Here is a 71,852-nt window from a genome sequence, read left to right as displayed (position 1 = left end):
CGGAACAGCGTGCGCCGGGCCCGAGGGCGTGGGCGCAAACGGCACACCTGGCTCCCTGCACGCACGTGCCCTGCCCACCCAGGGCCCCGCGCCACTCGGACCCGCCCATCCCTCGGCGTCCCGGAAGGCTAGGGGCGTTGTGACTCCCACCCACCCGGGAGGGTGCGCGGGCCCCGGCGGGGTCGTGGGAGGTGGAGCCCGGAGGGGGCGGTCCGGGGCGCCGGGATAAGAGCGTGGCAGGTTGCGGGATGCGGCCCGCGCAGTGGCCCGCCGTTACCCCGCGATGTCGCTCGCGCTGCTGAGCCTGGCCGCGCTGTGCTGGGGTGCCGCGTCCCCGGAACCGGTAAGCCCCCGCCGCGCCCCTCTCCCATGTTCTGGCCTCTGCAGCCCGAATCTGATGGCGCTCGACCCGCCTGCCCATGCCGTTCCAGGGCGTCTGTGGACGGCCACCTGGAGAAGGCAGGTCTGCACCTCCGGTGCAGCTTCGATAGGCTTCAGACCTCCATCGGCCGGGTGCTCCCAGCCGAGCAGGCTTAGGCGCTGAGGCTGCTTGAGTCAGAGGCGTGGGAATCAGAAAGGCCTGGGCTCAAGTGCCACCGAGTGCTTTTGATTCAGTCATTTGTATTCACCGAACCTCGGTGTCCTCATCTGTAAGAGGAGGGGTAATAACCTAACTCACCTGCAGAACAACCACAACGCCTGCAACGCGGTGCACAGAGCCTAGCATATCCTACGTGCTCGATATTCTTCCTGCTTGGGTCTTGGGGTCTGTTCACCTATGGGGCAGAAGAACTGCCTCTCCATCGCCACCCACCTTTTCTGCCATGTTGATTTATGAACTCACAGACAGGTTTCCTTTCTTTCCCAGTGCCTTGAAGGGTTGGGGGAACCTTCTGGGTCTCAAAACCAAAAAGCTTATCCCCAAAATAGCATTCGAAATTAATCTCTCTGCCTTTAACTCTGGTGGTAGTGGTTAAGTGCTACAGCTGCTAACCAAAAGGTATGCAGTTCGAATCCACCAGGCCCTCCTTGGAAACCCTATGGGACAGTTCTACTTTGCCCTACATAGGGTTGCTAATGAGTCAAAATTGACTGTACGGCAGTGTTTTTTTTTTTAAATAGCATACAGCATAAAAGCATGATGGTACTTGTTGATGGTTATGAAAAGACAAACCTCATTCACTACCCAGAGGTCTTCGCTTCCTTCTTTGCCATTTGCCTCAGTTTGGGGGCCCCTTTGGCCTTTTCCACCAGAGGAAGATATCACTTCCTTTGCCTTAGTTGCTGTAAGGCCAACAATTGAACTCTGTAAAGTTTAGAGCCCTTGCTTTGCTTAAAATTTGCCTCATCAGCCCTTTGACAAGAACTCAGCTAGTTTGCTGGTTTATTGTTTAAAAATATTTCTGAGGATAACTCTTGGAATTCAGCTTTAAAAAAGACAAAGATGACAAAGATGAGTGACTGGTGACCTCGCCCAATTCCAGCTTACCCAAACCGTCAAGTCTTGTCCTCTGTACGAATGGCCTGCAGGCAGCAGCAAACCTCCTCTTCAGGCTCACGGGGTGGTGGGGGGCGGGGGGCGGGGGGGGGGTGGGCACGGAGAATCATTGTCAGCATCCACGGGCCAAAGCTGACCACCCTGAGGTGGAGGTCAGACTTACCTCCACCCTCTGTTTTCACCAGTTCGGACACCAGCTGTCCCTCTCTACTTCTCTGCTGGGTTCAGTAACTCGTTGCAATGGCCACCCAGACAACACAGTTATGGAGTTTATTAGGGAAGTGGTCAGGATCAGGAACAACTGTGCATACAGCTCTCTGATCAGAACAGCTTCTTCTCAGCTGTGCCTGCACGCAGGTCTCTCTTTGGCCCTCAGCCTGGCCTCTGCTGGGGCAAGTGTTAGAAAGCTCTTTAGCTCCACCAAGAAGCGCTGGGGGCACCCCCCTGCACCAGTAAGCCTTGGCCCCAAGGCAATAGCACACCCACCGTAACCACCTTGCTCCATGAGCCAGGAAGCCCACTGCACCATCTCACACCAGTCTCCTGGTTCAGCTGCCCATTTCTCTGCTGCCACTTCTCACCATCATTCTGTCTCTGTCTCCTGGGTCTAGGAGGTTCTCAGCACAGGGATCCCAGGTCCGAAGAATGTGCTCTGCTTCTGTCTCTTCTGCTCTGGGATTGGCTGTCTTTTAAGCCTAGTGTGATGCCAAAACCGACCAATTCCCTAGGCAGGGTTCCATACACCTTATTTGCATGGTCCCGCTCCCACATTATCCCATGTTATTAGAATAGTCCCACCGAATCACTGTATGGGAGTCACAAAAACTATGGCTAGGAGGGCCATATTAAGTAATTCACTGAACCACATCCTTTTTATCTTGCCAGGCATATGGAAACCCCGAGGCAGAGAGGAGTCAGGTCCCAGACTGGTGGAATTACCACAATGAGTCTTGTCATTGGAACTTAGTGCTGCCTAAATTTATAGCTTTTAGGTTCAGTATTTTATTCCAAAATAATGAAAAAGTACTCGTTATTTTTTCTTATGACAAGATAAGGAGCCACGGAGGTGCAGGGGTTAAAGTGCTTGGCTGCTAACCAAAAGGTAGGCAGTTCAAACCCACCAGCCATTCTGCGGGAGAAAGATGTGGCAGTCTGCTTCCGTATAGATTTGCGGCCTTGGAAACCCTATGGGACAGCTCTACTCTGTCCTACAGAGTTGCTACAAGTCAGAATCGACTTGTCGGCAGTGAGTATGGTTTTTGGTTTACGACAAGAAATGTGGTTACGTCCAAAGGGTTTACTACTGGCCTTTCTTGGATACTGATATTTAATTTTTTGAAAGGTCTTTAAAAAAGGTAACATGCTGAAATCACAACTACATGTGGTTTTCTAAATAGCTAAGGCAAGTCCTTTTGTATCAGATAAGGACTATTTTAAAGAGCTCAAGGAGGCTCCATGGGCTGAATTCTTAGATTTCTTCTGTTAATCTTCTGAGCACTGCCAGTCCTTAACCTGAGCAAACTCAGCTAATACGTCAGACTGTCCTGAAAACCTAGAGCTAAACATGGGAATGTGAGGGTCCTTCATGGTGGTCTGGAGTCATCCCTGCTTATAGTGGAGAAGGCCAAGGCCCTGAGAGTTGGAATCCACCTCTGGCGGTTAAGTGAGGTGAATGGCAGGCCTCAGGGCTGGGTGTACTGCAGGTTAATCTCTGGTCCCTCACAGTTTGCCTACCATGGGGAAACTTAGTTGATTCCACACTGTGAACTGGAAGCAGCTCATCTTTTCTTTGAAAGTTTGTCACTTGTGTATTTAAGGTAAAAAGAAGCTTGTGGTTTTTTAGCACTCAACATGACCCTTGTTTTCTTTCTCTCTTGCAGACTATTCAGTGTAGCTCTGAAAATGGTAGGTGTGTTAGGGAACAGGTAATTGGGGTTCTTACACTGAAGGTACAGTTCGACTCTTAGGGGGCCGAATCCAGGCAATAATAGGTCCTCGGCAGCCAGGCGCAGGGTGAGCCGTAGCTTAGTTAGCTGATGTGGATGGAGCCTCTGTCCACACAAGGCAGAACCCCTGGGGAACAAAGAGGTGGTTCAGATGGGCCGGCTTCTGGCAGGAACGGAGGCATTGGCAGGGTGGGAATCCTCCTGCCAGGTGAGAAGGATGCCTGCCCCGCCGCAGAAGGAAAGCAAGTGCTGTGGGAGGGAGACCGCTTAGAGGTGAGGACAGGAAGAAAAGGTTATAGAAGGTGGGGTGTTTGAGATGGCAGTGTGTGAAGAATGGGTGGGCTTCTGCCTAGGAAATGTGGGCGGGAAGAGTGAGCTGGAGGAGATGGCACATACGTACATACGTGTGCATACACATACCCACCTGCACACACAGGCACTTAGAATGGCCCTGCAGGGCTGGGCCGGGAGGTTGGGAGTATTTCTCTCAGGTCAGCAGTCACCTCAACTGTGAGCTCAGAGAGAAGGAGGAGTGGTGCCCTGGGGGTGGAGTTGGATGGGGCGGGTCACCTGGAGGAGATGGCACTAGCCAGGCCGGGAAGGGGAGTGTTATGGGGAGTCTGGCCTTTCCCAGGGCCGTCACCAGAGTGGAAGGTCCATCACGCTTTGACCCCAGGAGACTTGCGGGAGCTCCGAGTGGAACCTGTTAAAACCCGTGTTGCCCCAGAGGAGCATTCACTTTTGATGAACATAAGCTGGATACTCCGGGCAGATGGTAAGTTTGCGTCAAAGATGAGGCCCAAGGGGTCTTCTCAAGCTGAACATGTGCAGACTACAAAAAAAAAAAAAAAAAGGCAGACCCGCAAACCCACTGCTGTCGAGTCGATTCTGACTCACAGTGACCCTATAGCACAGAGCAGAACTGCCCCACAGGGTTTCCAAGGAGCGCCTGGTGGATTAGAACTGCCAGCCTTTTGGTTAGCAGCCGTAGACTTAACCACTGCACCACCAGGGTTTCCTGTGCAGACTGCATGACCCGCTGATCGCATTCCTAGGCATATGCTGTTGCTGGGTACCATCGAGCTGATTCTGACTCACGGTGACCCCATGTGACACAGCAGACTGCCTCACAGGCTTTCTTGGCTGTAATCTTTACAGAAGCAGATTGCCAGGTCTTTCTGCTGTGGAGCCAATGGGTGGGTTCAAATCATCAACCTTTTGGTTGGCAGCCAAGCCTTTAACCTTTGGCACCACTGGGGCTTCTTCCTAGGTGTATACCCAAGAGAAATATGTACATACATGCACCAAAAGCCACATACCAGAAGGCTCATAATAGCACTATTCATAGTAGTCAAAAACTGGAAGGCACTCATATGCCCACCAACAATAGAATAGAATCCAACACAGCAACGAGAATGAACAACCCGTACTACACACAGCAATATGAATGAGTCTCAAAAACATAAGAGGCCAGACTCAAGAGTTCATATATACATACTTAGCATATGTACTTAAATTCAGATATATCATTATGATTCCATTTACAAAAAGCTCCAAAACAGGCAAAATTAATCTAAGCAATTACAAGTCAGGATAGAATTACTCTTGGGTGTGGAGGAGGGGCGGAATGGAAGCACAAAGGGGAACCTGGGGGTGTTGGAATGTGCTGTTTCTTAACCTGGTTACCGATTATGTGGGTGTGAAAATTCATCTGGTGGGCCATTTGTATCTGTGTACTTTCCTGTATGTATGTTACACTTCATGGAAGAAAAAAGTTATGACCAAAGATGATTCCCCCAAGCTAGGAAAAGCAGCTGCTCAGGTAGTGGGTTACTTTCCACTTCCTGAAGGACGTCGTGAAAGTCTTAGCATTTCCCCAAGATTACACGGCAAGGCAACTTGTGGTTTCTCTCGAGGAGCCCATCCTGCATCAGCTGGGTCTTGAAGGAGTAAGCCCTGGAGAGGTAGGGAGTGGGAGGAAAGGGCATTCCAGGGAGAGGGATCAACAAGGACAAAGGTACAGTCAGTACTGGCATGGTTTGGTGAGGACACCCGGAGGGGGGGGTGGTCTCTGCAGGGTTCCCCAAGGCAGGCCTCTTCCTGTTAAAAGGCCCAGGACATTGCAGGGCTAGAGTCTCCTTTGCAGGTGTCCTGTGAAGTCCAGGCTCATCTGTGATGGGGAAAGACTTTGTGCTTTGGAATTGGCAGCCATATTCGCCAGTGACAAGCTTTGTAGGCAGACTTTGGCAAAGTTCCTTGACACCGCCCAAGTGTTACTTTCCCCAACTGTAAATCGGGGACAGTAATAGTGCCTACGTTTTAGAACCGCCATGACTATGAACTGAGATGAGGCATACAGAGTGTGTAGCATCAAGTCTGCCACATATCAAGTGCTAAATAAACCACTGCCCTCTCGCCTGTCTTGGCAGCCAGCATCCTCATGTTGAAGGCCACCAAGATCTGTGTGACCAGCAAGAACAACTTCCAGACCTACAGCTGCGTGAGGTGTAATTACACAGAGGCCTTCCAGAGTCAGACCAGACCCTCAGGTGGCAAAGTAAGCACTTGCAGGCACTTGGCTAGACCCTTTGCGGGGGGAGCATGGGTGATGGCCTGTACAAACAGGCTGGGGGCAGCTACGACACAGAGCTCGGACCAGGATTCCTGGGTTCGAATACCACTTTGCTACTTCTCTGCTGTGTGCCCCAGGCAAGTCAGTATTCTGGGCCTCAGCAAAGCGAGGAAAGTTGGATTTTATACTTCTCTGATTCTAGGGGTTTCACTGGCAAATCGTATGGGGTCCATTCCCTAAACAGATGTAACAAGTTTCAGCAGTGGGTTAAGGAGATAAAGTATAAATGAGAAGGGAACACACAAAGGGACTGCTGCTGCGCTGCACAGCGTTTCAGAAATTCAGGGGTTCCTTGCTTTGCCTTTCAGTGGATGTTTTCCTACATAGGCTTTCCCGTAGAGCTGAACACAGTCTATTTCGTTGGGGCCCATAATATCCCCAGTGCAAATATAAATGAAGATGGCCCTTCCTGGTCTGCGAATTTCACCTCACCAGGTAAACATCCTCAATTCTTGTCATTCACTGTCTTGCTGGGATGCTTGCTATGTGGTTTGGTACAGAGCTCCTGGGGGCTCTGTATACAGTGTTTGGCCTTGCCAGTCTCAGCTTGCTCATCTATAATATGGACACAATAGTACCCCCCCCCCCACCTTGCTCACAGAGTGGGGGTGAGGATTAACTCAGGACGGATAAAGGAAAAAGCCTGCTCTCCGTTCCTGCATGCCTGGCACTGTGAAGTACTTGATATGTGTCATCCTGGTTAAGCCTCCCGACACCCCAGAGGTTGGGAAAGACCCCTTTTACAAAGGCAGAAATTATGAGGTTATGTACCTTGCCCTGGGTTCACGCACAGTAAAAGTGAGGCTGCCACTCAAACTCGTGTCCTTCTTGATCAGTGCACTTCAGCTCCTCTTCATGCCATTTCGCGCAGTCTGCTCCAGGCCTGGCTCTCTGGTCTGCTGTTTAACAGCATGTGGCTGGTTCTTTGAAGACCTGTGGCCTCCACCAGGCTCTTCCCCTGAGCTGTCCATGAGTGGGAGCGTGGGACTGAGTTGAATGCTGGGGTTTTTTACCTGTTCTATGATACAGGAGGAAACCCTGGTGGCATGGTGGTTATGTACTACAGCTGCTAACCGAAACGTTGGCAGTTCAAATCCACCAGGCACTCCTTGGAAACTCTATGGTGCATTTCTACTCTGTCCTATAGGGTCACTATGAATCGGAATCTCCTCGATGGCAGCGGGTTTTTTTTTAATGATACAGGATCACTTCGTTACTGTCACACCTGAAGTGTCACACACAGGACTGCCGTGAGGATGAGCCAGGATAATGCATGTGAAGGGCCCAGCACAGAGCCAGGCACAGCAGCTCTCCCTCCACCCTATCTGGATCTCCTGCTTGCACCCTAGTCCCTCTTGTCTCTCTCAGGTGAAGCACTGAAGCATCAAAGCCAAATGGCAAAGTGCCACTTGGTTGTTCACTGAGATTGTGACTCAGGGAATTCTTGGTGCCATACAACTTAGTAGACAAGTTCCCAGCTTTCTGGATGACACCATTTTTTTTTTTTAAATAAACTTTTTATTTTGGAATAATTTTAGATTTACAGACAAGTTGCAAAACTAACACAGAGTTCCCATATAGCGCTTACCCAGTTTCTCCTGTCGTTAACATCTTACATTACCATGGTACTAAGAAGTCAAAACTAAGAAAACACACTGGTACATTACTATTAACTCCAGACTTTATTTAGGTTGTATCTGTTTTCCCATTGACATCCTCTTTCTGTTCCAGGATCCGGTCCAAGGAACTGCTTTGCACGTAGTCGTATCTCCCTAGTCTCCTTGGTGACAGTTCCTCAGTCTTTTCCTTGTTTTTCATAACCTTGTCTACAGGTCAGCCAGCCATCCTGTAGAATGTCCCCCAGCCTGGGTTTGTCTGATGTTTGTCTCATGACTAGACTGGGGTTGCGGGTTTGGGGAAAGAACAGCACAGAACTGAAGTGCCCTTCTCATCACATTCTATTGGGAGGCACATGACATCACTGGTGATGTCAACCTTCATCACTCCATCGAGGCAGCGCTTGCCAGGCTTTTCCACTGTGAAGTTACCATGTTTCCCTTCCCTGGCTCTGTTCTTTGAAAGCCAGTCACTAGTGCTACCTGACCCTGGATGGGGGCGGGGGGGGGGTGTTGTAGAGGAATAAGCTCCACCTCCAGGAGTGGGGAGTATCTGAATATATTACCAAACCCCACTTGTAAAGGATGGCCGGGTTCTATTCAGTCTCTCGAGTCTTCACCTGGGGGCCATAGATGCTGTTTGGATAGAAAAAAAAAAAAAAAAATTTTTTTTTTTTTTTTATAGAGGCTGTATTTAAATTAGACTCTGGTTATCACTTCATGGGCAGGTGACTGTTTGATAGTAAAATGTTGGCATCCCACATAAATGCGTTATCTCACATCTGGAATGTTTTGCTAGTTCATTACAGGTGTGTAAGCATATATGTGTGCACACTTGTTGCCAAGGTATGGAGGTGGAGAAGACATCCCTTTCTCTAAAACATAAAAACTTTCATTCAAATTTCCAGGCTGCCTAGACCACATAATGAAATACAAAAAGAAGTGCATCGAGGCAGGTGAGTAAACAGGGCATTTGCTCTGTTATTAGAAGGAAGCCATAGCTTGAGCCAGGACAGCTGAATCCGTCACGTTACATGTGAGGACACAGGGGCCCAGTTATTTATCCAAGGCACTCAGGGAAGGCAGAAGCTCCTGGGGTGCCCGACTCCCCGAGTGTTCTTCCCAGTGAATTCAGCAGCCTGTCTGGAGAAGGACAGACTCTTAGTAGGCTTATGGAGTGGAGCAAGGTGACATGAAACTGCCTTTTCAGGATACTAAGTCCCAAGGGTTCAATTTCCAAGGAGTTGTATAAATTTCTGGGTGATATAGAGGGTCACTGAGGCTAGTGGTATTTAGGGGGATCAGCACCCATCTTATAGGCACCCACCCACAGGCCCCTCTTTGCACTGTGCCCCACTGAGCTGCAGCATGTGTTCTACTTGTGGCAAGTGGACTTGGAGCTCTGTGCTTCCTCTCCTGCCTCCTACCCACCGAGAGAGATCTGTAGTGATGTGAGAGTTCTGAGGGCCTTGATCAATCCTAGCCCCGAACTCCTAAAGACATTTCTGAGCGACAGCCTGAAATGATCTCCTCGGTGAGCAAAACTATTATTCATCACGTTCCTGGAAACTAACCCAGTCCTTATTTGCAAGTCATATGAATGAAACAACTGACTTTTTCGGGCAGAGTCAACCTATCGGAGCAGCCTCTAAGCCATGAGGCCGTCCCTTATTTCTTCACGTCCAGTAAAGCTGGCAGAATGGTCTGATGGATGAAGCTCCAGAATGTTCTAGTAGTTGTAGTGCTGATCCTGAATTCATTTGCTCTATGATCTTAGACATAAATGCCCCCTAACTTGTGAGTCCTTCTCCCCAGCCTGGCAAAGAGAAAGTACTGACCCCAGCCTTTGACTCAAAACAGATGTCAAGAATAGAAGTGAGTAGTAGAATCTAATCCATGGTTCCTACCACCCTCAGCCCAGGGAAGCTACTTTTAGCTAAGCAGTGACTTGGGGCTCCCAAACTTTCTCAGGCAGCAGGTACTTTGAGATTCCTGAAGCAATGATAAAAGTGTGCCGTGTAGTCAGGTCCCTATCTCTTGGATGTGTGACTGAGAACTTAGATTTGATGTCGTAAAGTCCTTTGGGGATTTAAAGAAAGATTAAAAGAGTCAGCAACTCATCTATGGGATTATCTCTTGACTCATAGGAAGTCTGTGGGATCCAAACATCACTGCTTGTAAGAAAAACGAGAAGATGGTAGAAGTGAATTTTACAACCAGTCCCCTTGGAGACAGATACATGGCTCTTATTCAAAGTAACGCTGTTCTTGGATTTTCGACTGTGTGGAAGGTATCTTCCCCCTCATTTCCTTAGCATCAAACTCCAGCCTTCCTCACCTTATTGAAGAAAAACTTGGACACTCCAGGGGAGTGCAGATTTTCCTCACTTACTCTTGAGAGAACAGAGGATTGTCCTTTGACAGATTAGAGAAGTCCCTGTGGGCATCTTTGGAAATGTCACTGTGAATCTAATATCAACCAAAGGTAGCAGTTTCGGAAGTACGAAATGAGTCCTTATTCACACGTGGTCTAATGAATTAAAAGTTGGTTTGGGAAGAATGGCTCCTTCATTGGCAGTCCCTGATCTGTTCCCTCATTTGGCTCTTAACTCTTTTGTCTTGCTAATCTGCACAGAACAAGCTAACCCGGACTTCTGTGGTGATCCCAGTCACTGGGGAAAGTGAAGGTGCTGTGGTACAGGTAGTTTAATGAGGTTCTTTGTGGAGGGGAGGGCACAGGAAGACTGGTCCACCATTAATTGCTTTTGATGAGTTCTTTTAAGTTGGAAATTTCTCTAATTTGCCTCTGCCAGCAGTCCCACACTGAGGGACGTTGATAGGGAAATCCTTTGTCGCAATCTTCACAGGAAGCTGACCTTGCAGTTATGGTCCCTTTCACTTATATCAGCGACTGCTGACTTCCCAAAGTGCTTTAATATCCATTTTCTGTCACAGAGCCTCAGAGTTTTTCTGAGATAGAGTACCATTTTATTTCCCCAAGTGAAATAACGTGACAAAGGATTTGAAATCAGGTCTAGGTCCCAGATCAGTCTGTGAACTCTGAAGAGCAACTGCCTGTCCTCTCAGGCCTCAATTCACTCAGCTGGAGAACAGGAAGTCAGACCAGTAAATGCTCTCGGGTCTCCTTCAGCCGTTGAGTTTACAATAGGGGGACACAGAGGAGGGTCCCACTGAGACACAGCCACACCCAAACCCAAAGGAGTCAAGGGCCTTTGTTTCATTCCCTGGAACACGAAGACCACAGCAGAGGGAGCAGGCACCTGTCAGCACATTAGGACTGCTCCCTTTGCCAGGAACCTGAGACATTCCTAGACCTAGGGGACCTGCAAGTTTTAAGATGCTGACTCATGTTCTGCTGTTTTAGAGGAAGTATTTGTGTATGTATTAGCACATGTCCTAATCCTTTTGGATAAGGGAACCAACAAGTTAGTACAGAGCACAAAGTTTAGGTTCGGAACGCGGGAGTCTTAGGTGTTTCTGCCTCGGTTCACGGGTTTGGAATCTAGGGCTTTGTTACAGACTTTGACCATGGAAAAAATGTCCTTTTAGAATGCCAGCAGTGGGGTTGAAACCAGAAAAAAAGGGAAGACAAATTTTGGTGGAAGTAAGAATAATATTGCCATTTTCCTCTGAAGCATGATGTGAACTGAGTCTTTTTTACCTCAGTTGGTTCCATACTTCCGTACTTGTGGCCACGACTGCATCCGACACAAAGGAACTGTTATGCTGTGCCCCAAAACAGGTTTCCACAACACTCTGGATAACAGTAAGTACCAACCATTGGTGTCCCCATTCAGTCTGCGGCAGGAGTGTATGTCTGTGGGGGTGTAAGGGAGAGAGTTCCTGCTATGTCTGCTGAGCTGGGTGCAGAGGAAGATGTCTCTGCCATCCCAGAGAGCCTATGGTCTGAGTGACCACGACCCTTTACAATGTAGGATATACACAAGGGGCCGGAGGGCGGGGGTAAAGTACAAAATGGCTGTTCAGAGTGCCACAGAATCTTCTGGAAAAAAGGACTGGGTTTATACAGGAACATGCAGTTCACTGCATTTTAATTTGATTCTCTTATCAGTCTCAGTGGTCTAGGCCTGCCTGTTACTGTGACGTGATGTGGTCACACGGCGAACATTTGGGTAACAAATCAGTAACAATGGCATCAGAAGACACACCTCAATGGTGCCTGAGAGCGGCACGTTCTGGGAAACGTCTCTCTGGATTAAGATATGTTTCAGTTAGTTTTTTCGTTACAGGTGGACAAATATTTCTGAACTAGCCCAGGTGTGGGTCAAAAGTTGGCAGGTGTTATTTTCAAAAATCTCAGCCAAACAAACTAAAGGCAATCCAGGGGCCTAATGATCCTGGTTATGGCTTCCTGAGCACTTCTGTGTGTGTGAGCCTGCCTGACCGTCAACATTCTTGGAAAGAAATGGCATTAGGCCCCCGGACCTGTCAGTCCAACAAGACAGCCTTTAATAAATGCCAAATATATGTACTGTGTATGTAGGAAATTGCACCAAGAATAACATCAGTTCATCAAAGAACAAAAAACTGAACGTAAACTCTGGTTACCACACTTTGCGAGTGCCTGTGCGTTTGTGGAATAAGAAATCCCAATGATTTTTGAGGACTGCTTCTTAATCTCCTGAGTCCCACATGTCTTTTGAGAATCTAATGAAAGATCTGGACAGTCTATAGAAAAACACCCAATAAAAAAGACCCCCCTAGGGATCTACTGGCCTCTGGTTTTAAAGGGATCTAAACTTCTACAAGGTAGAGTAAAAATCTCAGTTTTCAAGTGGGAGATAAATTTGCTTTTCACCTGCTAAACTTTGTTTTCTCCAGACAGAAGGGTGTTGGGAGGCTGGCTGCCTCTCCTCCTGGCGGCTCTGCTGGTGGCCACATGGGTGCTCATGGTTGGAATCTATCTACTGTGGAGGCATGGTAGGGTTATAATTCAATTCTTAAAGAGACTTTAATGAGGAAATAATGCAAAGAGTGTTTTAAAGACAATTCCTGCAGAAGCAGTCACATTATGGCATTTCCCAGAGTCAGACTGCATTTATTTCATGCCTTAAACAAACCAAAACCAACCTTGTTGCTATCAGTTCAACTCATAGCAACCCCACAGGACAGAGCAGAACTGCGCCGTACGGTTTCCAGGGAGTGGCTGGTGGATTTGAACTGCCGACCTTTTGGTTAGCAACTATAGCTCTTGACCACTGTGCCAGTGGGGCTCCTATTTAATGTCTTAGAGCTCCCCTAAAAAGATTGATAATAACTAAGTTGCAACTGCCAAGTACACCAAGTTCAGTGAGGGATCAGGACTGCCAGGTCTGGTGAGTGGCACCTGTCACATTTTTACCACTGAGGCAACTACACAAAGTACTGGAAAGGGCAAAAAGTGACTAATAATTGAATTTTACCTGTGATAGGTAGTCTATGCTAGTTCCTACTTTTTAAGAATAGTTCTTTTGGTTTCATATGCTCTGTAAGGTCCTTGTAAACTCTAACACATTGAATATACGAATACAAAAATCAGGGCATTTATATAGACACATGGCCAGAGGCTGACCCATTAAAAATGTAACTCTCCTTCACATGTACAAAATCCAATATAAACCCACCCTTTGAGTTGTTTGTGATGCTGTAGATAGAAAACGATTAACCCAGCGTTCTAATGTAAGAAAGCCATATGGAAGCTTTATCTCAGGAGTACTTATGTCCAGCTGATGTTGTCTGACCTGTATTAGTTACAGTACTTTCATAGTTTCTGCTTTATAAGACAGTCTAGGGCAGAATTCCACAGGTAAGTCCCAGAGGTTGACATGGGACACCACTCAACTTTATGGAACTATAAGAAAACTCTGCCCCCTGCAGGCAGAAGATGGCACAAACAACTGAGTGTACCCAACTCAACACATGATGTGAAGGGCAGAGGTCACATCTCCCTGTTTACACGTAAAACTAAGAGTACTGAAGTTACAACAACCTACCTAAAACTAAGTATTTTAAGCCTAAAGTTTCTATGAATTTGAGAAGATACAGCTTGACCAAAAGGACCACGTTAGTGATAGGGATTTAGAAAACACATCTCTCAAAACATTTTTAAGTTTGAAGCATCTGTATTTCAGGCTATGTGTTCAAAAGGACTATCCGGGATACTTTCCTCCCTGTTTGCTGTAACAACGTCCCTGGTGCTCTGCCATCAGTCTCTAGCGAGGGACCGTTTATCAGCAATGGTTTGTGTACTAGAGTGACAGCCTGATGCTTACTGTGCACAGGTAACAAATGTCCTTGTCCCCCACAGAGAGGATCAAGAAGACTTCCTTTCCTGATACCACCCTACTGCCTCCCATTAAGGTTCTTGTGGTTTACCCATCTGAAATATGTTTCCAACACACAGTTTGTTACTTCACCGAATTTCTTCAAAACCACTGCAGAAGTGAAGTCATCCTAGAAAAGTGGCAGAAAAAGAAAATAGCTGAGATGGGCCCAGTGCAGTGGCTCACCACTCAGAAGAAAGCAGCAGATAAAGTAATCTTCCTTCTTTCCAATGATGTCAACACCACGTGTGACGGTACCTGTGGCAGGAGCAAGGGCAGCCCCAGGGAGAACTCCCAAGACCTGTTCCCCCTTGCCTTCAACCTCTTCTGCAGTGATCTAAGAAGCCAGACTCGTCTGCACAAATACATGGTGGTCTGTTTTAAAGATGCTGATACCAAAGACGATTACAGCGCTCTCAATGCCTGCCCCAAGTACCACCTCATGAAAGACACTACTGCTTTCTGCAAAGAACTTCTCCACATCAAGGAGAATGTGTCATCAGAGAAAAGGTCATAAGCCTGCCATAACTGCTGACTCTGCGTGTAGCACACCCATGAGGAACAAGAGATGTTGAAGCCTTCCTACGCTACCACGTTTCCCTCTGTAAGGAAAAAAGCATTTGTGATAATCTTGAAGCTTACCGTATAGGCTACTTGGACGGAAGATTATGTAGACTGCTTTATTTATTGTTTTCACAATAAGACTACAGAGGACTCATACTGGAAGTATATGCCTTAGTTTATATAATTTTTTTTTTTAGTAATTATATTAACTCAATTTTTTATGGAAAAATAAAGATTAGCTATGATGGAAACCACGACCATTCTGACAATACAGTAATAAAGCATCTTCCAGCCAAACGCCCAGTCTTGAATAGTCCATGCACTGCACTGTAAGTAGAACTGGTTAGTTTGGTAACAGTCTAAGTTTAATTAATGAATACCAAGTTCCAGAAGCCTCTGGTCATTCACGCAATAGCTTATTGTCTTTAGGTGCCACCGAGTTGGTTCTGACTCATAGCGACCCTATGTACAAGAGAATGAAACACTGCTGGGTCCTGCGCCATCCTCACCATTGTTGGTAGTTTGAGCCCACTGTTGCAGCCACGGTGTCAGTCCATCTCAGGTCTTCATCTCTTTCGCTGACCCTCTACTTTATCAAGCATGATGTCCTTCTCCAGGGACTGGTCCCTTCTGATAGCATGTCCAAAGTAAGTGAGACGAAGTCTCACTGTCCTTGCTTCTAAGGAACACTCTAGCTGTACTTCTTCCGAGACAGATTTGTTCTTCTGGCAGTCCACAGTGTATTTAATAAACTTCAACAACACCCTAATTCAAACGTGTCAGTTTTACTTCAGTCTTCCTTTTTCATTTTCCAGCTTTCACATGCAAATAAGGCAACTGAAAATACCACGGCTTGGGTCAGGCACACCTTAGTCTTCAAAGTGACTTTGCTTAACACTTTAAAGAAGTCTTTTGCAGCAGATCTGCCCAAGGCAACACGTCATTTGATTTCTTGACTGCTGCTTCCACGGGTGTTGATTGTGGATCCAAGTAAAATGAAATCCCTGACAACTTCGCAATCAACTCTATGGCAAGGGGTTTGGTGTTCTGGTTTGCTTGACAACTTCAATAATTTGTTTATCTTGATGTCCCTTATTGGTCCAGTTGTGAGGATTTTTGTTTTATGTTGAAATGCAGTCCATAATGAAGGCTGTGGTCTTTGATCTTTGTCAGTAAGCGCTTTACATCCTCTATGTTTTCAGCAAGAAAGGCTGTGTCATCTACATATCACAGGCTGTATAGGAGTCTCTGCAATCCCAATGCCATGTTCATCACATGGTTCAACTTCTCAGATTATTTACGCAGCATACAGATTGAGTAAGCATGCTGAAAGGATACAGCCCTGACACACACCGTTCCTGATTTTAAACCACACAATATCCTCTTGTTCTGTTTGAACTGCTGCCTCTTGATCTATGTAAGGTTCCTCACGAGCAAGAGTAAGTGTTCTGGAGTTCCCATTCTTCACAATGTTATCCATAACTTGTTATGATGCACACAATCAAATGCTTTTGCATGGTCAATAAAACACAGGTAAACATCCTTCTAGTATTCTCTGCCTTCAGCCAAGATCTATCTGACATCAGAAATGGTATCACTCGTTCCACACCCTCTTCTGAATCTATTATCAACACGGTTGAATGTCAACCAGTTCTTTTTGGTACAGTGACTCTGTATTCCTTCCATCTTTTGATGCTTCCTGTGACGTTCAATATTTTCCCCACAGAATCTTTCAATATTGTAATTTGAGGCTTGAATTTTTTTCTTCAGTTCTTTCAGCTTGAGAAAGGTTGAGCATGCTCTTCTTCCCTTTTGGTTTTCTATCTCCAGGACTTTGCACATTTCATTATAATACTTTACTTTGTCTTCTGGAGCTGTCCTTCGAAATCCTCTGTTTAGCTCTTTTACTTCATCATTTCTTCCACTCATTTTAGCTATTTGACGCTCAAGAGCAACTTTCAGCATCTCTTCTGCCATCCATTTTGGTCTTTTTTTTTTTTTTTTTAATGACCTTTTGCTTTCTTCATGTATAATGTCCTTGATGTCATCCCACAACTCATCTGTTCTTCAGTCACTGGTGTTCACTGTCAAATCTATTCTTAAGATGGTCTCTAAATTCAGGTGGATTGTACTCTGGCTCTCATTCACTTGTTTTAATTTTCATCAGCTTCAATTTGAACTCGTATATGAGCAAGCAAGTGATGGTCTGTCTGCATTCAGCCCCGGCCTTGTTCTGACTGATAATACTGAGCTTCTCCAAAGTCTCTTTCCACAGATGTAGTTGATTTGATTCCTGTGTATTCCAACTGGAAAGGTACATGAGTACAGTTACTGTTTGTTGTTGAAAAAGAGTTATTTCCAACAAATAGGTCCGCCATCTTGCAAAATTCTATCATGTGATCTCTGGCATCGTTTCTATCACCAAGGCCATAATTTCCAACTACTTATCCTTCTTCATTTCCAACTTTTGTATTCCAATTACCAGTAATTATCAATGAATCTTGTTTGCATGTTTGATCAATTTCACACTGCAGAAGTTGGTAAAAACCTTCAATTTCTTCATCTTTGGCCTTAATGGCTGGTGGGTAAATTTGAATAGTCATATTAACTGGTCTTCCTTGTTAGGTATATGGATATTGTCCTGTAACTGACAGCGCTGTTCTTCAGGATAGTGAAATATTCTTTTTGACAACTTCTCATTTTCCTACATTCATACTTCATATATTCCACATTCCAATTATTAATGGATGTTTGCAGCTGTTCTCATTTTGAATCAAGCCACATCAGCAAATGAAAGTCCCGAAAGCTTTATTCTATCCATGTCATTAAGGTCTACTCTACTTTCAGGAGGTAGATCTTCTCCAGTCATCTTCTGAGTGCCTTCCAACCTGACTTAGAGCTCATCTTCCCACACTGTATCAGACAATGTTCTTCTGCTACCAATAGGTTTCCACTGGCCAATATTTTTTTAGAAGTAGATCACCAGGTCCTTTTTTTCAGGTCCCTCTATTCCACGTAAAAATCTTCATTCTTCTAAGCTAACCAAAGTAGGGAATAAGCTGAACCCACATTTGCTGACCAGATGGCGTAGTGTACAGGTAATCACTTGCACTATATCGTATTTGCATAGGATGCCCCCTCTCAGACGTAGATTCATGTCCTATCTGACCCTCATTGCAAGTGACTTTTAACGCGAACAGCAAATACATTACCTGGAGACTGGATGTGTACGTTTGATCTAAACTACCTAAGAGAGGACACTGTCAGAGTCCTTAGGGTTTCTCAGTTATGATATAATTTTTCATGTTCAACCAAAAATAATTCTTGTTAAACTGAAAATTAGCCCCCTTCAGGTGATTCATCTTTTTATAAATCAGGTATCATAATGGTTTACGTAAACGAAAGACAGAAGCTATCACTGAGTTACAGAACATAGAGGTACTTTTTATTTTTCTAAAAGCATCTTTTTCTTAATGCAAAGGTCACAAAAATGTACTTATTTCTATTAGCATACATACTTTTCTATTTTGTCTATTTTTCTACATTGTCTCTCTCATACAGTGCAATACTGACTCTGCTCTGGAATGTGGATCAGTTACAGGTGGCTAACTGTTAAAATGTATTATATTTGCAGATTAGCCTTAAAGGACCATGGCACTCCTTCTAATATATATCTTATACATAAAATACTCAAATAAAGAAGCACAGGGTGAAAACTTACCGTGTCCAGCTTCACAAGTGGATACTTAGTGAAGGCTGACGCAATGTGTTTAATGTGGTAAAGCTCACTTATCTGTCATGATCAGTTTTCACAGTGCTATGAGCGCTGGTAAAAGACGGACATGGCTTATGTCAAAACTTAGACTGGAAACCAACTTCCTGTGAATCAACATCTACCAGTTATAAGGGCAATATGCTGTTATGTGAAAAGCTATTAGAAATATACTTTTGAACATAGGTAGCCAATAGCAAATTATGTTGAAACAGCCCAGAAACATAAATAAAATCAACATTGTATAAATTTATTTTGCTAAGAAATTAAAAAACATAAAACATAACAGTTTTTAAATTGAAGGCACATATCCCAAATGGCATTAGCAAGTTGAAATTATTTTGTTATACTGGTGAACTCTTCTTTGTTCCTGACCTACCGAGCAGACATGTAGGGCACTGTCATGTACGTAAAATGCCCTAGTGCCGGCATTTCTCCTTGTCCTGGGATTTCTGGCCATCTTTCTTATTTCTATGTTCCATTCTTATCTCCAGCTCTTCTCAGTTCCTGCTTTCGTCCTTCCCCGGGAGACGGTGGAGGCAGATGCCTAGTGGTGTGGCAAGCATCAGACATTCGCCCATGCCTCCCCTCTGACTGGCTCCTGATTCAGGACAGTGCCTTCTCCTCCTTCTGTTGGGGGCTCAAAGGCCTTGCTAAGGCTTGGGCCAAGGTAGTAGCAGCTGTTATTTAGATTTTGTTTCATTTTGCTCAGTTTAAGGTCAACTGAATGATCATACTAAACACAAGGAATTCTAAAAGCATCTACCTGGTTCTTCAGGTAAAGGAAAATTTGGGGGCTTAATGATTACGTCAGTACTAATTACAGCTTAGTCAATTTGTTTAACTTGTATAATACAAGTTAATTCTGTAAATTATACCTAAATCATTTCTATTAGGGTTTAGGAAAGAAACAAGACTTTCTTTTCAGCTTTTACCCTGTGTTGGTCAAATAATAAATTGTTTTCTTTCCCTAAGCAAAGCCTAGAGCTTGTCAGGTGACAAAAATCTGCCCAGTCTTAAATCTTTGCTTCAGGAAATCTAGACATGAATGGGTCCAATCTTTTTTGTTCTCCAACAGAATGAAAATAAAAAAGGAAATTTTCTTCCTACTTGGAATTCCAAGGGGCCACGAGTCAAGTTACGGGTACAAGTAACTCCAATGACCTTAGAATCTCACTCCCATATTAGGCAAGGGGGGAAATGGCATAGCCAGACAGTTCTTTTCTTGATCCAGGTACACAAGTCACACACCTTCTGCTGCATGAGACTGCCTAATGACACTTAGAAGTCAACTTACAAAATGACTTCAACATGTTAAGACCTCTTCAACAGCAACATTTTACATCATTGGAGTGTTTATGAGATCCTGAGAAAGGGGCAGGAGGGTGGAAAGTTTGCATTTCTCAATTGTCCTGAGTACAAAAGCAGCTTATTACAAACCAACGTCATGTCCTCAAAATAAAGTTGAACTTCATTTCTTTTCCATAAAACTTAAGCATCTAGGCTAATAAATTAACATATGCATATTCCATAAGAGTCTTTTATACCATGAGGCTTATTTTTGGTTTTCGGCAGTGACTTTTTCTCCCCGTCTCACCACACAAAAGCAGCCCGCTCTCGTAACATGCGGACACCAAAGCGTTGCCATTCTCGCTGATAAATCCACAGTTCCTGTGTCGTATCCAAACAAGCCAACACTGCCCCTCCTTTCCATGCAATCAGCCGGGGATCCATGTCCTAAAGAGGAGGTAAGGATATTTGCGGCATAAGCAGACCATACAAGGTGTATATGTAATCATTTACTTGAAATGGGGGGGGGGAGGGGACCTGCCATGTCAATAGACAATAAGCTGGATCTTCAACCTGCATGAGATAGGACCCATGAAGCTACACACATCTCTGTTTCAAATCACAATAAATTTTTACATTATTACTGAAGATGCTGCTCTGACAATTATTCCATGAACAGTCAGGACCTAGAGACAGGAACATATGTAAGGAAATAGCTTATTCTGAAGTTTGAGTGGCACAGATATAGTCCCACGATCCCTCCATCAAGAAAGAACGTTCCTCTAGAATCCCCACTGAGATTTCATAAAATATAGACAATCTGTTTCTAAATTCCTGAGTTTAAATTTCTTTTCAAAAGCCATAAAGATAGTTCAAGTCAAAAAAGTCCTTAAAGACCATCTGGTCCAGGGACCAGCAGTACATCCTTAATATAAAGAGAGAAAAATGGAGCTGTTGTGATTGACAGTGCATGAGGCCATCTTCTGCCTGCCCCACCTGGTCCTTTTACAAAGGCAGAAGTTAGGTGTGCTTGCCTGGAGAGCACAACAGGGGCTACAATGCCTGGTCCACAGTTCCTCCACCACATCTCCCATATCTATGACCTGCTAAAAGTTATTTTTCCACTTGCCTCAATCTCTTTAAGAATTCCCTAGACACAAGCCCACGCATCCCCGAATTTTCTGTTCACATACATTACAATTAGAAATAATTCAAGCTGGTTTCATTTGCATGCAGTCTAATTTGCAGTGTGAAACAACACACCTTAGGCCTTGTAATCACGTCCACATTTTCAATAATTCTCCTGAATGAAGGTGGCATTTTGTTGAGTATTCTGTGCTGCAGGAATTCTTGAGCTTTATGAAACATCAAGCCACCTCCTACCACCAGGATGGAGCTGTACATCTTCTTTTTGGTATCATCAGATGCTGAAAAGACGATGACGATCCAGTTTTTCTCCATATCCATCACCACCCTAAGCTAAGTCATCACCACCTCTTGCTTGGACAACTACAACAGCCTTCTCAAGGATCCCCTTCCAACCCTTCCTCCACAAGCAGCCAGAATAACCTTGCAAAAGAGAAATGTGAGCAGGTCGCTACCCTAACTCCCCCTACCCTGCCCACATTCTCACTGCTCGTAGGATTAAGACCCAAGTCTCCAAGGGGCCTGCCAAGTCCAATGTGGAGTAACACTCACCGACTTCTCAAGCCTCATTCTCATATCAGTGTCCTTCAGCTCTCTGCAACCAGCCCATCTGGCCTTTGCCCCTCCTACCACACTGCCCTTCACAGGCTCCTTCCTCTACTTGGAAGGCTACACCATCTGTGGCTGGCTGGGCCCAATTAATCCCTTTAAATTTCTCTCAAGTGGCTCTTCCTCAAGGAAGCCTTCCCTGCCTCCCACCTGCCGTGCCTCTCCCTAGTTAGTAAAAATCCCTTATTAAATCTCTCAAGTAGAAGCTCTCACAGTCCATACCCTTTAGATTTGCTTTGTAGCACCTGCCATAGTTTTAATTTCACATGTGTGTGATTACTGGACTTAGTTTGGTCTCTTCCACTAGGTTATATGTATAACGAGCCCAGGAACCCATGTGATTTCCTCAATACTGTATTCCCAACACCTGGCAATGAAAGCACAAAAGTTAAGTGCTGATAGTTTTTGAATGGCTATGCTACAGTGCACAACTATAACCTAGTCTGAAGCAATTCGCTTAGGTTCTAATGCCTGGTCTCTCAAAATGCACTTACAACAGCAGTCTATGCTATGAAGGATGGCTTTATCCAGGCCCAGGGCTTTCCCTTCAAACAGTGAGATGGCAGTCTTCCTGGACATCAGTGCAGTGAGGGCCTCCTCAGAATCATTGCCCGCCATCAGGCAGTCTCCCTGGGAGGATCCCAAATCCACCTCCTGGGAATGGAGTCTTTCTGGAAGATCAGAGGACTGGCCACGAAGATCCCCTTCAAATCCAATGGGTTTGGATGCAGACTTTCGGTCAGCAGTAGCTTTTGCAGACTGTAAATGATCAAAAGGATGATCGAGTAAATGATGTGACTATGACAGAACAAAGCTAATATTCTCTAGCGAGATCCCACCCCCATGCCACCCTACCATTATAAAAGAAAGCCTATTACTGTGGTGCAGAGAGGAAATACACCACAGTATGTAAACCACCATCCAGTACTCACTCCCAGATGTCTCAGGAAAGGTGGTATACAGAAGGTTAAGGGTGCTCTGACAATCCCAAAGCCAGCACGGGCAGGCAGGGTAGGCCTCAAAACCTTACTATCATTGGCTGCATTTTAAATTGGAGTGTGAGTGTAGAAGGACTTTTTTCCCCCTTGAGTTTTTAAGTGGAATACTTCACCGGGATTCATGGGCCAGTGGCTGTTATGGAATCCTCATCTTGAGATCTTACCTAACCACCTTGTGTTTGCCTCTGGGATAGGAAAAAAAAGACTAGAAAGAGTTAACAGCCCTCTTTTACTCTCTCATGAGCTGCTGCTGTTTCATTAGCTGCTAAGAACTTTAATTTGTACCCCATGCATCAAACATCCTATTACTGGGACCGTTTCTGAAAAAGGAGTTCAGCTCTTTGCCTCAGCCACAACCCTTTCACATTAAAAAACAGGTGAGATTTTACTAATTTACTTATTACTGGATATTCAGAATTATAGAATGTAAGTAAATAATGGAAACCCTGGTGGCATAGGGATCAAGTGCTACAGCTGCTAACCAAAAGGTCAGCACTTCAAATCCACCAGGCGCTCCTTTGAAACTCTACCAGGCAGTTCTACTCTGTCCTATAGGTACGTAAATAATACGCATTAAACGGAAGTGTCTCCGTTAAATTATGTTTTAAATGTGTGGAGTAATATTCTGAAAAATGGATTAATGTCTGCTGAATAAATAAATCTGTAACCTAGACTTTAAATTTAGACTCCATTTCATCTACAGTTCTAAAAATAGCATCACCGTTAGTACGGAGTAAGATTACAATGACAGCAATAATCGGTGAATTCTGAGCAAACTCCTCCCTCAGGGCACACCCCAGGATTACTGCACACCTGTTCCTGCTTGCTCTGAGTGGCCAGGAGATAATGTTCATCATGAGGGTCCTCAGGATCACCCTGGGACCTGTGCTGCAAACTTGTCATTTTCTGTCCAACAATTCCAAATGTTGCTGGGTAGAACAAAGCCATCGGAGCCTGTGCATGAAAGGACAAGAGCAATGAACAAAAGATACTGCCTCTTGAGATAACGGATCCACTGAATTTTGTTCTTCCAAAAGCAAAACCGGCAGGTCAGATCCTATCAGTAAGATGGGCAGCATTCCCTTTTGGGAGTAACATTTTTTCTTTGGTGCACAATGGGCCATCCAATTAAATGGGTGATAAGACACCATGTGAGAGAACTCTCAAAGCAAATGTAAAACATGTGCCTAGCAATCTATTTTACAATTTCCTAATAAGAATAGTGCAATCACATAGTGGCTGATTAAATATGGTCCTCAGCTCTGTACTAGTTGGTACTCTATGAGTTGCTTAAATGTTGGTTTAGTGGGTCATACACGACCGACCAGTCGACATTCTGACCTCAAGTGGGTTCCAGCAGTGCATATTCTCTCAGAGTGACTGATCCTGGATTGGCTCTTTCTACCCATGAAGTACAGACCCAACATTACCTGGAGTTTCTCATCTCCTAATCGAAACTGGTAAAGCAGGGCTGGGGAATCAGGATGTCGAATCTGAAACTCATGGTCCTGCAGCCCAGAGATGTCCTGATTCCAGGAAAAATGCAGTCGGTAAATCAGTAAAAGTGCACGGAAACACTGCAAATTACTCTTAGTTAAACCTCTCCACCATCTAAATCTCTCCTATGAAGAGGGCACCCTACAACTTTCTACCACTCCCACTGTAACGTAATAAAACAAGAGTGTAGTTATACCTTGATTCCTTTTCTCACTGTTTCTGAAATTTCCGGTATCTGCATTTCTGTTTCCTTCGTTATCAATATACTCTAATACAAACAATAACCCAAATCAATAAGCAAATTCCCTCCTATAACTGGGAAATATTACGTCCTTGAATGCTTCTCATTTTTTTGTATAGAAAATTACATTACTTGAAAAAGATTTTTAAAAGTATAAAAAAGTAGCAATCCATATATGGCATTAATTAAACACTGTTCTATCACAATACTAAGAATGTGCTATGCTCCAAATTTGCCTTTTTATTAAACGTCTGTACCTATATGTTCACCTGTTACCATTCATTATTCCTAAAGATTTATCTTCATCCTTTACCAGAAAGGTCACAAACTCCTAAAGACAGAGAAACCTGCTAAACCCTCTTTCCTAAAATAACAAACTGTTTTCCAGAGTCTGAAACACATCCTCAGTGCTCTGCCCTTAGCACAAACTCCCACTACTCCTTAAGAGGTTCCGCTTACAGCTTTATCAACTTGGCTTGAAATGGTAACATAATATTGTTAAATTTTTAAGTATCTTAAATTTTTCTTGGAAACAAAAATGATCAGCAATATTGACTTTGCTCCCACCTGATCTAAATGACAAAAAGTTTCTTTAAGGTGCTGCAGAAGAAGGCAATCCATTTTGTTTGTTAACTGGCATTCTCTGTATGGGAACCCAGCTCGCTGCATTAGCCAATAGAAACATCTTGACACATCAGATCCGCCATATGCCAGACAGAGCCTGGAGTTAGGAGAAAAGGGTGGACGGTTCATATGTTGGTTAAAAAAAAAAGAGGGTGCAAAAGGTGTTTCAAGAGCTCAGTCAGCCATAAGGAAACACGGTAGGTTTCAACAAATGGTCATTGTAAGAAAAGATTAAGGATAAAAGAGCAGAACTGATGGATGGAAGAAAAGGTACTCTGGCAAAAACCAGTGGTGGGGCATGTTGAATGGATCATGTTGTTTGCAAAAAAGTATCCACGAAACAGAATATTCACAACTGAATCCACATTGTTTCCAAGTCAATACGTTTACCATACAAGAGCTGTCTGACTGTCTTCACTAGCGTCTAATGGTAGCAGACACTGACACCAAAAGACAAACTTATGGGAGAAAAGCTTAAAGAAAATTCTGCTCACTAACTGAACGTGCCCATGACACGGGGAAAACCACTGTTAGACTATCTTATTGGTAGGAGACTATTCTAGTGGTAGAAGAACTAGGCTTAGAGTTTTCTCCACAACTTAAGAACCAATGGCAGCAGATAAATGAAACCATGGATGAATCAAAAAACTCACACGGGGTTTTAGAATGCATTGTAATTAGGGGTGAAAGGTAGAAGACTAGCCTTCCTCATGGACTGCTTGAGTCCTCTTTAAAATGTTTTATACCTGGAGACATACACTATCTAATGTGGGGACAGGAAGGAGACGTCTCAGGGGCACAAAATGCTGCCGATGACCTGGGTGTGCTCCCTTAAGCTGGGCTTGCCTGCTTCTGATAGCTAATTTACTCACCCCTGTATCGGTGATGACATCATTAAAGGACTTGGCCACCATGAAGTTATCTGTCACTCACTGAATGCCACTGTGACAAGAAAAACACTCAAGACACTAACTAGCTAGAGAATTCAGACGTCAGACTTGCCTAAATAAAGCTTTACTTTGTGTGGTTGGTATCTCTATGCCAAATGCAGTAAAAGACATAGAGCACGTATGTGTCCTCTGAGGGAAGCACACAGTACATACCAGGACTTGCAGGATTGCTGATGTGAACTTCTACTGAAGAGTTCCAACGGGAAAGGTAAAAGTCACTTGTTTTGGCTTTGCTAGAATTCACACTCGGACAATCTTGGTGGTTTCCTATGCAATGGTTTCGCACATATAGTTTCTTTCTAACTTGTGACACTTTAAGAGCTGAAGAGCCTGTATGGGGAGAGCGAGTGAGGAATGCCTCCTCCCAAATTCCTCACCGAGTGTTGCGATGAGAGACCCCATCCTCCACACAGCACACGCTTGTCTTCTGGTCCCCAACGTCTACAATACATGTGCTGCTCAAGCCACTTCCAAAGGTGGCACACACAGACTCCTGATGGACCACGATCCCTAGAGAACAAAAGGCAGAGGAACGATGAGCTGGGAGTAGCAAAGATCCTTAAAGAGACGATCAGCTAGTCAGAAGCGTAGGAACTTCTTTCTGGGCAAGGGTCTAAGCGGATTTGACCCTCTCAGAGTAAACATTCAAATACATCAGTGAATTAGTTTAACTCCGTCATCAAAAAGACAAAAACACACTCAAAGTAGGTTTCACTGAAATATCAGACATACCTGAAAAGCCCATTTTCATCAGTATCATATTCACTAATTCTTTCACATGCTGTTTATTATAGATATCAGGAATTAACAAGATACATCTATAATACTAAAAAGTGAGGAAAAAGAAAAAAAAAAGGGTTAATACTCAATTCCATTCAAAACAAATTTTACCACACTTGTCTTCAGAGAAGATTTTCCCCGAGAGTAGCATCTTTGGCTAAAGGCTCAGAATAAAAGCTGATCTCTCTCTGCTACCTTTTGGGTTTTATAAAAGAGAAAATTATGTTTTTTTAGTCCTGAATTATTTAAAACTTGAGAAATGAAAAACAAGACAACTGGTGTCTGGATAAGGACCAGAGAGAAGGCATAAACATAAATAACCTTCTTACACTTTTGCTTTGCCCCCACTTATTACAGAGCAAGAGCGAGACAGAGAGAGAGAAAGAACGAGAGCGAGCGAGAGAGCGAGAGCGGGTGAGAGAGAGCAAGCGAGAGTGAGAGCGAGAGAGAACAAGAGAGGGAGCGAGCGAGGTGAGAGAGCTAGAGAGAGAGAGAGCAGGAGCCAAGAGCGAAAGAGAGAGCCAAAAAGAGTAAGAAAAAGCACCAGAAGGAAATTAAGTGGAAAAAAAAAAAAAGGATATCCTCAACACCTCAAGGCCGTGGATGCTTCAAGAAGGGCACTATGTTATGAAGAACGCACTAATGTGTGCTCTTACTGACCAAGAATCTTAAAGATAATCCAAGTAACTGGGAACTGTAGCTCACCTTTAAATCTTTCAGTGGGATTTCCAAGTATTTTTGTATTGCATGAGACCATATTACTTCGATATCTGCCAGAACAGCCGTAAGGGAGCCCCCAGGTCCTGGGTGAATATTTAACTGACCTCTTCTGATGGGCCAGTGAATATTATAACAGTCCAATGGATTAACATACAAGGCCTAAAAAAGAAGGGGAGGAGGTGTATCGTGAAACCTCTTCTCTTGGAGTTTTCGGAAGATTCACATCCAAAAATCTAAGGCCAGAAATTATCATCAACGTCTGCTGAGTGTTCTAAATGTTCGGAGTGGGGTATCTAACATTTCAGAAGCCAGTGTGAACATGTGCAGCCAGTGTGAACATCTGGTCCTCAAAGGACTAGGGAGAACTGGCAGGCAAAGTAAATGCATTTTAGGACTAGGATCAGGTGTCTCTTCTTCCATTTCGTTGTAAAGAAATTTCCTACCTCTTCTCCTACCAAATACTCAGGGTGATGAGATGTGTTTGTCCACTTATTTCCAGAGCAGTGATCTAAAATTGCAGGTCGCATCTGCTTGTTATAGGATCGTGCCTGAAAATAAAGCATCAGAAAATTCTCTGAATTTATGAAAGAAAAAAAGGGGGGGGAGGGGGTTCAGTCCAGTATAAGAGTCTCTTTTTCTCCTCTAACAGATGAGATACAGTGGCAAATTTTAATCATAAATCTAAGATATTTGGTAAAATGTTAACCAATCTTGATTTTTTCCTGTGATTTTAACACCTAGGCTGTGAGCCAGTCTAAAATTGGTACCATAAGCTGTTTAAAGTTGGATACAAATTTATACACAACATTCATTTCTAAAAGCTTGTACTGTTTATTGTACTGAACTGAAGAACGTGGTAAGAACAGAGATTCCCAGCATGATTCTTGAATTGTATACTTAGCTACATGAGGCTCTCAGGTAAAGTGTAAATTTTCATCAACCTGCCTTAAGAACACCTTATAAATTATCTGGTTTGCAAAAGTACTTGTGACACTGATTTAGGTATTCTGTAGGTGACTAAATGGTTTTTCTTACTTTTTAAAAGAACTTCCATTTTGCATTCCATAATGACATAGGAGATCATGTACATGACATTAGAAGAGAGGCGGTAAAAGAATAAATCTGAAAGGAGCGGACACTGAACCTGTTCCGGGGTCACAGGAATCCGTCTGGTACCATTTGACATCTTTTTAGACCATATGGCTTGATCCACCATTTTAAGACCATTTTGTCTTTGTTCATTACTTTCAGGTTTCTGGGAAGAAAGAAAAAAGGTGACTGGTGTAAAGGATTTAGTAAAAAGAGAAAGCAACTTGGCAAACTACTAATGTAACCCATCAACAGGAAATGCTTCGTCAGTAAGCAGCATTTCCTTATTCTTCTGTCATGTGTATTAAGAATACCATATAATGTTTTTATTCTTTATAAAGAAGTAAAAAAGGAACTCTTGCCATAAACCCAACTATTTGCAAAAATCTATAACCTTTTAGTTGACTAAAAAAAGTCATAGCACTAATCAAAGCTTATGTTATTGTTAGTTGCCACCAAGTCAATTCTGAGTCTTTATATTTTCGAAGTATTTCAGAGACTCTTCCACACATCTATGTAATTGTCATGTTTGTAATTTTGTAAGAGCGTCATTTTTCTTCATAGATTTTATTTTGTTTAATGAACAAGTATTTCAGTTATTGTGATACTGCAAACGCATTCATAAATACCTTTGTAGAAATGTTGATTTGTTTTGAATTTTATTTCTAAGACTTACTCCCTAAAGTAGAATTATAAGACGCAAAGGTATAATGAGTTTTAAACTCTTATACTCTCAAATGGTATTTAAGCTACTGGACTTACATACAAGCAGCCCTGGTGGCACAGCGGTTAAAGGGCTCAGCTGCTAATCGAAAGGTTATGGGTTCAAACTCACAGCTGCTCCATGGGAGAAAGATATAACAGCCAGCTTCCCTAAAGACGTACAGCCTTGCAAACCTCATGGGGCAGTTCTACTCTGTCCTACAGGGTCAAAAAAGAGTCAGAATCAACTCAAGAGCAGCAGGTTTTTGTTTTTCTTTCTTGTTTGGACTTCCATACAGTATGCTAGGCATGGTTAAAAAAAAGGAAACTTAAGGCTTAATATCAGAATTACAGAAACTGCAAGTTCCTGAAATTATCCTTGATTTAAAACTTGAGAGTTAAAAGTGAACTGTGATGCAATCTACACACTTAACACCTTTCATGAAAAATGTTCCTAATAATTACCATCTGTAAACCAGGGTAAAGGAAATGCTTACTCCAAGGAAATACAGGTTTTTGTCTTTAAATTATGGTTTGATATAAGATTGTAATGAGTGCTTATTGTAGTAATTAGATCTGTTAACAGGCTGAAAATGTGAGCTCAATTTAAACTCTAAGTATCTCAAAACAAAAATACAGTGGTCTGTTAATAAAGGCACAAATGTATCATTTTAAATATGTGACAATTCTGTACCTTCCATTAAAGATCACATCCACCATCCCTGAATTCATTTGATGGGTTTAAAAAACTGAATTTACTTTTGTTATAATGAATTCTTTAATCATCCATAATCACTAGCTCAGATTAAAAATGGTATTTTATAATACTGAATGTTATTATTTTAAAACACACTAAAGCTTGAAGATATTTCAAGACTACCAACTATACTTGAGCATCTAAGCCCTCCTAGAGATAAAAACCTTGGGCTTTCTCTCCAGGTCTTCTGTTTTTGACTTACATTTAGTCCCTCCCTTAGTAGCCAGTTGTCCTTGTATAGGGGCTGCCCTTGTTGTTTGTGTCTTCGTGCAATGATGTGAGGAATGCTGGCAGGCAGTGTGTCTGTGGCTCGACCAATTCTCAAAGTTGTTGAACCTGGATGAATGACAACGATGAAGTTGCTCTGGATTTGCTACAAATATAAAACACAGGAGCATGAGTTAGTAAATAATACGCAGATGACAAGTTAAATAACATATAAGTAACAAGCTAAACTAAAAAAAATTAGTTTCCTGTAATGACTGCTGAACTCAAAGGTATCAAAACAATTCAGTAAACGGTATTCTTCGAGAGGTATCTAATCACTGCTTACTACCTGCCTAGACGCTAACTCATTCTGTGTCTCTGTATGACTCAGAGAGCTTGACAAATACTTTAAATGAAAGAGACCAAAATTATCTCATGCAAATCAATATATAATTATTGAGCTTCTGTGTGCTAGGCACTGTGGGTACAGTGGTGACCAGGGCAGATTAAGTCCCTGTCATCAGAGAACTTCCCATTTACCGAGGAAGACAATTAGCAAGTAATCACAGCACGGGGACAACGAGCACTGTGAAATCGTGGGTTCTAAAGGAACACACAGTCCAGGGTGGTAATTGCCAAGCCTATCCTTAAATCTGAACCACCTAAAAACTTAAAACAACAACGACAACAACAAACAGATCCTAGCATCCACTACAAATTTTCCCACTCAGAATCTCCAGGGAGAGGGCCTAAGAATCTGCCATTTCAAAAAGCTCCTGAGGTGACTAGTATGATCACTCTGGTTTGATAATCAGTGGTAGGAGGGGCCATGGAAGAAATTAATGTGAAGACAGAATTACTATTTTATAATGTTGAAAAGTAAGACTTTATATATCAACTACTTTAGAGGGAGTTTATGAAATACATTTTAGTCATTGTTTTTAAAAATACCATTTCCCCTTGTTGGTTCTATGCTACTTAGCTGATCTGGCAAGAGTTTGGGATTAAATAGCCGGAGTTCTAGCCCCTTATGTCAGAAAACTTTGCGGCATTTCACAATCAGCCTTGGGTTGCTATTCTTAAAAAATTCATTCTTGGGAGATGAGTGAGCAAGGACTGATAAAACAGCACAAATTCAGGGGAGTGCAGTGGTAACTGTAAGCTCTCCTATTAGACAATTCTCTTAGCTCTGTAATTCTCAAGGGCATGGAATATTACCTGAAACACTTGAGGAATCTTTACTACATACACCTGTTGAGGAGCTCAGAGTTTTGGGAGGAATGACTGGAGGAAGGGACTTTGACAATCTGACAACAGGAATCCCTCTGCTGAGAACCACAACTCCACCCAGCCCTTGAGCTACAGTTGTGTCTGCTGCCCTGGCCTCCTTTTAAAACATTTCAGTGGCTTCCCAATAACAAGAAGTCCAGAGCCCTCCAAGATCTAGACCCCGCCTTCCTCTCTAGCCTCACTCTAGAACCACTTCCTTTTCAGTCTCTTCAGTCTACCCAATCTGGATTTTTCTTGATTCCTTTTGCCTGCAATGTTCTATCTCCCAGCTAAAATCTTACTCCACCCTTCAGGTCTAAAGTTAAATGTCACTAGAAGAGGTTTGGTGGTCCCCTAGCAATACAATTTTATAGCACCCTTTCTTGTCTTTTCATGATGCTTATCACTCTTACGATGATTTGTCTGCCTTCCCAACAGACAAACTTCACATGAGAAAGGCCCACTTCAGTCTGGCTCACTGCTCATCCCAGTGCATGGCACACGCATTGGCTGAATGATGACATTACACTCCTGTGTCATGGTGTTCAACAGTACTTCCCAACCTTGTTTGTGCTAGAGCAGACAAAGGAAAGAACCTCTGCCCAGCAGATGAGGCTGCCCACCATCAGTGATACCAGCACCTCATTAATGGCACACAGGCTGCAGCACACTGATTCAGAAGCTCTGAGGTAATACATGTGATACGCTAAATAAAGTATGTGAACAAACATTTTAATAATTACCTATTTATTTTAATGTGTGTTAGAAAAAAAAAAAAAAACTAGCCAACAGCCCACATATCATTTCCTGAATATTACTGCTTATGATGAGATTAAGTATTTCTATATAGGATCAAAATGACAACAGCAACTGGAAAGATTACAGAGAAACCTTCGCTGGCAGGGAGTTTATGTTAATGGAGAGGAACAACTCAAAAAAGGAGAGTAATAATGGCTGCACAACTCGAAGAATATAATTGAATTGTACACACAAAACAGGTGAATTGGTGTCCGTTTTGCTGTGTACATTCTCAACAACAAAATACATTAAACAAAAACAAGATTCTGTTAAATAGCTATTAAGCAAATCACAGTACAGCTGCCATTTGAAAAAACCAGTGTTTTAAAGTGTCTGAAGTTAAAAAAACATTGCTCTAGTGGTTAAGGGCCCAGGCTCCACATTCACAGATCTGGCTTCAAATCCAGGCTGCGCCACTTCCTCGATCTGGATGAAGTTCTACCTCATACTTATTGTGAGAATTAAATAAGTTAATCACGTAGCTCAGAGCCTGCCCACAGTAAGCATTCAGTAATGCTAGCCCTTAATATGGTGAAGTCTTCCAAGGGTCTCCACTGCGTTCAGGAGAGTCCAAGCTTTGGCTTATGTGGCCCTCATGATATGATAGGACCCCTGCTAGAATCTCCAGTCTCATCTCCTGCTCGCTCCTCTTCCTCAGTTCCAGAGGTCCTGATACACTGTGTACCTCCAACACTTCACATTCTCTCTTGTTCCCAGGTCTCTTCCACGCTGTTCTTGCTCCCTGAGATTCCCCCCTCTCTCTGGCTAAATCCTAATTATCCTGGTCTCAGTTCAGATATTACAACCTTTGAAAAAACAGTCCCTGACTACTACTAGGGCTTGGAGGGTAACTGCTGTGTGTAACCAGGACCTCTGTACAGCCCTCCGCACAAGCCCATTCCACACCATGGTCTGTATATGTCACCCTATCCCCAACTCTGAGCTCTCCTGGCTATCTGACTTAATCTTATTCTATTTTTTGACACACACGCTCTTAACGTTTATTTAGACAAATGACTGCCTTTTGCTTGTTCTTACACTTGAAATGACTTTTTTTAACAAAGGAAAAACCCGAGTCTCTAAATATCCCTTAACAAGTATCTGCTGATGCCCCCAGTACGTTCCCGAGCAAAACTTTAGCAGCGATCTTCTTTTAATCCTCACAGCACCTTGGGAGGTTAACAACAACAACAAAAACCCGTTGCCGTCGAGTCGATTCCAACTCACAGAGACCCTACAGGGCAGAGCAGAACTGCCCTCCAGGGTTTCCAAGGAGCGCCTGGTAGATTCCAACTGCCGACCTCTTCCTTAGCAGCCGAAGTCTTAGCCATCACGCCACCAGGGCTAAAGTGGGAGGCAGGGGATAGCAATGTCCTCGTTTAATGGAGGCGAAAGGTCCTGCTCAGGGGTGAAGCCCTTGCCGAGCTCACAAGCCAGAGTGGGGACAGGCGGTCGGAGCGCCGCCCGGCGGCGACCTCACCCTCCCCGACGCGCGCCGCGCTTCTTCGCCCTCAGCGCCCCGGCGCGAAACTATCCGGGGGGGAAGGGCCCCTCGCACCACTCGCCAGGGTTGAGGTCAGGAGAACAGGTACCTGAGCCCTTTCCGACGGTCACCACGCCTCCCCCGTCCCCGCCGAGCTCGGCATCCCCCCCCTAGCCCGCCCCCGGCGCCTCACCTCCTGCAGCGACTCCGGCACCAGCGCGGGCACGATGGGCCGCTTCACACCGCGCTGCTCCTTCTCCTTCTCCCCGCCCTTCTCCTTCCCGTTTTCCGTGTCTCCCTTCTCTGCTTGGGTCATTGTGGCCACCAACCTCCTCCCTCAGGGCCGCCGCCGCCGGGACCCCCAGGGCGGAAGGGCTACCGCGCACGCGCAGCCTCCGTGCCGGCCGCCCAAAGTCAAAATGGCCGCTGCTGGAGTTGCCCCAGAGCATTCCGGGAAATTGGGATGGGCGGGGCTGCCAGGGAAAGAGGGGGCGGGGACGGGGTGTCCATTGCGTGGATGTTGGTGCGACACCTGCAACGTGATATACATGTTAACTTTCTTATTTTTGGAGCGGCTTACCGTGGGCCTGCGTTGTCTCATTTGGTTGTCACACCTGTCTCTTCCCCTGGCTTCCCAGACACCATACATACTCCTTATTCTCATGCCTCACTGAGTCGTGCTTCCTCAGTCCAGCCTCTGACGCTGGGATTCTTTTGGGGCTAGGTCTCTTCTCCACACACTTCTTGGGAGACTTTATCCAGTCTCATATAGCTTTAAATATGAAAATGACTCCCAAATATGTATTTCCAGTTTGAACTTCTCCCTGAGATCTCAACTTATAACCAACTGCTGATTTGGTGTCTGCTTGGATTTCTACAAGGCATTGCAATCTTAAATACGTTCGAAATACAACTCTTGATTCCTGCCCTCCCCCATCCAAAAAAAAAAAAAAACACTGCTCCCATTTTCACTATCTCAGTAAAGGTTAATCTGATTCTTCACTTTTCCTCCTTCTCTACCTCCAATCCATCAGCAAGTCCTGTATTGTCTAAAACGCATCTGGATTCATCCACTTCACTGGATGCAAATGTAGCTGGGAGCTCTGGGTTAAGCCTTGAGGGATAAGTCCAGCAGCAGTCACCCTGGGAAGGTGCGGATTGCACAAGGCAGCCATCAATAACACTGAGCCACCATCCACTAAGACTCTGCCATGGTCTCTTACTACAGCATAACGTTGAAGATTTGACAGAATGACTTTGCCATTCACTAGCCATACAATCTAGGTTGTTACTAAGCTTTCCTGAGCCCTTACACTTACCTGTATAACATAGATATCGTCTACCTAACTAGGTGTATCAGAATTAAAAATATACAAAAGATAAAATATCTGACAGAATCATAAACTGTTGCTATTATCATAATCCTTATGTAAAACTTGTGTTATAATTGCTTGTTTCTTAATCTTTGAAGACCAGTGTCTTATGCCATGGCACCCCCATTTTCTGGCAAATAGCAGGTTTGAATAAATGCTGGTAATGGGATATAAAAAGGTTTCTACTTGAAAATTTTGGTTTCAAAGCCTGTTAAACACTAGAAGTAGGACTACTGGTATCATTAATTTTTCCAGTACATATTTCAGTGACTATTATGACTAGATACTATTCAAAGTACCAGGGTAAACAAGACAAAATCCCTAGCCTCATGGAGCTTCCATTCCAGTGGAAGAATATGCAAGTGACTAGCATTCAGATGGGGTTTAACGCTAACAGGCACTATCTTAAGCAATGGTTTAGAATTCATATTTGAAGCCCAGTATTTTATAGTACCTAGCGTATCTTCATTCTGTAGCTTAGTTTGTTGGTTATGGCTCTGTTAATAAATACCCTGATAATTACATCTATATAGCAGATCCAACACATCAGGTTTATGGGACAAAAATGTTTCAAAATAAAAATGATTTCAAGAGCAAATACTATATGCACACAAAAAATAAATACAATGTATTTATAAATGAGAGCAAATTAACAATGAACATTATTTCAGAAACTGAAAAAGGAGACACTAGCAGTACTGAGTACACAGACTTTTATTTTCTTCAGATTCAGATTTTTTGTGTTTTAATTATATAAAGATGAGGAGCCAGTTTACAACCTAAAAATATTTACTTATTAAAACTATATTAATACTTTAATAAACTATACAAAAAGATAATGAGACAAACATGTGCATTTATGGAACTGCATGTCAGCCATGCCAGATCCCTGCAGAGGGAATTCCCAGCACAGCCTCATCCGTCTGTGGGGACACAGAGCAGTCTTTGTTTAGACATACACATTCATCTACTTGTCCAGGGCGATCAGCACTCCACTTCTTGATGGTTTCCTTCTGCTATGAATGTGCACGTCCAGTTGTCTGCTACTTAGAGCAGACGTTTACCTAAAGGAAAAAGTTGTTAGTTATTACTTTGGATCATTTTGAAAAGAATCCAACAATCATTAAATGTTAAAAAGCCATTTTTCAAAAGACATTTTAATAATAAAAGCCAGTAAATTTTACAAGGATTATGATTTAAGAGTTTTTCAAATAATGATGTCTGTGTAATTACAAAATGCTAGGCAACTTCTGACTTCTTAAAGAAAACCTTCCTAAGGAAGCATTTTCAAAACAAAACGCTTGCGAAATAATTTCATATTTTAAGTTACCTTCCTCATCCACCAGCCATTGGAGGAGGGCTAGGGCCACGCAGATGATTGATTCTGCCCATTCTTCGGGGAGGGTTTCCAGGTGGCCTAATAAATGGAAAAGTTAATATCTACTGTTTGGTAGACAAACTTCAATTGGTTCCGTTTAAACACTCATATAGGCCCTTTTCTTTTTCAATACCCAGAACGGCACCCTAAAACATTACTTACAACAGGAACTACTGTTTAGGTTAGAAGTCATAAATTCAAATACTTATAGGGATCAGACCCATAATGTACACGAGGAAAGTGAGTTCAGCAAAGATTGTGATGAATTGAAGAGCACCTCCTGTAAATGTCTAACTGGAACTCAGTTTCAGCTGATTTTTGCCATGTGGAAACACAAGCCTAGCACAGTGTTGCCTGATCTTCCAAGTTTTTCAATAGAAACTAAAAATCTAGGTTCTGAAGAGAAACCTCCAGATTTTAACGTTGGCTACCAGCTTTCATCCTCTCATTTAGACTTTTCCTATAGGATACCTGATGCACATTCGACTTTGCCAGGTTAACTCTGATTATCACATCAGCAGCAACTTGACTTTTAACTTAATGTACTCGTTTTATGAAATAGGATTTAAACTTCTGATTTCCGTAAGACTAACTATATACAATACGTAGTTTAATTAAGGAAACCCTGGTGGTGTAGTGGTTAAGTGTTACGGCTGCTAACCAAAGGGTCAGCAGTTCGAATCCGCCAGGCACAACTTGGAAACTCCATGGGGCAGTTCTACTCTGTCTTATAGGGTCACTATGAGTCAGAATTGACTCAATAGCACTGGGTTTGGTTTTTTTGGTTTAGTTTAATTAAAATATACCACAGAAAGTAAAAATATCTATTAAATAAAAAAAAAAAAAAAAAAAAACAAGCTATACCCTCTTCCATCATCGTATCTGGAATCAGATGAGCTTCCGTAGCCGCCTCTTTTCTTCACATCTTGCTGAAGCAGAGTTTTGAAACTGAAACAAGGGGCAGAAAACAATGGAGGAACCTCCCACTTTCAACAACATAACCACATATATTTCTAAGGCTTCAACTATCCTCTCCGTGAGAGGATGACTCTAAGCCCACATTTCTCACAGCCAGCTGGACACTGCCACCAAGTGCAAGCACATGTCTAAAAGAGGATGTGCTATGTTCTGTGCCAAATTCACCCTTCCTTGCTTTTCTTATTTGCTAATAACTCCTTGACAGAGCCGGAAACCTAAGTCATCTTCAACTTCTTTCCTCCACTCTAAATCAGCTGTCAGGTTCTAAAGGCTGTTTTTGCAGAATCTCACGTTCATGGCCGCCACATTTCCCCTGCCAATACTCTAACCTAACGTTAACTTGGGGACGGAGAGGCCTAGGGTGGTACGCCGGAGGTACGGGACTTCTGGGGATCCATTTAAATAGAATTTTCCTTATTTGTGGAGGGAGAAGGATTTAACTAACATGAAACAGTTTTAATAAACAACATGGAATAGGTAAAATTTCTAAGAGATTTTAAAGAAGTTTTGTACTTGGTAATGAACTTAGGTCCTTTCTTGTCCTCTGCTATATATTTCTATGGAACCATCTCTTCCGTTTTACATTCTACCCCTTCTAATTTATGACATATGCTGTCATCAGATTACTCTTTCTAAACCACAGCTACAATCAAATTAAGTGTAAACATCATAGCCTGACATCTGAAGCCTAATACTACCCATGCACCCCCAGTCCCCACCTTCCTACCTGAAAGTCTAACTTTTATACCGTCCTTCATGTACTTTCTTCCACCTGGAATAACTTCCTCTCATGTCCACCTCCACAGTCATACCCACCCCAATGCCAAATGTAACATGAAGGCATTTACTGATCTTAAAGTCACTGAAGGAAGGGACCGCCCCTCTCAGCTATGCATCCCTGAAGTTCTCTATACATAGGGGACACTCAGCTACATCATTACACTTAGGAGAATTAAGACTTGCTAGTTGATGGAGCCCTGGTAGCACAATGGTTAAAATGGTTAAGCGTTTGGCAGCAAACTGGAAAGGTTGGTGGTTCGAACCCCACCCAGCTGCCCAAAGGGGAAAAGGCCTGGCGATTTGCTTCCGTAAAGATTACAGTCTATAAACTCTGCTTTCTGGTTCTATTCTGTCAAATGGGATCACTGAGTTGAAATCGACTTGATGGCATCCAACAACAGTAGCTGATGAACAATTTTCATAAAACAAACAGCATTTGTGAAAGACCAAAAAAATGCATTAACTAAGAACTATCTGAAATTATGGTCAAGTTTAAATTTCTGTCTCCTCTGTCATCGACTCTAACCTTTGATTTAAAAAAAAGCTCACTATGTAGAAGCTTTGTAAATCAAGGTATAATTCCTCTCCCTTTGTTTACTTGAAACCCATTGCCAGCCAATCCCATGGCCACTCCCTGTGTTTCAGATTAGAGCTGTGCCCAAGGGGGTTTTCAACGGCTGTAATCTTAGGAAAGCAGATCACCAGGCCTTTCTTCCATGGCACCACCAGGTGGATTCAAACCTCCAAACTTTTGGTTAGTGGTCAAGTACAAACAATTTGCACCATCCAGGGACCTTTTATCTACTTCTTGCATAATATGGAATAAAAGCTATATGCACACACACAGGTTAGTGAAAAAAGTAGTTATTTGGCAACAGAATGGGCAGCCTGGTTCCACGGCTGCAGATTGAAATGGTCACCATCAGAGCTAAAGCAAGATCAAGCTACCAACTAACATATAATCATAAGCTTTACCACTATTCAAGTCTTAATTTCCCTTAGTAAAGCTATTAATAAAAACAGAAAGTACTACAAGTGAAAGCGGTCTTAGGAAAGGTGAGACACACGACATAAAGTATCTAATGCACACCTGTCACTTAAATATTAGGGCTATTAAGGGCGCTATTATACTTACAACAAAACCACAAACTCGGCTATTCCCCAGAAGAAATCTGTTATGAAAGATAATCTCCAAGGGGACTGACTTCGGCTATCCAACACTTGTCCTGAAATAAGGAAATTCAGTTAGTGCCACAAACCCCTGCCACAGATGCATTACATTTAATTAGGCAGGTAACAATCACAGACTCAGGTTTCAACTTGTTTCCTGTTCCAAATGGTCAACACAAGGAGAGGCCTACTATGTACACATTCTAAAGAAAGGTTCAGAGAAGTAAAGCTACAGAATCTAGGGGTCATTCCCTTAATATGTCAAATGGCTACTTATAGTTTGTAATTTTGGAGGGTGACTTCAAGTATTCTGAGGAAACAAATGGGATGGGTAAATCTAATGGAATATCCACACCACCTCCACTTTCCTAAATGTGTTCAAAGGATTTCTTTCCACTTGGCAAAGTCTCTTGCCAATATAAAAAAGATTGTTTATACCTACTTTTACAAGCTTTTAGAATCAATTATTACAAAACTTTTGTAAATCAAAGAATCTGTGTACTCTAAGTACTGAGGAGAATTTGGCTTGTTCTTCATAAAATGATCACTGTTTTCTAAAACAGGATTCTCTTAGTTCTAATTACAGACACCAGCTTTACTTTAATCAAACCTGGATCTATTTTTAAAACATCTGCAATCACAGAAACCAAGCAGGAACAGTTAGTACTCTAGAGTTCCAGCCGTGCAAATCAAGAAGTCAGAATACTCTGGGGGAAGAACAGCTGTCTGTCAACTACCTCTCCTTTCTGTTATCTCAAGGACTTCACCATATTCATTTCCACTACCCCCTCCTGTTGAACTTGTTCTCTTTCCTCAGCCAGCTCACTTTCAGGTATCCATTTAGACCTCAGCTCTCACAGAGCTACTGAGAACAAGGGACTACACACTGAAAAGTCAGAAGAACATGGGTGGCAGGCTTGGTTTTGCTACTTGCTAGCTCTGCTTCTTTAGAGTGATGTGACATAATTCCTTCTCTGTGAGAAATGATGCCAGGATTTGCCATCATATAAGATTGTTGAAAAAAAAATCATTTGGACCATAACAGAAATGTTTTGTCAATTATGAAGTGCAAATACAGTTCTTCTATCTAAACAAATGGATATAATCACAAACCATCAATTCTTTGTGACGCTAAAAAAAAAATTTGCCTTTGAATTGACTCGACTCATGTGTGAGAGTAGAACTGTGCTCCACAGGGTTTTCAATGGCTGACTTTTTTGGCTGTAGACAGGTCTTTCTTCTGAGGCACCTCTGCATGGACTCAAACTTCCAACCTTAAGAATCTATTGTATACACTTGCATCATTCTATCCTGCTTTTTGCACTTTCCCCCAGCTCCTGAAGGCAGACCACCACCACCCCCAACGTCTTCGCAACAGCGGATATAGTACTTAATACGATAAACATTTCTGAGCCGTAAAAGTCGAGATAAAAGGTCCTAACAGGACATTTATGTGGAACAAATCCAACAATGGATACATAATAAGACACTACATATGAAAAAAATTACTTCGTAATGGCTAAATACAAGCTGACAGTCAGCCTCCACCACAAAAGCAGCAGCACAATCTGAAGTCTGCAAGTACCCAAAACCACATTAAAACTTTGACACTTTTCTTTAAAGCTTTCTAAGTGTAAGATGACGAGGTGAGAGTGCAAGGAGGTGCTGAAGAGCAAAGAAAAGCAAAGCACTCAAGAGAGAAGTCTCCTTAACTGAATAGCTTACGCAATCATCTTTCTGTTTGAATCATCTCTGGGGATAAAGAGATGATTCAAACAGAACCAGGACCTAGTTCCAGTGACCCAAGAACTACTTGTTAAAACTGAACCAAGGAAATCCACTTGAAACCCTGGTGGCATAATGGTTAAATGCTACGGCTGCTGACCAAAGGGTTGGCAGTTCGAATCCACCAGGCGCTCCTTGGAAACTCAATGGGGCAGTTCTACTCTGTCCTATAGGGTCGCTATGAGTCGAAATCGACCGACTGGACGGCACTGGGTTTGGTTTTTTGGTTTTGAAACAGGTGGTGAGGCAGTTCCGGCATTGGTTTGACCCAGTCATGTTGTGGTATTCGTTTCCAGGCATTTTCCTTGCGAAACAGCAGAATTAACTCTCTCTCCGATTCTCTATGCTGGGAATAATGAGCTTGCTGATAAAAGGAATGATGCTTCTTCCTGTGCCCCTTAAAATTTAGGGCAAAAAGTTGCATACATGTATGACTGACCACCTACCCTCTCCTGGGATAAGCTCCATTTAAATTCTTCCATCTAATTCTCATCCTAGTTCAGCTCTATCTTTGTACACGTTTCAGTATAGTATACAGTACAGTAGATAACAGCAAGGACTCTAAAGCCAGCCTACCTAGGTTTGAATCTCGACTGTGTCATTAACTCCATCTGCGACCCTAGAAAAACTATTTAATCTCTCTGCGCCTCAGTTTCTCAACCCGTAAAACGGGTATAATAAAAATACCAACTGAACGGAGCTGTTGTAACGACTACACGAGTTGGTAAGCAAAGAGCGCCAAAGCTGTGTCCGAACCAGAAGCGCTAGGTAAATGGTGTTAATTTAGTTGTCATTACTAGTTTCGAACGCGGGCGTCCTAGAAGAGCATCAGTTTTCGCTAGACCCTCGCCTGGGTGGCAACGCTCAGCTTTAGGCCGCCGTCATCACTCTGGAGGCCGCTGAACCTACCCGCGGGCTCGCGGACTGCCAGCTGACCGGCCGCAGGCCCAGGTGGCTTCGCATCCGGCCCACCCAGGGCGCAAAGCCCGAGAAAGCCGGAACGGGTGTTGGGCCCAGTGGGCGAGGGTGGAGGGAACCCGGATCCCGGCCTCCCATGTCAACGGTCGCTCCTGCAGCTCCTCGAACTTACCATTCGAGATGTAAACCATCTTTCCTCCGGTTCCCCGCTCCCGGAGCGACTGTGGCTCTAGGCCCCGCTCGGCTTCCGTATCTACCTCCGCGCTCCTCCCCCGGAACGTCACAGGCAACGATTAGACAAAACGCTGACGGAGGCATAAGGCGGGCAGAGCCCATTGGCTGCCGGGAGGGACACGCCCCCTACAGATGTTTCGCCTCGTCACGCCGGCGACTTATGGGAGTGTGGGTTCAGCCGGGCAGGTGTGACCGGATGTGACGGTTGGATGTCGTTTTGTAAGTGCGCCACTTGCTCACTGCTTTTTTTTTTTTTTTTTAACTTGGGGCGCTAGTTTGCACAGCCCTGTGAGGAGAAGCAGCGTTTTAGTTGTTTGATAAGCCCAGAGTCGGAGTCAGGCAAAGCTACCAAGTGTGAACTGGAAAGAATCACTGGCAGGAGGAAACTCCTCAGAATTTTCCAGAAGTGCTGATATTTGAGGGATTTGTTAGGAAGGAATTTCCCTTCCAGCTGAGGCAGTAACCAAACCTTAAGGAACTTTTTAATTTTAACAGAGTATTCATCTCGGCATCTCATAAATGTACTCATTCTTTTTTAAACCAGTACTTTTCTTCTGAGTTCACCTGAAGTGAATGGGGATTTTATCAACTCTTGTGAGGCAACTGTGAAAAAAAAAAAATTGAATGCTGTAGTGCAAGACCTTCCTGTGCTGTTTCTTACCCGTAGCTACTGCGTGCCAGCATTGTTGAGGTGACAGAGACAAATAAGACATCTCTTAGCCTTTCAGTGAATATGGACTACATATCACGTGCTTATGGATATTTACTCTGCTCCAGCTATTGGGCTAGTTTTATTCTCCTGAGGAACAGAGTTTTAATTACCGTGGAATCCAGGTGTCTGGAGCGGTGGGGGTTGAGATAACCCACACAAGCTATCTCCCTGGGATGATCTTTTTAACCTTTAGTCTTGAGAAAGCTAGTTTCATAAAGTCACCTTTAAGTCAAACAGTGTTCTTGTGTGCCCTCGAGTCGATTCTGGTTCAGTGCCCCTAAAGGACAGAATAGAACTTCGCGAAAGGGGTGCATAGGTTGTAATCTTTATGGGAAGAGATAGCCAGGTCTTTTCTCCCTTCGGAGCCTCTAGTGGGTGGAACCGCTGACTTTTCGGGTTAGCTGGCAAGTACTTAGTCTTTGCGCCACCAAGACTCCTTAAAGGTGTAAAACTGTTGTTGGGTGCCATCAAGTCAGTTCGGACTCATACTGACCTTATGTATAATAGAACAGAAAGTTGCCTAGTCTTCTGCTGTTCTCACAATTGTCAACAGTAGCCAAGCTTAATGTGTAAGGAATGTGAAGAATTATATCTATGCGCAAAAAGTTTTGAAAAACAGAAACTCCAAGGTCACACTAAAGCTGTGTTTTAGGGGAAATTTACTATAGAAACACCGTCCTGGCCCTGTTTTCATGGCAGTGTATAATCACTATTGATAAGATGGGATATAAAAATCTGAAAGACGATTCTTTGTTGGAACATTTTTTACTTTTTAGTCATAAGTGTTGCCTGATTTGCAAATTGTATATTAAGTAAACTTCAAATAAATTTTTATTATTGGCTTAATAGTATTTTTGGTTTGACGAAATCTTCTTGGTTCTCCTGGGATTCAGATTTCTGGGTTCATGGGATTGGGGCATTAACTCATCCACACCATCGATCCCTAAGTGTCCTTTTAAACTTTGAAGGAACTGGCTCCGTGGAGTCACCTTCAAGTCAAACGGTAGTTTAGCAGGCAGCTTAGTGAAGAGCATTTTTGCCTTGGGCATTAGGTTCTTTTGGAAAATCATCTATGTGCAGCCAGCCTTGAGAAGCAGAAACTTCAGGGTCTAATTAGAGGCTGGTTTAGGATGCATGGCATGTCCTTGGTGACTTTCTGTAACCTGCCCTGTGCTTCTTCAAATGCGGGTTCCTTTGCTGTCCTATTAGCCAGTGGAAATAAGACAGATGACACACCACCAGTTGCAAAGGAAACAAAGTGGAAATTTATCGTTTCCACAAACAAGGAGCAACCTGGGGCCTAGCAGCCAAAAGACCACGCACTTCCAACCCCAGGGGGGCTTGGGTTGTCCCCAAGGGCCAGGATTGGAGCCCAAAATCTCACACCCCAATCCCTCTCATGTCTGTATTTTCAGGTACTGAGTCATTTGTACAGGAAGGGAACTTTCACTTTACAAATGGGCTCAGGTCCAGCTGTGTGCTGAAGTACATCTTCCTCTTCGGGGGAAGTTCAGGTCAAGGGTCAAGTTCAGGGCCACGGCTCTTCAGGTCCTGCGCTTGGGCCAAGATCTTGGTTTGGGCATGCGCACGGTTTTGGTGCCAAATTCAAACCGTGGTTAGGGCTCAGCAGTGAGGTTGGGCTGGGTTAGAAACCACAGTTTGCCAGGGAGATGGAGAGATGTAGCGGAGCTGGGGGAAGCCTCGGTGGCGGCACCAAGGGTTACAGTGGAGCCCTGGTGATGCAGGAATTAAGCGTTCAGCTGCTAACCAAAATGTCGGCAGTGCCTATCCGCCAGCTACTCCTTGGAAACCCTATGGAGCAGTTCTACTCTGTCTTATTGGGTCGCTGTTAGTTAGAATTGACTGGATGGCAACGGGCTTGGCTTTTTTTTTTTTTTTTTAAGGGTTGCTGTGGCAGTGTCTCACCCAGCTGTTCTGTAGAATTAATCCCATTTTACACACAGAGAAACAGGTTTAGGGAGGAAGCAAGTCTAGCACTCTGTTTTCCTTCCCTGTCCCTCAAATGCAGCCTTGTGCTAGGAAAGACATTTGATGCATTTTGGGGGTTAAATGGGGAAGGGATTTATTTCCTGAGCACAAAATACATCAGAAATTAACCAGTTACTAAAGATTGTCCTATTAAAAGGTATTTAAAAATTTTTATCATCAAGTATCATTTGGATCCTGACTGCTGCTTGATGATTATAACATTAATCTCTTGTTGAATTTTTGGCAGATTCCCCTTGACAACTGTTTCGTACCTTTTTTGTTCTTCTCAAGCCTTCAGCAGATAGGACCTTTTCTCTTGATTTACTGAAATTAGGGTATCCAACAGTGGGTTTCTTCATCTATGTATTTAGACTGTTTCTCCTTTGAGACACAGTCAGGTCTTCCTTTTTTTTTTTTTTTCCTTTTAAGCTTTGGCCTTAGAACATCCTTATTGGACCATGTCATCCCTCCTCTTCCCCCTGCACTTCTGCCCTCATTGGATTTCTACCCACTCACTGTCCTTAATACTTGGTAATCTAGTTTATGATATTACAACCAGAACTTGTGATGCTTTCTACCGCAAAAATCTATTTATATCCCCATCTTCCCCATGTCCATAAATGTTACCACCAGCTACCTGGTTTCTTAAATCAGACACCCGGGATTGATTATCAACTCCCCCCCATTCAATCCATCAATATTCTTCTCAATTTTAGTAATAAAATAATAATAGTCAGTGTTTATACTACATACTAGGCAATGCACTAAGAATTTTGCAAGTATTATTTAAGCCTCGTACCAACTGTATAAAGAGCCCTGGTGGCACAGTCATTAAGTGCTTGGCTGCTAACTGAAAGGTCAGTGGTTCGAACCCATTAGCTACTCTATGGGAGAAAGATGTAGCAGTCTACTTTTTTGAGATTACAACCTCTGGAATCGTTGTACTCTGCCCTGTAGGGTTGATATGAGTCAGAATTGACTCCACAGCAATGGATCAGGTAGTAGTCCAACCCTATATACTTGATTCTGTTATATATATTTTTTCTTTTTAAAGTTGAAGAAATTGAGCCAAGTGAGGTTACAGAGCTAAAGTTACATGGCTAAAAAGAGGTGGAGCCAGAACTTGGATTCAGATACTCTTAGAGTTCAGACTCTCAAATAGTTCACTTTTGCCCATCTCTACTATTACTGCCCTAGACCGTGCCACCATCATAGAGCATAGACAGTGCTGTACTCTGGTTGTCTTCCAACTGAAATCCTAGCTTCTGCCTTTACCTGCCTTTACACTCCAGCAAGAGTGGTCTTAAAATGGAAGTTATCTCATTCCCATGACACTAAAATTTAGGAATTTCCATTGCTTTTAAAATAAAATCCACTTTCTTGTCATGGCCTACAGGCCCATCATGACCTGTCCCCTAATTGCCCCTTTCATTATACTTTATGGCACACATTCCCACCCAAATTATGCTCCAGCAACATTGTTCTTTTAGTTTCTTGAATACCCCAAGCTCTTTCACGCCTCCAGGACTCTGCACATGCTTTCTCTTCTACCTGTAACACTATTGCTCTGACTCCTTGTACATCCAGCTCCTTTCATCCTTTAGAAATCAGCTTAAGTATCACCACTTGAGGGTGCCCTTCCATAACCACTCATACTTGTGATTATTTTCTCTATAGTACTTATCATGATGAGAAATTATTTTGTGTATCTGTTTACTTGATTTTTGTGTCTCTCCCCAAGAAAAGAAAAGATCTAAGAGGTCAGGAACCCTGCCTGCCTTGTTCCTAATTATATTCTCAAAGTCTAGTATAGTTCTTAGTAGGTAGTAGGCACACAGATATTGATTGGTTGGTTGGTTGAATCACACAGACTCCTTTCTAAAAAGTTTCTTTAAAACTCCTGGATCTTTATCAACAAAGTAAAAGGACAACTTACATATTGGGAGAAAATTTTAGGGAACCAGATATCAGATAAAGGCCTAATATCCAATGTGTATATGTATATGTGTGTGTGTATATATATATATATTCATATATGTGGGGGTGTGTGTATGTATATATATATAATATATATATATACACACACATATATGTATATTTTCCACAACTTAACAACAGAAAGACAAGAAACCCAACCAAAAAATGTGTAAAGACTTGAACACCAAAGAAGATAGATTGTCAACAAGCACATGAAAAGATGTTCAACATCATTAGCCATTAGGGAGATGCAAATTAAAACCACAGTGAGAGATCATGTCACCCCCACTAGAACGATGATTAAAAAAAAGGGAAAACAACAGATGCTGGCAAGGTTGTGGAGAAACTGAACCCCTCATCCATTGCTGGTGGGAATGTAAAATGGAAAACAGTTTGGCTGTTCCACCAAAACTTGGACATAGAAGTACCATATGACCTAGCAATCCCAACCCTATGTATATACCTAGAAGAAATGAAGGCTGAAACAGAAACCTGTACACCACTGTTCATTGCAGCACTTTTCACAATAGCCAAAAGGTGGGAACAACTGAAATGTCCATCAGCAGATGGATGGTTAAACATTCCTTTTTTTCATAAAGAGAAATGAAGTTCTCATGCATGCCGCAGCGTGGATGAATCTTGAAAACATGCTAAGTGAAGTCAGTCACAAAAGGACAAATACTATGTGATCTCACTTATATAAAATAAGCAAATGTATAGAAACCAAAGATAGTCTCCAAAAAGGTGGAAGGAGGAGGGAAAGGGGAGTTTTTGTTTGTGGGGCATTGAGTTTATGTTGATGGTGGTGAAATATTTTGGAAAACGTAGCGATAATGGTGGCACAACATGAAAAATGTGATCAATGTCATTGAGCTGTAAATGTGGTAGTTGTATTGGTGAATGTTTTGGTGTGTATATTTTCACCACAATAGAATAAAAAAGGAAACTCCTGGATCATCAAAGGAGGAAGGAAACTAACATTGGGACCCTTTGAGAATAAGACGTTGCTAGGCTTTCTCTTTTTGGTTTTTTTTAGGCTTTCTCTTCCTTTCTGTTTCTTCATGTAGATCATTTCTTCTGAGGTTTAGTGCATGCATGTCCTGACAGACTGCCTGTAGCCTCTCCCTACTCCATTTTATGCTATGTTCGGCTGCCAGTGTAATTTGGTCTTGCCAGTTTCCTGCTCACAAACCTTCAGTTTCACCCCAGCAACTGCCATAAAATACCCAGCCTCCCTGGTCTGGCACTGAAGGCCTCCCTGATATATCATCTTAGGTTTATCTCCCTGACTTCTAATTCCCTAAGAGACCCCCTTGTTATCCTGTTTTGTTACTTTGCCCATATGGTTCCTCTTGATGAGAATTTAGTTCACCTGTTAAATCTAACCTATCTTGCAAGGCAAGACTTGTTCATATAAAATGAAATAATGTAGATGAAAGGACTTCTCAAATTACGTAGGTATGTATATGTATGTGTGTGTGTGTGTGTATAATTAGTAGAAAAGTGGCGTGGGAAGCAAAGCTAATATTCCCCCCTGTGATGGTTAAGATTATGTGTCAACTTTGCTGGGCCACGATTCTCAGTGGTCTGGCAGTGGTATGATGTTGGCATCACCCCCATGATGGGATCTGCTGTGAGTAGCCAGTCAGTTTAAAGAGAGTTTCCTTGGGCATGTGGCCTGAATCGAATATAAGTGGACATTCTGGCAAGGCTCGTGGCTTTTTGCTTGTGGTGGATCCTGCAGCTGGCTTCTGTTTGTCTGACCTCCAGTTCTTGGGACTTGATCTAGCAGCTTACCTGCAATCTTGCCTACCGATCTTGGGATTCATCTATCTTTGCAGCCTGTAGCAAGAGCCCTGCTTTTTGACCTGGCGATCTTGGGTTTGCCAGCCTCTGCAGCTACGTGAATCAGGAGAAGCCCCTATCCTGACCCATGGACTTGGGACATTCCAGCCTCTACAACCATGTGAGCCATTTCCTTGATATAAATTCTCTCTGTATGTATTTATATGCATTACTGGTTTTGCTTCTCTAGAGAACCGAGCCTAAGATACCCCCTCTCTCCAATCTTCTTTTACGTGTAGAGCTTCATGTTAGCCACTAGCCACATGCAGCTGTGGAACACTTGAAATGTGGCTAGTGTGAACTGGGATATCCTGTAAGAGCAGCATACACACTAGGTTTCAAAGACAGAACAAAAAGAGAATGTAAAATAGCTCAATAATTCTTTTTATTGATTACATGTTGAAATGATAATATTTTGGATGTTGGATTAAATATGTTATTAAAAGTAATCTTACTTGTTTCTCTTTTTAATGTGACTACTAGAAAATTTAAAATGACGTACGTTGCTCACACTTATGGTTCACATTACATTTCTGTTGGATAGTACCCGTCTAGAATGTAGACATTATTGGCCTGGCACTGAAAGATAGTTGGTAAATATTTTGTTGAATGGATGAATGAATTAATCATTAGTATTAATAATGGATCATATTTATACAGGATTTATGTCAGACACTATTCTCAGCACTTTCCATTTAGTAATTTATTTAATCCCCACAACGACAGTAATGAGAGCGAACATTTATACAGCACTTACCCTGTGCCAGGCACTGTTCTGATTTTAATGAATTAATTCATTTAAAACTCAAAACTATTAAATGGGATCTATTATTATTCCCATTTTATAGATGAGGAAACTGAGTCATAGAGAGTTGAAATGACTTGCCCGAGGTCACACAACAAGTTACAAACAGAGCTGAGATTAAGTTCAGGAGTCAGTCTAGCTACAGAGTTTGTGCATCTAACTCCTGTGCTATACTGCCCCTTCACAAATAAGCAGAGGTATTGAAAAAGGATATATTCTGACGCGGTACTGCTAGTATAGAATGGGAGGTGATTTCTGGAGGCTGTTAGAATGATCTCAGTTTTCTCAAAGTTGAAAAGTAGCTGCCCATGGTTTCGTTCTTCTCTAGACACCCTGGCAAAATTCCCCTAAGCATCTCTGAGTGGATTACCTTCCTGTCTCATACTGGTCTCTCAGCCAGAGGGATGGGCTATTACTTCTCAAGTTGGAGTCAATCCCACTTGAACCATGTAGCCTGGAATTGGAGAGGGATAGTGTTTACCACAAGATGGTGAAGGAATGCTGAGTTATATCAAAACAATGAGGTACCTTTAATGCTATCTCAGGGAACATGGAGAACAGATGGCCTTTATATTCCTTATTAACCTTTTATGGGTTTGTTCTTACAGTTATTGCCTTTTTATACTTTATTTCATCAGGGTTCAGAAATCTTAGATTTTTAATTGTCTCATTTTTCTACCTTATACTATTTATTGTTGCTTTTCATAGCAACTTCGCTTTTTTCTATTTATTTTAAGTTATGCAGCCTCAAACTGAACACACTGCACAGATGCTTCCTTTTTGAACCAATAAGGATCTTATCCCTTTAGCTGAATTGATGATTGTGTTGTTCTACAAGTCACTTTCTTAAACTACCTGAACTCATTTTTTCTGCTTCAGAATGGAAAAATGTTCATGAAAATTCACAGTGCTATCTTCCTTGGAGAATTTAGTTGATTAAAATGTTTGGGATTTCACATTTAGTCCCTAAAGTATGTCACAAAGTTAATTACATTGTCAGTTTCATTAGCGAGGCTGCGTAGTTAAATTTAAACAGTCTATCTTTCAGTGAATATGGGACATCTAGATCTCAACCTGTGGTTCCGTTACAGGAAGAGAAATGTTATTCCACTTATAATTTCCATGCGTTCAAACACATGAATCGGTTTTAGCAATCATGGTAACTCTAATGGAAACCGGTACGGGGTAGATGGAGGGGAATATTGGTCCAGAGTTTTGAAGGGAAACCATCAGAGATTTAGGAGTTGGTTGCCTAGGGGCATTGACTGAGCATTAAAAGCAAACTTAATATTTTTAGAATTGTATTCTATAGTACCAAAAAATATGTGTTACTTCCTATGCCTTATTGCTATTGTTAGGTGCCATTGAGTCACTTCTAGCTCATAGTCACCCCATGTACAACAGAACAAAACACTGCCCTGTCCTGCACCTTCCTCATGATTGTTGTTATTCTGGAGCCCGTTGTTGCAGCCACTGTGTCAGTCGTTATTGCTAGATCCTTAAATTTGGAGTATAAGAAATATAACAAGTGTATATTTTATCACTATGTCTATTGATCTCAAGATAATTTTGAGCTTTATATTTTGAACAATTATAGATATGTGCCTGTGTGACTCAAAGGAACTTATATTTATTATTCTTATTCACCAAATGGTTTAGAGCAGAGTATTTGGGCGTCCACATTTTTTTCTTTTGCTTTAATGTGGTACTTGTACATAATATAAAAATCAAAAGATACAAATAGATATTCCATGAAGAGTAAGTTTCCTTTCTTCCCCTGTAACCCATGATTCTAAATTTTGATCCCTTAGTGGTGCAGTGGTTAACTGCTTGGCTTTTAGCTGAAAAGTCAGCAGTTCGAACCCGACAGCGACTCAACAGGAAAAAGATGTGACAGTCTGCTTCCGAAAAGATTACAGCCTTGGAAACGCTATGGGGCAATTCTGCTCTGTCCTATAGGGTTGCCAGGAGTTGGAAACGACTAGACGGCAATGTGTTAGCTTAGAGAGACTGTCATAAGTACTGCTTGGCAAATTCCTCTTAGGCACCAACCCTGTGCTGTTGAGTCAGTTCCAGCTTGTGACCACCCCATGTGTTACAGAGGAGAACTGCCCTCTGCGGTTTTCTTGGCCATAATCTTTATGGAAGCAGATTGTCAGGCCTTTGTTCCATGGCACCACTGAGTGGATTCGCATCACCAACTTTTTAGGTTAGTAGTTGAGTGCAAACCGTTTGTGCTACCTAGGGGGCTTTTTCGGGCAACGGTAGCCTCAAATCACAGACTCCATCTTCTGTTGGATGTTGGTCCAGCAGTTCCTCACTCTCTTGTTAGCTTTTACTACTTGTAGAGCTTTTTTCCCATTATTTTGTCCAGATTTTTTTAGTTGTCTCTAGTAGGGGGTTAGTACGAATTATTTAATCCTCCGTAAGAGAAGTGGAAGTTGATACATTTATTTATCCACATCAACACTAAATTTAGATTAAGTCTTAGATTAAGCACCGTTTTGCTTTTAAAACTTCTGTTATTTATGTATATATTTTCCAGAGCAACTGCTGCTTTTCTAATATATACAAGACACAGAAAGATAGCTATAAGTGGTCTACAATGTATGGGTGATTAAAAACATTCATTTTGCAGGTGAACATACCACTTTCAATCTTCCCACATCCAAACCGATGAATAAAATCTTACTTTGTTTTAACCTTTTAAATGGTAGTTTCAATGAAAATATGTTTATTTTATAGTCACTGGGGGAGAAGCTTGTTCTTTATGGCCCAGTGATGACTGTTCATAGAAGGAATTGTTAGCTAGACTTGAAAGGATACTGCCAGGGGATTGCTGTGGCCTGAACAAGGTAGCTGGACAGGCTGTTGGTGATGATACAACATTATCTTTTTCTTACTAAAACAGCTCAATTAATACTGGGGAAAAAACAAACAAAACCCGTTACTGTTGAGTTGATTCTGACTCGTGGAGACTCCGCATATTTCAGAATAGAACTGCTCCATAGGGTCTTCAATGGCTGCGGCCTTTTGGAAGTAGATCACCAGGCCTTTCTTAGGTGTTTCTGAGTAGATTCAAACCACCAGTCTTTCCAGTCCTAGCTGAGCACTTTACTGTCTGCACCACCCAGGGACTCCTCTATTAAAATTACCCAAAGTCAAACATGGTTCTCAACTTCATAACAATCATCTTTTCATGATTATCAGTAACTCATCTCTTGCTGTGAAATTCTAACTTATTTTTAATGGGAAGTGTGGAACAGAAGCTCTGAAAATGGAATCTGGCAACTGAAGAAGTGTTACTTGATATTTTTCCTTCTTCTTGAATGTATTTAGCTACTCCTCAGGGTGCCCAGCCTTTCATGTTCAGATGGAGACATTTTACAAGTGTTTTGGAGACCATATGTGCAGAAAACTGGAGAAGCAAGTGGAAATGGCTGTAGCCATGTAGGGTGCCAACCTGTTCAGTCTCTCTAGTTCCTGTGCCATCCTCAGCTGGCCAGCGGGAGAAGAGGCTGACAGCAGGGCTGGCACACAAGACAGAGAGCTCTTGCTCAGGTTTGCTCTTGTAGCAGTGGGGGCAGCATGAACAGTTCACACTGGGGCTTAGTAAGCTAACCAGGTACTTGGGTGCTCAGCTTTCCCACATGGGAAGGCCACCCAGAATACAACTCTAGCTGTTTAAGGAGTCACTGTTTTTAGAAATGTAAAATCCCAGGGAAACCATGCTAAGTTATATTTTTCATTGTAAGTCTTAAAAATGTTCTTGTCCTTAACCCAGAATTCCTATTTCTAGAATTTATTCTAAAGAAAAAATGAGACATGTTCAAACAGATTTATGTGCAAGGATATTTATCCCAGTGTCACTTGAAAAAAAAAAAAAAAGAGGGAAGCCATTTAACTGTGCAACAATAGGGGATTGACTAAGTTATGGAACATGGTAACACACAGTCCATTAAAATAGAAGGAAATCATTTATGATATGTTAGGTGACAGAAGCAGATTACAAAACAGTATGTACAGTATGATATCACTGTAAAAAAAAAAGTAAATGTATATACATGGAAATATACTAGAAGTTGGGCTATGGGAGCTGTAATTTTTTTCTTTGTTCTTTTCTATAGTTCCCAAGGTCCCTGGGTACAGTTTGCTCTCAGCTACTAACCCAAGGGTTGGAGGTTCAAATCCACCCAGTGGTGCCATGGAAGAAAGGCCTGGCAGTCTGCTTCTGTAAGATCACAGCCATTGAACACCCTATGTGGCACAGTTCTGCTCTGAAATAGATGGAATTGCTGAGTCAGAATTGACTCAATAACAATGGATTTTATTGTTTCCAAATTTTCTACAATAAGCATGCATTCCTTTTGTAATTAGAGTATCAATAACTTTTAAAAGTTACATTTAGCCTTTAACAAGAGTGTCAGCCCATCCGTTGAAGCTTTGAAGCCAGGCATTGATTTCTCCTTAAAACTTTTAGCTATGAAAATTCTCGATGGCACCTTCTTCCAGTATAAGGCTGTTTTGTCCATGTTGAAAATCCGTTCAGAGTGGCCCCCTTCACTGACTGTCTTACGTTGAAAATCCGTTCATAGCGGGCCCCTACGCTGACTGTCTTACGTTGAAAATCCGTTCAGAGCGGGCCCCTTCGCTGACTGTCTTACGTTGAAAATCCGTTCAGAGTGGTCCCTTCGCTGACTGTCTCAGCTAGACCTTCTGGGCAACCTGCTGCAGCTTCTCCGTCAGCACTTGCTGCTTCACCTTGCACTTTGATGTTATGGAGACGGCTTCTTTCCTTAAACCTCATGAATCAACCTATGCTGTCTTCCAGCTTCTCTGCAGCTTCTTCACCTCTCTTAGCCTTCATGGAATTGAAGAAAGTTGAGGCCTTGCTTGGATTAGGTTTTCACTTAAGGATTGTTGTGTCTGGTTTGATCTCCCCAGACCACTGAACTTTCTCCGTATCAGCAATAAGTCTGCTTCGGTTTCTTATCATTCGTGTGTTAGTGGAGTAAGTAGCGCTTTTAATTTCCTTCAAGAGCTTTTCCTTTGTATTCACAACCTGGCTACCTGGCTCAAGAGGCCTGACTTTTGGTCTGTCTTGGCTTTAGACTTGCCTTCCTCACTAAACTTAATCATCTCTGGCTTTTGATTTAAAGTGAGAGACGTGCAATTCTTCCTTTGACTTGAGCACTTAGAGGCCACTGTAGGGTTATTAATTGGCTTAGTTTCAATATTGTGTCTCAAGGGATAAGGAGGCCCAAGGAGAGGGAGAGAGACGGGAACAACTGGTTGGTGAAGCAGTGAGAACACACACAACATTTATCGATTAAGTTCACTGTCTTATGTGGGCACAGTTTGTGGCTCCCCAAAACAATTACAGTGGTAGCAGCAAAGATCACAGATCACCATAACAGATGTAATAATAATGAAACAGTTTGAAATATTGTGAGAATTACCAAAATGTGACAAAGAGACACGAAGCAAGCACATGCTATTGGAAAAATGGCGCCAGTAGACTTGCACGATGCAGGGTTGCTACAAACCTTCAATTTGTAAAAAACACAAATATCTGTGAAGCACGATAAAAAATGAGGCATGCCTGTATTGCCCTGAGATAATCTTTAAACCTCAAATCAAAAATATTCCCTGAAGTCTTAAAACCAAGCAATAGTTTAGCTTAACTAGTAAAAAAAAGATCTGCCTTGAGCATTATGTTGTTTTTACTATATGGGATCAAATCGTCAACAGCAACTCAAAAGATTAGATAGGAACCTTAGGGGCAGGGAGTTTATGTTAATGAGAAAGGAACAACTCAGAAAAGAAGGGTGAGCATGTTGCATAACTCGAATATGATCGGCATCACTACACTGAACGTGTGGAAACAGTTTAAAAATGTGCTGTTTCAAAGAGTCGTGTTATACTACTAAATTAAAAGAGAGAGTTGTGAATTGAGCTACAGACCTTTATAGATCTTTTAGCCCTTCTTTTGGGTAGCAGACTGATTGTTGGTAAACACTGGAATCATCATCTCAGTATTTTGACCATGCTGAAAAAAATGACCTGGGAATCAAGAAAATTTGTGGAATTTGATATATGATAGCAAAAAAAAAAAAAAACCACCTGGGGGAAAAAACAGACCCAAAAGATTGCTGTGTGAGTGTCTGGTCTAACCAGTCTTACTTTAATAGAATTTAGAGGGTATTAAAAAACAAAAAACAAAAAAACACGTTGTGGTCACTGACTCTTATTTTTAAGGGAAGAAATTCAAGTCCAAATCAATGATTTTTGCCTCCTAGCTGGAAAGCACTCTCTGGAAATAGCATGCAGGGAATCAATGCTGGAAATAAGTAATTTCTTTCAAGCACGCACACAGCAAAATACAAGACTCAAGCTGTCTTCTAGAATAGAGTGGAGAGAAGGGCTGCAGAGACCCTGGTTTATGCCTAAGGCTCTGCAAGGGCCAAGGAAGTTTGGGGAGGCTGCCTCACACTGTGCCCACCAAACATGCCCTGAAATACCCTATGGGCGATTTGTTTTCTTTAGCTATCAATTCCAGATAAGCAGGATTTCACCTTTGGGGATAAAGAAACTATTTTTGATATCTAACACCAGTGAAGGAAATGGCTTTCTTTGATTGTCTGGGTGATGAGAGGCCTATTTAAGAGCTTGCCTGCCTTTTATGATATGAAAAAGACTTGTGGATGCTTTAGGGTATTCTCTTTTCTATCCTTTTTGATGAGGTATAGATTTCAGGAGTGAACTTCAAAAAAGTTCTAGGCACTTTACTTTTTACTCGAGATCTTAAAGATCCATTCACGTATTCAATCACCCTTACTATGAATTAGTTTAATTTGACAAAGGTCTACTAGACTTTTACTATATCCAAGAGGAAACCCTAGTGGCGTAGTGGTTAAGTGCTATGGCTGCTAACCAAGAGGTCAGCAATTCGAATCTGCCAGGCACTCCTTGGAAACTCTATGGGGCAGTTCTACTCTGTCCTATAGGGTTGCTCTGAGTCAGAATTGACTCAATGGCAACAGGTTTGATTTTTTTGTTTTTTTTTTTTATATATACAAGTAATTTTGCTAAGCAGTGAGAATGGTAATAATATCTAATATTATTTAGCATTTACTTTGTGTCAGGTGGCACACCGATTCAAGGTCTGGGCTGCTAAAAAAGGGCTGGCAGTTCGAATCCACCACCCGCTTCTTGGAAACCCTATGGGACAGTTCTACTCTGTTCTATAGGGTCACTATGAATCAGAATGGGCTCTGTGGCAAAGGGTTTGTTTTTTTGTTTTTGTTTTTGTACGTGCCAGGTACTGTTCTAAGTACCTGTCCACATGTAACCAGCGTGTTCAACAAGCAAGAGTTGTAGGTTGTGATAAATAATTTTACTTTTGTCTCCTTTACGTTCTATTAATGGCACAAGTTCCTCCATGCTCCTAAGTGAAAACTTAGACAAGCCCCACGAATTCTCTGGTTTCTCTGAGGTTACACTGTCTCAATTTAATAAGTGGAATGTCCAATCTAAGTCATAGTAAAAATTTCTTATCTTAATTTAAAGTTGAGGCTTTTCCCTTCCCCAGCTGAGGCTTTCTGTAGACAGGAAGTGGCTAGATGCTTCTCTCCCCCTCCTGCCCCTGTATTTTTACCCCACCTCCTCAAGCTGGCTTACTATGGCTTCTGCCCCTTCTGCAGGTGGGAGGGGGAGGTAAAGGGACTAGACAAGATCTTACCCCATGTCACCTTTGTAACTTGGATTGGTGCTCTCTGGACCCAGGTTTTGTGGGTTCTTTGGAAATTCCCACAATTGCTGGGAATCTATCACAAATAGAACCCTAAATATGGCCAAAGGCATCTCTATTCCAGCTCTTGGCTTCGTCTTTGGTTACTGGCAATCCATAGTCTACCTCCAGCTTTTTCTGCTGGTGTCCTTTTGCCCTGCCATACAGCCATTGACAGGACCCAGATCCACCCAATGCCAGCTCTCTCCCACATCCTTTGCCCAACAAATGCTAGGATCAGCAATATAGCAGAAATTTCTTCACTCTTATCCTTAAGAGCTTGGCTGCTAACTAAAAAGTCAGTGGTTTGAATCCACCAGCTGCTCCTTGAAAACCCTATGGGGCAGTTCTTCTCTGTGCTGTAGGGGTGCTATGAGTTGAAATAGACTCAACAATGGGTTTGGTTTGGTTTTTTGGTTACCCTTATGGCAGCCATTGTGACCATCACTTAAGTTTTAAGTTTTCCAGGCAGGAGTCTGACCAACGTACTGTGTCTGTGTCATGTGAGAAATTACCTTGATGCCGAGGTAGCCTCTAATACATTACCAGGCAAGCTATCCCAGAGGTCACAGACTAGAATGACTCACAGACCAAATTGAGATGCTCAAAACACATGGCTTATTGAATTAGTTTAAAACACAGTGAAAAACATGGTTAAAGAGATGGGGGAGATTTATCACACTCAGCAGAGTGGAAGGACTACACTATGTGAATCCTTTGTTATTCAATGTTAATTTGTTCATTCATTCCCCTTCATATTCTCTCTCTCTCTCTCTGTCCCTGTCTCTCTCTCCGCTACGTCAGCCTTCCACTGAGAACCAGATTTAAGGATGAGCAAGTGAGCAATGGGGCTCACAGATAGAAGGTCAGAAGACACTGCAGTCAACGTGCACACTCTATAGAAAGGCACATGGGCCTGGCCAATAGCTGTAGCTTGCCAAGTAGCCTGTTGAGCAACAGTGGATTTTATATGAATCTCTTGAGCAGGGCACCAAAAAGCAAACCAAACTCATTGCTGTCAAGTCAGTTTCCATTCATGGCGACCCCACGTGTTACAGAGTAGAGCTGAGTTCCATAGCATTTTCCTGGCTATAATATTCATGGAAGCATATCACCAGGACTTTATTTTGTGTCTCTGATGCGTGAATTCAAACTACCAACTTTTAATAGTTGAAGTTATTAGTTGAGTGCAAACCATTTGTGCTACCCAGGGACTGTGGACAGAGCACAGTGGGTCCGTAGTGGGACCATAACGGTTATCACCAGTGGATAGCCAATTTAGGAATAACATAACTGTCAGTCTGGAGGTGGCATGATCCATTACCTTGTGATTTGGTCTTCCCGTCCTTTTCTATCCATAAGAAATGCTATTACTGTTCTGTTTTTTTTTTTTTAATTTATCACAAATCATTTATTCTCTTTAACATGTCTTATGGTTACTAACTTAATATCTTTTGAACATTCACCCTGTTTGTTTTCCTTGTCTTCTATAGCAGAGTTGAGTAGTCTTAAATAATATAACAAGCACATATTACAGTCTTTCTAAAACTTGTTGTTGTGTGCCATCACATCGATTCTGACTCAGTGATCCTATGGGACACAGTAGAATGGCCCACAGGGTTTCTAAGCCTGTAATCTTTATGGAAGCAGATTATCCCATCTTTCTCCTGTAGAGCGGCTGATGGGTTCGGACCACTAACCTTTCAGTTAACAGCTGAGCACTTAACCACTGCACCACCAGAACTTAGGGGGGCATATTCAGCTCCCTGTGTTGCTTCCTTAAAGCCACTGTCTTGACTTGAGGTGAAAGTGGCGAAACCCTCTATCCATTATCCTTAGAGTTGTGAGAGTCATAGAATAATTGTCTCCAAAGAATTCTCTTTAGAAATTCTCCTTTTTTGCACTCTTGAATCCTTCTGTATCTCCATGTAGGGAGGAGCTTAGGAGTTAAGGAACTGATTTCTAGATGCCTACTTTGTAGTTACATCTTGCTCTAGTTCTCCTTTTGAAATATCGTAGCTATTATATCCAGTTACCTCAGTCAAGACTTCCACTTTAACATCTTATTACACATGCATTCTTCCACTGAATCTTCAGAGCAACCTGTGAAGTTGGTACCATTATCATCTCCATTTTACAGATGAGGAAATTGAGGCATAGACAGCTTTAGTAACTTGTTCACAGCTTGCCAGCGGTGGGACTGGGATTGAAACCCAGGCAGTCTGGCTGCAGAGTTTCTGCCATTAAGGAACTTTCCTTCTGCATAAGAATGAGGGTGGTTGTTAAGTGTACAAATGACTAATATAAGACAGAAGAAGGTCAAGTGCCATAAGGGAATCACACACTCAGTACCAATAGAATATGGAGGGGTTAGAACATATACCACCTGGATGGAATTGGAAACAGATTCCTGAGAAGTGGCAGCTGAAATGTATTTCGTAAGACAGTATTTTGACAGGAGCAATAAGAAGCTAGAAATGAAATGAAGGGTATATGATGAGAGTGCATCTGTCATCTTTCAGAAATCCTTTCACTTTCAGCCATATTTCCAAATCATCACATACCTTCAGCCTAATAAGATTCGTGATGGGATTAATTTGATTTGACTGATTATTTTTGGCATTCTGTTTCAATAGCTCATCTTATGAAAGGCAATTGTCATTGACTGATCCTTGTTGTTTATGTTTTAAACCCTAGCCTATAGACTGTGACCTTAGATTTACATGTTCTAATTGGCATCAAGTCTTGCGTAGGATATTTTTCTGCACAAGATATTTTGAATGCTGTGTAGATGAGTGAAATGTTATATTTTAAATCAGTTTTGTTCTTCAGCAGTTAGCTGCAGCATACATTGGTTAAACTGAAGTAAACTTTTTTATTATCGTTCACTGTCAACTCCTACTGTCAGCAAGTTGTTGAAACACAGTAAGGCAGGAGTGGCACACTTGGGTGCCTGCAAAGGCCAGGCAAGTGGGAACTGGCAAACATGGGTGGGGAAAAAAAAAAAAAAAAAACTGTGGAAAATAAAGAGTGCCTTTTCTCTCAAGGAGGACAGAAACTTTTCTGCTCCAGTCGTTTGTCACCTTGTGAGATGCGGTTCCATTTATAACTAGAGCTTCTGATGATTTCAAGAGAAAACCAAAAGCAGAATGATTTTCTAAAATATCCCTGTTTTTAAATGCTATTGATTAATTCAGATATACTGTGATAGCCAAACAAAACATGCATATGGACTGAATACAACTCATAAGCCACCAGTTTGGAACCTTTCCTCTATGATATGCCCACTAGAAGTTTTTAAAATCCCTCACAGATCCAGGCTTAAAGGAACATAATATTAAAAAAGAAGAAAACAGTATGGGTAGAGATGGTGAGAATGGTGACATAATATGAAGATCGTAACCAATGTCATTGAATTGTACATGTAGAAATTGTTGAATGCGTGTGTGTTTTGTTGTGTATATTTTCACCAACAAATAATAAAAAAATTTTTCAAAGGAAACAAAACAAAAAGCACCCAGTCTTTTATTTATGGAAAATTTCAAACATTAAGAAGTATAATAGTATAATGAATCCCCTTAGACCCATTACCCAGCTTAGACAATTATCACCTCATAGCCAGTCTCGTTCTTCCATACCCCACCCACTTTCCCCCATCTCCTTAGATTATATTGAAGCAAATCCCAGATATAGTTTAATCTGTAAATACACTGGCATACATATCTGAAAGAACTTTTTAAAAAAATATCTCAATGACATTTTTCAACCAACAAAAACATTAATAATAATTCCTTGATATTAAATATCCAATGCTCAAAAATCTCCTGATTATCAGAAAATTTTTTTTTTGTATTTTTCTTTTTTGAAATGAGGATTGAAATTTATTGCAGTTATTTGGTATGTCTTGAAAAATCTTCAAACCTACAGATGAACATAACATTTTAATAAAAGTTAAAAATGTTTGGTAAAGAAGAGAAAACCAACAAAACTTCGTGTCCATGTGAAAAAATTCAGTGTTCTGGTGATTTGGTGAATCATACTGTGATATATTTTCTGAAATACAGGAAAATACTGAATAACAGGTAGGTACTCTTTTCATCACTCTATTACCAGAATACTTTTGAAACAGTAATATTTTTTAATGGAGCCATGGTGGTACAGTGGTTAAGCACTTGGCTACTAACCAAAAGGTTGACAGTTTGAACACACCAGCCACTCCATGGGAGAAAGACGCAGCAGTCGGCTTCCATAAAGATTACAACCTTTTTTATTTTTTTAAATAAAAAAAGTTCATAAAAAAAATTTTTTTTAAGACAGTGGCAAAAATGGCAGAGCAAAGGCATCCAAAAAATTCTTTCCTTCGTAAAAGCAACATGAAAACTGGCAAAAAATGTCAGAATCAACTTTTTCAGAAACCTAGAAATAAACCAGAGACTTGCAGCAATCCGGAGCACGTTTATTCAAGAAAACTGACTGCATCTTGATAAGGACAGTGATTTTGTGGTGTTTTAACTTACCCTGTTCCCATTCCTCCCTCTCTAGGTCTGCAGGAGCCTTGAAACCAACAGCCCTGCAGTCACCAGAGGGGACAGAATGGGGTTGGAGCTACTGCAAAGACTTATTCCCCACCCCCCCCCCCATATTATTATTAGACCTGTGTGGTTATTTCCTGGAAGACTCTACTTGTAGGGCTGTATTTATTTGATTTGTCTTGGAGCTTACCCAGAGTGGGAAAGACTTTTCTCTGGGATGTTTGTAAAAAACAATTGCAGGCAATTGATTAGCTTTTTGGCAGCTTGAGTTGGTGTATAACAGTTGAGACAAACAATAGGCTAACCAAAAAACTTAAAAGAAAAAGCTGGAAATGAGATGTCCATTGGGACTTTGGAAAGCTCCAACATATTCTTCAGAATCTAGAAGACCACCTGCATGAGTAGGGCTGTGTGAATGCCCAGGGCTGTTTGCATGCTCATGAAAGACCTGAGAAGGCCCTAAGCTCTCACCTCTTCTGGATCTCGAGGCTCTGCACAAGCAGGAAGTGAAGGCTAAGACAGAATTGTCAGCTGCCTGACTGAGCATTGAAGGCATGCTGCGACATGCACACAGCCCTTCAGCTAAAACTGGGAGACTTATCGGTTCCATGCGTTAAAGGAAATCCTCTGTCCGGTCATTAGGTGACCAGTAAGCTAAGCAGAGACTTCAGCAGCTACACATGACAAAGATTACAGACTTAACAGAATCAGTTCAGAAAACAAATAACAACCCCAGGTTGGAGGGGAGAATCATATTTCCAGAATTCCACTTTATGTTATTGAAAGTGTTCCATTTCAACAAAAAACTATGACCCATGGAGGGGGAAAAACAACAACAATCAAAAGAAACTGCCCCTGAGGAAGTCCAGCTAGACAAAGACTTTAAATCATATAAAATTAAATATGTTTAAAGACCTAAGAGAAACAATATCTAAATAACTAAAAGTATCAGTATGGTATCTCACCAAATAGAGAATATTAATGAAGAGATAGAAATTATTTTAAAAGAACCAAGTAGAAATTTAGAAGTTGAAAAGTAAAATAACTGAAATGAAAAATTCACCAGAGAGACTCAACAGCAAATTTGAGCAAGCAGAAGAAATAATCAGTAGATTTGAAAATAGATCAGTTGAGATTATCAGCCTGAGGAACAGAAAGTTAAAAGAATGAAGAAAAACTAACAGAGCTTCATAGACATGTGGGACACCATCAAGCATACCAACATACACATAATGAGAGTCCCAGAAAGATTGGCAAGAAAGGCAAAAAAGAATATTTGATGAAATAATGGCACCAAACTCCCCACATTTGAAGAAAACATTTAATCTACACATTCAATGATTAGACAAACTCCAAGAAGGGTAAAATCAAAGAGATCCAAACATAGATACATAGTAATCAAACTCTGTGTTGAAAGACAAAGACAGAATTTTGAAAGCAGCAGAGAGAAGCAACTTATCCTGTACAAGCAATTTTCAACGACATTAACACCTGACTTCTCATGAGAAACCATGGAGACCAGAAGGCAGTGGGATGCCATATTCAAAGTGTTGAAAGAAAAAGATTGAATTATATATCCAGCAAAAACTATCCTTAAAAAAAGAAGAAATAAAGACATTCTTAGGTAAACAAAAACTGAGAGAATTCCTTGCTAGAAAATCTGCCTTACAAGAAATACTGAAGGGAGTTCTTTAGGCTGAAATGAAAGGACACTAGGTAATAATTTGAATCCACATGTAGAAATAAAGAGTACTGGTGTATTTGTTTCCTAGGGCTGCTGTAACAAATTGTCAGAAACTAGGTGACTTAACAGAAATTTACTCTCTCAAAGTTCTGGAGGCTAGAAATACAAAAGGACCACACTACCTCTGGGGGCTTTAGGGGAGAATCAGCTTCTGGTGGCTGCCACAGTGTTCCTGGGCTTGTAGCTGCAACACTTCAAATTCTGCCGTTGTCTTCACATCTCCTTTTCTTCTCTGTCTTCTCTTATAAGGACATTTGTCATTGGATTTGTGGCCCACTCAGATAATCCAAGATGATGTCCTCTTAAGGTCCTTAAGTTACTTACACTTGCAGAGAGTCTTCTTCCAAATATGGTAACATTTATAGGTTCTAGGAATTAGGAAGTGGAGATATATTTTTGGGGGCCACCATTCAGCCATTTATCATTCAGCCAGTCACCATTCAGAAAGTGAAGAGAACTTGAAGAGGACTTGAAGCACTTACTGATGAAGATCAAAGACCACAGCCTTCAGTATGGATTACAACTCAGCATAAAACAAAAATTGGACCAATAAGCAACATCATGATAAACGGAGAAAAGATCGAAGTTGTCAAGGATTTCATTTTACTTGGATCTACAGTCAACACCCATGAAAACAAGAGTCAAGAAATCAAAAGATGCATTGGGCAAATCTGCTGCGAAGAATCTCTTTAAAAGTATTGAAAAGCAAAGATGTCACCTTGAAGACTAAGGTGCGCTTGACCCAAGCCATTGGTATTTTCAATCCCATATGCATGTGAAAGCTGGACAATGAATAAGGAAAACTGAAGAATCTGGATTGTGGTGTTGGTGAAGAATATTGAATGTACCATGGACTGCCAAAAGAATGAACAGATCTGTCTCTGAAGGCGTACAACTGGAATGCTCCTTAGAAGCAAGGATGGCAAGACTGCGTCTTACATACTTTGGACACGTTGTCAGGAGGGATCAGTCCCTGGCAAAGGGCATTGTGCTTGGTAAAGTACAGGGTCAGTGGAAAAGAGGAAGACCCTCAATGAGATAGATTGACACAGTGGCTGCAACAATGGGCTCAAGCATTAAGATTGTGAGCATGGTGCAGGACTGGGCAGTGTTTCATTCTGTCAAACATAGGGTCACTATGAGTCAGAACCAACTCGATGGCACTTAACAACAATAACAGTTCAGCCCAGTATAAATGGTAAAGATAACTGCATGAGTAAATATAAAAGACATTATAAATGTATTTTTGTTTGTAACTCTTTTATCTGATTTAAAAGACAACTGCATTGAGCAATAATTGTAAAATCTGTATTGGTGGGCAAACCATGTATAAAGATATAATTTATATGACAAAACAGCACAAGGAGTGGTGAAACAACTATATAAGCACCATTTTTATATACTATTGAAATTAAGTTGGTATCAATCCAGTCTGTGTTATTAAAAGCTAAAATGTTGCACAGTAGCAAAAAAGTGGAAACAACCTAGATTCCCATCGACAGATGAGTGGATAAACAAACTATGGTACGTACACACAATGGAGTACTATGCAATGATAAAGAACAAGGATGCATCTGCAAAGCATCTTACAACATGGATGAATCTGAAGGGCATTATGCTGAGTGAAATAAGTCAATCACAAAAGGACAAATATTGTATGAGACCACTACTATAAAAACTAATGAAAAGGTTTACATACAAAAAGAAACAATCTTTGGTTACCGGGGGTGGGGGGATGGAAAAACACTAAATAGGCAATAGATAAGTGGTAACTTTGGTCAAGGGTAAGACAGTACACAGTACTGGGGAAGACAGCACAACTTGTACAAGGCAAGGTCATGGACGTTCCTTAGACACATCCCAACTCCCTGAGGGAACAAATTGCTGGGCTGAGGGCTGTGGTGATCATGGTCTCAGGGAATATCTAGCTCAACTGGCATAACATAGTTTATAAAGAAAATGTTCTACAATCTACTTTGGTGAGTAGCATCTGGGGTCTTAAAAGCCTGTGAGTGGCCATCAAGGATACTCCACTGGTCTCGCCCCTTTGGGAGCAAGGAAGAATGAAGAAAGCTAAAGATACAAATGAAAGATTAGTCCAAAAGACTAATGGACTGCATCTACCATAGCCTCCACCAAACTGAGTCCAGTACAACTAGATGTTGCCTGGCTACCACTGCTGAAGGCTCTGACAGGGATCACAATAGAGGGTCCCAGCCAGAGCTGGAGAAAAATGTGGAACAAAATTCCAACTCAGAAAGAAAGACCAGACTTGCTGGCCTGACAGAGACTGGAGAAACCCTGAGAGCATGGGCCCTGGACACCCTATCAACTCAGTAATGAAGTCACTCCTGAGGTTCACTTTTCAGCCTAAGATTGGACAGGCCCATAAAACAAAACAAGACCAAAGGGTCACACTAGTCCAGGGGCAAGGACTACAAGGCAGGAGGAAGTAGGAAAGGTTGTAACAGTAAATCCAATGTGGAGAAGGGAGAGTGTTGACACGTCGTGGGGTTGTTAACCAGTTTCATAAAACAATATATGTAGCATTTAATGAGAAGTTAGTTCTGTAAACCTTCATCTAAAGTACAATAAAACGCTAAAATGTTAATTTTAATCCCAAGAGCAGCCATGAAGAAAATAAGTTTAAAAAAAAAAAGACAAACTAATTTACATAATATACTAAAAAATATCTATTTAACAAAAAGAAGTCAGTAATTGGGGACTACAGGAATAAAAATGACGTAAGACATAGAGAAAACAAATAGGAAAAGTGTCAATATAAATCCTGCTTTTGTAATTACATTAAGTGTAGATGGATAAACACTCCAATTAAAAGGCAGAAATTGGCAGCATGAATAAAAAAACATGGTCCAGTATACGCTGCTGTGACAATTTTAACATATCAGCTTGTCTAGGCTGTGGTTACCAGTGGTTTGGCCAAACACTAGTTGCTGCTCTGTAATGTAGTGTAGGGAACCCTGGCAGTTAGTGGTTAAGTGCTATAGCTGTTAACCAAGAGGTCAGCAGTTCAAATCCACCAGGCGCTCCTTGGAAACTCTACAGGGCAGTTCTACTCTGTCCTATAGGGTCACTATGAGTTGGAATCGACTCGACAGCAGTGGTTTTTTTTTTTTTTTTTTTAATGTAGTGTAGTGTAATATAATATAATCCCTTTCCATAACCTAGTCTAATATAACTCATTGCTGTCAAGTCAATTCTGACTCATAGTGACCCAATAGGACAGAGCAGAACTGCCCCATAGAGTTTCCAAGGAGTGGCCGGTGGATTCGAACTGCTGACCTTTTCATTGGCAGCCATAGCTCTTAACCACTGTACCACCAGGGCGCCAATCTAATATTGTATATTAAATTAATCAGTTGAAAAGGGAGTTTCCTTAGGATGTCTTCTGCCTCCAGAGTTGTTAATGGATATTTTGGCGGAACTATGGCTCTTTTTGCTCTGCACTCTTTCCATCACCTGACCTGTGGATTTTGGGATGCAATCCTGCAAGAGTCTCCAGCCTGCTGCCTGACCGATGGCTTTCGGACTTGCCAGCTCCCAGAATCATGTGAACCAATTAATTCCTTGAAGCAAGTCAATCTCCCTTTCTGTTTCTCTCTACATATATATCTGAAATATATTTTTGTTTTTCTACAGATCCCTAAGACAGCTGCCTATAAGAGATACACTTTAGATTTAAAGATAAATAAGTTTAAAGTAAAAGGATAGAAAAAGATGTACCATACAAACAAAAGAGAGCTGGGGTGGCTATACTAATATCAGACACAATAGAATTTAAAGTAAAAATTTGTTACTAGAGACAAAAAAGGACTTTTTATAATGATAAAAATGTCAACCCACAAAAAGAGATAACAATTATCAACATATCTATGAGTCGGAATCAACTCAGTGGCATACAACAACATGTGTCTAACAACAGATTCCCAAAATATATGAAGTAAAAACTGGCAGAACTGAGCGAAAAATTGGCATTTCAACAATAATAACTGAAGATGCCATTGTCGTTAATGGCTAGAAAAACTAGACAGAAAATCAGCAAGGGAATGGAAGACTTGAATAACACTACAAACCAAATAGACCTAATGGATATCTTTCCTTTTCTTTTTCGTTTTTCTCCAGCTCTGTCCCAGTGCTTCTATTGTGATTCCTGTCAGAGTGGTCAGTGGTGGTAGCCTGGCACCATCTTTTTGTACTGGACTCAGTCTGGTGGAGGCTGTGGTGGTTGTGGTCCATTAGTCCTTTGGACTAATCTTTCCCTGTGTCTTTGGTTTTCTTTATTCTCCCTTGCTCCAGATGGGGTAAGACCAGCGAACTATCTTAGATGGCCGCTCACAGGCTTTTAAGACCACAGACGCTACTCACCAAAGTAGAATGTAGAACATTTTCTTTATAAACTATGTTCTGCCAGTTGAGCTAGATGTTCCCCAAGCTAACGGATATCTAGAACACATCACCCAACAGCAGAATACACATTGTTCTCAAGTGCACGTAGGACATTCTCCCAAAATCCAAACCCATTGCTATCACGTGGGTTCCACATTCTACAGGAAAGATATATATTACATCATAAAATAAGTCTTAATACATTTAAAAGATTGAAATTATACAAAGTATGTTTTCTGACCGCAATGGAACTAGAAATGAATAACAAAGAAATTTGGGAAATTCATAAATACATGGAATTTAAACAACACATTTCTAAATACCAGTAAGTCAAAGAAGATATCACAAAGGAAAAAATATTTTTGAGGTGAGTGAAAGTGAAAACACAACATACCAAAACTTATCAAATTCAGTGAGTGCAATGCTTTGAGGAAAATTTATAGCTCCAATTCCCTGCATTAAAAAATAAGAAAGGTCTCAAATCACCTAACCTTCCACCTTAAGAAACTGTAAAAAGAAGTGCAAACTAAGCTCAAAGCAAGCAGAAAGAAGGAAACAAAATTTATCATGGAAATAAATGAAATAGAGGATACAAAAACAATAGGGAAACTCAATGAAGCCAAAAGCTGGTTCTTTAAAAGATCAACTAAATTGACAAGTCTTTAGCTAGACTAACTACCAACAAAGTAATAGAGAAGACTCAAATTATTAAAATCAGGAATGAAAGAGGAGACGTTAATACCAACCTTACAGAAATAAAAAGGATTATAAGGAGATACTATGAACAATTGTATGCCAACAAATTAAATACCCTAAATAAAATAGACAAGTTCCTAGAAGCACACAAACTACCGAAACTGGCTTAAGAAGAAATAAAAAACCTGAATAGACATATAAAAAGGAGAGACATCAAAATAGTAATAAAATATATTCCCTACAAATAAAGAGTCCAGATCCAGATGACTTCACTGTTGAATTCTACCAAATGTTTAAACAAGATATTCTACCAATCCTTCACAAACTTGTCCAAATAGGAGAGGGGGAATACTTCACAACTCATTATATGAGGCCAATTCTACCCTAATGCCCAAAACTGATTAAGATATCAAAGTAAAATGAAATTAAGGACCAATATTCCTGATAGATTCAGAACACAGATTCAGAAATTCTAAAATAACAACAAAAAACACTAACAAACTGAATCCAGCAGCGTATAAAAAGGATTATAATCCATGACCAATTGAGATTTATCTTAAAATACAAGCCTGGTTTGATATCTAAAATCAATCAACGTAATACACCATATCAATGGGTACAGGACAAAAAAGCATGATTCTGTAAATAGGTACAGAAAATGCATTTGACAAAAGGTGCATCCAAAACCCTTTCTTTTTTAAAAAAAAATAATTTTTATTGTGCTTTAAGTGAAAGTTTACAAATCAAGTCAGTCTGTCACATATAAGCTTATATACACCTTACTCCATACTCCTACTTACTCTCCCCCAAATGAGTCAGCCCGCTCCCTCCTTCCAGTCTCTCCTTTCATGACGATTTTGCCAGTTTCTAACCCTCTCTATCCTCCTATCTCCCCTCCAGACAGGAGATGCCAACACAGTCTCAAGTGTCCACCTGATACAAGTAGGTCACTCTTCATCAGCATCTCTCTCCAATACATTGTCCAGTCCCTTCCATGTCTGAGGAGTTGTCTGTCTTCAGGAATGGTTCCTGTCCTGGGCCAACAGAAGGTTTGGGGACCATGACCGCCGGGATTCTTCTAGTCGCAGTCAGATCATTAAGTCTGGTCTTTTTATGAGAATTTGGGGTCTGAATCCCACTGTTCTGCTCCCTCAGGGGCTCTCTGTTGTGCTCCCTGTCAGGGCAGTCATCGGTTGTGGCCAGGCACCATCTAGTTCTTCTGGTCTCAGGATGATGTAAGTCTCTGGTTCATGTGGCCCTTTCCGTCTCTGGGGCTCTTAGTTATCGTGTGGCCTTGGCCAACACCCTTTCTTGATTAAACAAAAACAAACTAGGAATAGAAGGAAAATTCTGCAACTTGATAAAGGTTAAATACTTAATAGTGAAAGACTGAATGCTTTCCTTCTAAGATCATAAACAAGACAAGGATTAATTTTCACCAACCCTTTTTGGTATCGTGCTGGATGTTCTAGCCAGGGAAGTTAGGAAGAAAAATAAATAAAAACCATACCAAAACCAAACGAAACCCACTGTTGTCGAGCCGATTCCGACTCAAAGCAGTCCTATAGGACAGAGTAGAACTGCCCCATAGAGTTTCCAAGGAGCGCCTGGTGGATTCAAACTGCTGACCTCTTGGTTAGCAGCCACTATGCCACGAGGTTTCCTAAAACCGTACAGATTGTAAAAAAAAATAAAAGATTTAAAACAATATTTGCAGATGACATGATCTTGTATATAGAAAATACTAAGGAGTGCACACACACACACAAAAATATTAGAGCTAATAAATGAGTTCAGCAAGGTTGCAAGATCAATATACAGAAATCTGTTGTAATTGTATACACTAGCAATGAACAATCCAAAAATGAAATTAAGAAAACAATCCTATTTATGATAGCATCAAAAAGAATAAAACATTTAGAAATAAACTTAACAAAAGAAGTACAAGACTTATGCAACAAAAACTGTAAAACATCCTTGAAATAAAGATGTAAACAAATGGAAAGATATCTTGTGTTCATGGATTGGAAGACTTAATACTATTAAGATGGAAATACTATCCACATTGATTTACAGATTCAATACAATTTATAGCAGTTGTTTTTTTTTTTTTTCTGAAGTTGACAAGCTGATCCTAATATATGAAAATTCAAAAGACCCAGAATAGCCAAAACAGTCTTGAAAAAGAAGAATAAATTTGAATGATTCACACTTCCCAATTTAAAAACTTCCTACAAAGCAGCAGTAAACAAGGTAGTGTAGCACTGGCATAAGTATAGACATACAGATCAATGGAATGGAGTTGAGATTCCAGAAATAAACCCATATAACTATGGTCAAGTGACAAGGATGCCACGACAATTCAATGCGGGAAAGAACAGTGTTTTCAACAAATGATGCTGGATATCTTCATGCAAAAGAATGAAGTTTGACCCCTTACCTCACACCACATACAAAAATGAACTTAATGTGGATCAAATACCTAAATATAAGAGATAAAAAAAATATATATAAGAGATAAAAAATATATATATAAGAGATAAAACTATAAAAGTATTAGAAGAAAACGTAGGTTTAAATCTTCATGTCCTTGGTTTTGGCAATGGTTTCTTAGATGTGATACCTGAAGGTAAATTGAAATAGGTGAATTGGACTTTATCAAAATTAAAAACTTTTTACATCAAAGGACACTTAAGACTGTAAAAAGCCAACCCAAGAAATTGGGGAACATTTTTGCAAATCCTATATCTATGTATATCTATATTTGTATGTATACCTCTTTATCTTTCTCTGTAAATAAAGAACTCTTACAATTCAACAATAAGAAAAGTAACCCAATTTAAAAAATCAGCAAAGAATCTAGGCATTTCTCCAAAGAAGATATACAAATGGCTAATAAGCACACAAAAAATGCTGAACATTGTTAGTCATTAGGGGAATTCCACTCAAAACCATAATGAGATACTGCCTCACACCCAGGACATAAGTGTTAACAAGGATGTGGAGAAATTAGAACCCTTATACACTGCTGGTGACAATGTAAAATGGTGCAGCTACTTTGGAAAACAATCTGGAAGTTCTTCAAATGGTTAAACATAAAGTTACCATATGACCCAGCAATTCCACTCCTAGGTATATACCCAAGAGAATTGAAAACACTTGTTCACACAAAAACTTCTATAGAAATATTCATAGCAGCATTATTCAGA

General features: G+C 41.7%; 3 protein-coding genes across 3 annotated transcripts; 1 reads left to right on the top strand and 2 right to left on the bottom strand.

Moving 5' to 3' along the window:
- Window positions 1–274: 274 nt before the first annotated feature.
- IL17RB (interleukin 17 receptor B) lies at window positions 275–15,386 on the top strand. Its single transcript, XM_003409837.4, has 11 exons — window positions 275–343; window positions 3,379–3,403; window positions 4,079–4,219; window positions 5,874–6,001; window positions 6,385–6,511; window positions 8,601–8,648; window positions 9,840–9,982; window positions 10,327–10,392; window positions 11,379–11,478; window positions 12,555–12,653; window positions 14,020–15,386. The coding sequence occupies exons 1-11, from the start codon at window positions 284–286 to the stop codon at window positions 14,550–14,552; spliced, it is 1,470 nt and encodes a 489-aa protein (XP_003409885.2). The 5' UTR covers window positions 275–283; the 3' UTR covers window positions 14,553–15,386.
- Window positions 15,387–18,600: 3,214 nt separating this feature from the next.
- ACTR8 (actin related protein 8) lies at window positions 18,601–33,942 on the bottom strand. Its single transcript, XM_003410052.4, has 13 exons — window positions 33,725–33,942; window positions 29,977–30,147; window positions 28,371–28,481; window positions 27,670–27,774; window positions 27,212–27,385; window positions 26,459–26,552; window positions 26,104–26,236; window positions 24,720–24,873; window positions 23,845–23,940; window positions 23,228–23,368; window positions 21,911–22,175; window positions 20,925–21,088; window positions 18,601–20,108 (listed from the first exon to the last, which is right to left on the bottom strand). Exons 1-13 carry the CDS (start codon window positions 33,845–33,847, stop codon window positions 19,965–19,967), a joined length of 1,875 nt encoding a protein of 624 aa, XP_003410100.1. The 5' UTR covers window positions 33,848–33,942; the 3' UTR covers window positions 18,601–19,964.
- Window positions 33,943–36,230: 2,288 nt separating this feature from the next.
- SELENOK (selenoprotein K) lies at window positions 36,231–42,215 on the bottom strand. The gene is made up of 4 exons (XM_023547620.1): window positions 42,086–42,215; window positions 39,176–39,266; window positions 37,147–37,230; window positions 36,231–36,321 (listed from the first exon to the last, which is right to left on the bottom strand). Exons 1-4 carry the CDS (start codon window positions 42,102–42,104, stop codon window positions 36,231–36,233), a joined length of 285 nt encoding a protein of 94 aa, XP_023403388.1. The 5' UTR covers window positions 42,105–42,215.
- Window positions 42,216–71,852: the final 29,637 nt, after the last annotated feature.

The sequence above is a fragment of the Loxodonta africana genome, chromosome 22 (genome assembly GCF_030014295.1).
Source record: "Loxodonta africana isolate mLoxAfr1 chromosome 22, mLoxAfr1.hap2, whole genome shotgun sequence".
Classification (NCBI taxonomy): Eukaryota; Metazoa; Chordata; class Mammalia; order Proboscidea; family Elephantidae; genus Loxodonta; species Loxodonta africana.
Note: the sequence above shows the minus strand (reverse complement) of the source record. Positions and strands in the feature narration are given on the sequence as shown.

What these genes read in the sequence shown, in the direction of transcription:
- ACTR8 (XM_003410052.4), bottom strand. Translation starts at nt 33,847, where the DNA reads ATGACCCAAGCAGAGAAGGGAGACACGGAAAACGGGAAGGAGAAGGGC. An exon ending in TTCCTGTGACCCCGGAACAG is followed by an intron (nt 27,775 to 28,370) that starts GTTCAGTGTCCG and finishes CTTTATTTTCAG; the next exon opens with GCACGATCCTATAACAAGCA. An exon ending in TAGGAGATGAGAAACTCCAG is followed by an intron (nt 23,369 to 23,844) that starts GTAATGTTGGGT and finishes TTTCATGCACAG; the next exon opens with GCTCCGATGGCTTTGTTCTA.
- IL17RB (XM_003409837.4), top strand. Translation starts at nt 284, where the DNA reads ATGTCGCTCGCGCTGCTGAGCCTGGCCGCGCTGTGCTGGGGTGCCGCG. An exon ending in TCAGTGTAGCTCTGAAAATG is followed by an intron (nt 3,404 to 4,078) that starts GTAGGTGTGTTA and finishes GGCCTTTCCCAG; the next exon opens with GGCCGTCACCAGAGTGGAAG. An exon ending in CTATCTACTGTGGAGGCATG is followed by an intron (nt 12,654 to 14,019) that starts GTAGGGTTATAA and finishes TGTCCCCCACAG; the next exon opens with AGAGGATCAAGAAGACTTCC.